The sequence below is a fragment of the Nicotiana attenuata genome, unplaced genomic scaffold (assembly GCF_001879085.1).
Source record: "Nicotiana attenuata strain UT unplaced genomic scaffold, NIATTr2, whole genome shotgun sequence".
NCBI classification, from domain to species: Eukaryota; Viridiplantae; Streptophyta; class Magnoliopsida; order Solanales; family Solanaceae; genus Nicotiana; species Nicotiana attenuata.
Window position 1 is genome coordinate 103,423 of NW_017671789.1, and position 72,089 is coordinate 175,511.

At 36.6% G+C, this 72,089-nt stretch overlaps 5 protein-coding genes across 5 annotated transcripts; 2 read left to right on the forward strand and 3 right to left on the reverse strand.

Moving 5' to 3' along the window:
- Positions 1 to 2,963: 2,963 nt before the first annotated feature.
- Positions 2,964 to 9,564, reverse strand: LOC109210225 (light-inducible protein CPRF2). The gene is made up of 6 exons (XM_019373607.1): positions 9,015 to 9,564; positions 8,782 to 8,881; positions 5,994 to 6,204; positions 4,584 to 4,659; positions 4,382 to 4,507; positions 2,964 to 3,531 (listed from the first exon to the last, which is right to left on the reverse strand). Exons 1-6 carry the CDS (start codon positions 9,456 to 9,458, stop codon positions 3,133 to 3,135), a joined length of 1,356 nt encoding a protein of 451 aa, XP_019229152.1. The 5' UTR covers positions 9,459 to 9,564; the 3' UTR covers positions 2,964 to 3,132.
- Positions 9,565 to 24,865: 15,301 nt separating this feature from the next.
- LOC109210221 (uncharacterized mitochondrial protein AtMg00810-like) lies at positions 24,866 to 25,831 on the forward strand. The gene has a single exon (XM_019373603.1). The coding sequence runs from the start codon at positions 24,866 to 24,868 to the stop codon at positions 25,829 to 25,831; it is 966 nt and encodes a 321-aa protein (XP_019229148.1).
- A 6,683-nt stretch (positions 25,832 to 32,514) lies between these two features.
- Positions 32,515 to 47,465, forward strand: LOC109210226 (mediator of RNA polymerase II transcription subunit 14). Its single transcript, XM_019373608.1, has 8 exons — positions 32,515 to 32,975; positions 34,808 to 35,887; positions 37,477 to 37,574; positions 40,068 to 40,242; positions 41,158 to 42,097; positions 42,259 to 43,280; positions 43,594 to 44,666; positions 45,847 to 47,465. Exons 1-8 carry the CDS (start codon positions 32,766 to 32,768, stop codon positions 46,643 to 46,645), a joined length of 5,397 nt encoding a protein of 1,798 aa, XP_019229153.1. The 5' UTR covers positions 32,515 to 32,765; the 3' UTR covers positions 46,646 to 47,465.
- Positions 47,466 to 48,036: 571 nt separating this feature from the next.
- On the reverse strand, positions 48,037 to 51,386 carry LOC109210227 (sec-independent protein translocase protein TATA, chloroplastic). The gene is made up of 2 exons (XM_019373609.1): positions 50,854 to 51,386; positions 48,037 to 48,390 (listed from the first exon to the last, which is right to left on the reverse strand). Exons 1-2 carry the CDS (start codon positions 51,190 to 51,192, stop codon positions 48,256 to 48,258), a joined length of 474 nt encoding a protein of 157 aa, XP_019229154.1. The 5' UTR covers positions 51,193 to 51,386; the 3' UTR covers positions 48,037 to 48,255.
- A 1,145-nt stretch (positions 51,387 to 52,531) lies between these two features.
- LOC109210229 (probable prefoldin subunit 4) lies at positions 52,532 to 55,691 on the reverse strand. The gene is made up of 3 exons (XM_019373610.1): positions 55,605 to 55,691; positions 55,400 to 55,516; positions 52,532 to 53,015 (listed from the first exon to the last, which is right to left on the reverse strand). Exons 1-3 carry the CDS (start codon positions 55,611 to 55,613, stop codon positions 52,755 to 52,757), a joined length of 387 nt encoding a protein of 128 aa, XP_019229155.1. The 5' UTR covers positions 55,614 to 55,691; the 3' UTR covers positions 52,532 to 52,754.
- Positions 55,692 to 72,089: the final 16,398 nt, after the last annotated feature.

Consider the following 72,089-nt stretch of genomic DNA (forward strand, 5'->3'; position numbering starts at 1 on the left):
CACCTTCTCCCGGGTTAATAGAATTTCTTATCTAGAATTTCTGGTTCGCAGACTTTAAAAATAAAAGTCAAATTTCCTCGATTTGGGATTTTAAAATAAACCGGTGACTTGGGACACCAAATAAACTATTCCAAGTGGCGACTCTGATAAATTAAATAAACCATTTCGAATAATGTTACTTTAATTGGAAAAACTCCCTTATATACCCCCTCGGGGTGTGTAAAAAAGGAGGTGTGGCAGTACCTGAAAATAATAAGAATGAAGAGATCTCGATAAGTTATGTCTCTAAGGGAAAAAGATGGAACCGAAAAAATATTATTGTCAACAATATTTTTGCTTATAATGTTGTTGTTGAGATAATGCAACAAGATGAGGATCTTGAACCAAGATCTGTCGATGAATGTAGACAGAGAAATGATTGGCCAAAATGGAAAGACGCTATCTAGGCAAAATTAGTGTCACTTGAAAAACGTGAAGTATTCGGACGTATAGTCCGAACACCTGAAAGAATAAAGCCAGTAGGATACAAATGGGTTTTTTTACGAAAATGAAATGATAAAAATGAAGTCGTTAGATATAAAGCACGACTTGTGCACAAGGATTTTCGCAAAGACCTGGCATTGATTATATGGAGACATATTCTCCTGTGGTGGATGCAATCACTTTCAGGTATCTTATAAATTTGGCAGTCCATGAAAAACTTGATATGCGTCTGATGGATGTTGTCACAGCCTACTTGTATGGCACATTGGACAATGAAATTTATATGAAAATCCTTGAAGGGCTTAAAGTTCCTGAAACTAATAAAGGTTTTCGGGAAACTTGTTCAATAAGCTTCAAAAATCCTTATATGGACTGAAACAATAGGAGCGAATGTGGTATAATCGCCTGAGTGAGTATTTGCTGAAAGAATGGTATAAGAATAATCCAATTTATCCTTGTGTATTTATAAGAAGGTCTAGATCTGAATTTGTTAGAATCGTTGTGTATGTTGATGATCTAAATATCACTGGAACTCCTGGGGAACTTCCAAAAGCAGTAGACTATTTGAAGAAAGAGTTTGAAATGAAAGATCTTGGAAAGACAAAATTTTGTCTTGGTCTACAAATTGAGCATATGAAAGATGGAATTTTTGTCCATCAATCAACTTATACCGAAAAGATCCTAAAACGTTTTTATATGGATAAAGCACATCCATTGAGTACTCCGATGGTTGTGAGATCACTTAATATAAATAAAGATCCATTTAGACCTCATAAAAATGATGGAGAGCTTCTTGGTGATGAAACTCCATATCATAGTGCAATTGGGGCACTAATATATCTTGCAAATAATAATCGACCAGATATAACTTTTGCAGTAAGTTTATTAGCAAGATTTAGTTCATTTCCAACAACAAGACACTGGAATGGTGTTAAGCGTTTTTTTAGAAACCTCCGACGGACTATTGATATGGGATTGTTTTATTCTTATGAATCTGATTCACAAATGACTGATTATGCAGATGCAGATTATTTGTCTGATCCACATAAAGCTCGATCTCAAACAGGCTATCTATTTACTTGTGGAGGTACAACTATTTCATGGTGTTCAACAAAATAAACTTTAGCTGCTACATCTTCCAATCATGCAGAGATAATAGCTATTCATGAGGCTAGTCGAGAGTGTGTATGGTTGAGATCAGTGACTCAACACATTCAACAACCGTGTGGTCTTTCTTTAAAACCAAAGATTCCAACGATATTGTATGAAGATAATGTTGCTTGCATACCTCAACTTAAAGGAGGATATATCAAAGGAGACATAACAAAGCACATTGCACCAAAGTTCTTTTTCACACACGATCTTCAGCAAAATGGTGAGATAGATGTTCAACAAATCCGTTCAAGTGACAATCTAGCAGATTTATTCACTAAGGCATTGCCAACATCAACATTTGAGAAGCTGAGACATAAGATTGGAACGCATCGTCTCTGAGATATCAAATAATATTTTCATCAGGGGGAGTATAATACACGTTGTACTCTTTTTCCTTTAACCAAGGTTCCCAATTGGGTTTTTCTGGTAAGGTTTTTAATGAGGCAGCACTCAATGCGTATTACAAGATATGCGTACTCTATTTCCTTCACTAGGCTTTTTCCCACCGGGTGTTTCCTAGTAAGGTTCTAACGAGGCATATTATCTATGGACATTCAACGGGGAGTGTTATGAATACATTGAATTTGTGGATGTCTAACAACTCATCCATGAACCATTTTGGATTATACATGAATATGTTTATTACACTCATCTAATATCTTGTAACTCTCATATAAATTGTACACTATATATACGGTATTTCTAATTCTACCAAAGACATCAATAAGATAGACTTGAGTACAACTTTGATTGAAGAAACGTTTTATCTATATTTCTTGGCTTATATTGCTATAATTTTATGATATACACAAGAATTTGGAATGTCCACTTATATTTATGTATTTTTGAACCCGGCTTCAAGCATTGAGCTAAAACAAGTACCTTTTTTGGCGGAGTCCGGAGGGGGATTAGTTTCTACCGTTGGATTTACTTGTAGATGAGATAGACAGAGTGCAATTCAGCTTGCCAAAAACCGTAACTTGAGTAACTCATTGCTTCATCCAGGAGATAAAGAAAGCATAATTCTACGACCATTTCTTTTACTTATAGTGACCGTTTTTTATATATAGGGAAAAAAAAAAAGAGGAGGGTATTTGCATTTGCCTGTATTTATTTATGATCGAGTATATATGTTCATTTTTTATTGATTTCAATTTCTCTAAATATAACTTGTTAGCGTCTCATATCCAGATCTCTTAATGATATCTAGCGAATGTTGACTTTTTAAGTTATATCAGCTTCAGCGTGGGTTTCTGTTTCTTTTTTAATTTGTTTAATGAAGTTAATTTAGGTTTCCATTAAAGCGACAGAGATTGAGTCGGAACTAGCATAGAAAAGAGATGTCAATGCATTAGTCTCATCCAAGAAGGCATTGTCATACAAAGAATGGGCAATTTTTCTGCCACGGTTGGAATTGGATGCGCTAATAAAACAGTATGATTTTATCAACAAGCTGTGCAAAATCTTCGGTGCAGCTGGTGGCTTTAACCGTGTTTATTGCTCTCCACGGCCTTGAGTTCCAGAGGAACTGATTTCACCACGGATGCGCTTCTGCAGATGTTCCAAGCTAGCAACCCGCTGCATTGAAGCTGTTCTACCCATCTTGTTCCCCCCAACTGCTGTCGTTGCAGGATTCTGCTGTACATTTTCTATTGGAGGAACATCTACCATACCATTTTGGATTCTAGGATCATGGGGTGGCATATGATTATTTGGTGGCTGTTGGTAGTAGTGATGCTTCGGATCATCTTGCACAGGTACAGCAGCGTCTGCTGATGTGTCGGAAGGACTACCAGAGTAGGATGGCATTACCATTGAGGAAATCTCTGACATAGCTTGGAATAACGGATTTAACCCAGTAACTCTTTTAACAGTTTCTTCAGCCATCTTCACCTGCACAACAAACAGCACAAGATGGAACTTTTATACTTGCTTCTAGCAGCAAACGATTTTCAACAATATGAGGCAAGGGTGGAAAAAAGGAAACAGCAATATTATTCAACACCTCCCCTGTTAAGATCTACAAAATTATCAATCTACTATATAATGGTCTTTATTGAGAAGGAAAAGAGGATAAAAGAATTTTTTGACATCATGATAATCCTGTTCTTTTGGATCCGAAACCTTGTCTAAATCAGCAGCAAAGGTATCCTAGAGTAGGTGGATAGAAGCACAAGATAAGCTTGTGGCAGGGTAGTCCCACCAAAAAATATGTATGTTTGTCTTTGTTGACGAAGCCTGACAGACATTAGAAGCATGAAATGAAAAATAAAAAAGAGATAGCAAAAGCAACATGAAGTTGCCAGCTTGTTGATTCCAAACTGGATGAGCAATGGAAGTTGGACCAAGGAAAAACTCTCCCTTTTTTTTATAACCTTGGTGTCCACGCCAGCTTGCGTGCAAATTCGACTAATTCCAGAGGGGGTACCTGCTACCTCCCATCAGCACAAGCACCGGATAACTTTTTTTGCCAAGGCTTGAACAGATGGGAAGAAACCACCTAGTGTTTTAGCCTCCATTGGGATTTAAACCTAAGACTCCATGAGTCTCAACCCACTTCATTGACCAATAAGCCACACCCTTCGGTGCAAACTCTTTTTCCTTCCTTTTGGTTACAGGAATAAGTCATTTCACTAGGCTCAATGAAGACAACCGATGCACAAAGCAGGTGTCTTCTCGCACTTTCTTCCAAACAAATTACTGAATCTACTGTCTTAACCACAACTCTTAAGAGTAGCCTTACCTTCGCTCTTAATGTCTCAACATCTGCTTTCAAGACTCGATTATCAACCGCTGCTTCATTGTATTTGTGGGTTATGTCAGTCAGACGTTTCAGTAGAGAGGAGTTTTCTACTCTGAGTTGAGAAACCTACCAAAAATAAGGTTTCATAAGACAGCAGTCTTGTACCAATATTAACTTACACAGGATTTAAAGAAAAACATACCTGTGTCTCTAGTTCTGTCAGATGGGCCTGCTTTCTTCTCCTTGAACGTCTGGCTGATTCTCTATTTGAAAGCATTCTGATAAACATAGGGGCGAGATTATTAGGATTTTGACCAGGCAAACTTCACTATCAGAGAGAACAATAATAAGCTTTACATTCTGAATGCCGACCGATTACATTACCACCGGGATATGATAAGTAGGAAAGAGTTGATAAACAGAAAAAATTGGAGCATCTTATGCCGGTGACTCATTGCACCTCCAACCAAGGATTGAATATTCATACTGCATGTAATGGACAAGCAGCCTTTACATATTGACACCTTCCATTTGAAGTGCAATCCTTTCCTTCTGAGGCAAAGAGAGATCTGGTTCAATAAAGGCAACCGCAATTGGTAGCATGACATTACCCAATGTGAGTCAGGAAATAGCAGTCCTCTTTGCCAGCCCAAGAATTCCCAAATTGTCTTCAGAAGCTTTTAGACTTTTCGGCTAGGACTTAAAGCATCTTGTATGGCCCTTTTACTAAAAGAGTCGTACTTGAATTCCACACTTATACTTACATGAGGGTGCATGGCAATCTTTACCGGAGAGGAGGGATTTGATATGCAACCCTAAACCCAGAGTTTTGTGCAAGCGAATTCAGCCAAAGACTAAGATGAACATCTTCAGCAGTCAACAAAAAAGGACTTTATTGAACATGACAACTGAGTTATTCCCATTGTTCTATTTGGTTCATATGCAACATATAAAAAAGTCATTTTGGTCTCATGTTTTTTATATTTTAAAGAGTTAGGCAAAATGTATGTTTTTTTTTTCAATTTGAGCATTGGTCATACCTGCTTGCCTTTAAGAGGGAGTGAGAGGGGAGAATGAACGAAAACATAGGGATTCTTTTAATTGGCCGAGTTGCTTGGTTCTTCAAAAAATGAAAAAGTGTGTATCTACGTACATAATATGCTCAACAAAAAACATACATAATACATACACAAGTAGTAGTATATCCTTTTGGAAAAGAAGATTCACTTGAATCCATTTAGTCACACACAGCCATGCCTCAGTAGCACTAGAACAAAACTTCTAACCTTCACAAAGTATCAATAGCCATGCAAATGTTTTGAACAACATGTATGAATCAAAATTGGGAATGTATATCAAGGGCATTTGCTTTTCACACAAAACACTGGCTGCCATCATTTATATCAGATGTAAGAACGAAGTTGAAACCAACAGCATCAAGTTCATCAGAAAGACAGAAACTCATAAAACAACCAGTATGATATGTTTATCCCCAACTAGTATGAGGTGTTTATCACCAAGATATTAATAGTTCTTTTGACCAATCTATATTTCTCAGATTTGACAGCAATTCAAGTAGAGCTACTTGTACAAAAACTGTAAACTATATTACCTCCTTACACGTTTTGCATCAGTTGGATCCATGCCTTGATTTGTTTCTGCTTCTCCTTCAGCTTCATCATCATCAGATTGCTCTCTAGATGAACCACTGGTTGTTGACCTCACCTGCACCACAGGTTTCTTTTGCACAGGGGGCAAGGAGGGAATCCCAACTGGCCCACCAGCATCCTTATCTTGAATTTTTGCCACTTCCTGACCAGATCCTGCAGAAAAAAAGGAACTAACAACTCAATACATGAAACTAATTTCCATGATACATAGCACAGTAACCTGCACCAAGTCTTTGCCTGTCATTAAGCCCGTTTAGACATAAGAAATTTTTTACTTTTTTTCGAAATCAGCGTTTGGTCATAAAATTTCCAATTTTCACTTGAAGATACATTTTGGAATTTTTCGAAAATTTGAAAAACTCCAAAAAGTTACTTTTCAAAATTTTCAGATCACTCACAAAACTTCAAAAATAACCCAAAATTATATTCATGTCCAAACACAACTCTAATTTTCAAATACCATTTTCACTTGAAAATTTTTTTCACTTTTTTTTGGAATTTTACGATTCTTATGTCCAAACGCCCACTAAATGGATGTCTACGTACATTTATCCTTCTGTTGCATATTACACGCTTCTTTGCTGATGCAGATGTTACATTGTCAAGTAAATAACTGAACCATACAATTATATCAGATTAAGCAAATGGAGAAACATTACATGGAAAATTACTAGAATGATGATTGCAGATGAAGACGAACTAATCAAAAGCCAACAACTTGCAGTTGATTTGTCTCATTGGCACGGGTGGACTAAGTTCCTACTGCACAAGGAGATCCTATGTGAGGCATGATTGGAGCTTGGAAGACAAATTAATTCACCAAATGCGCCCTAAGTGCACAAGGCTCTCGTTAGAGGTAAGAGTGGACCCATTCAGTTACTTTTTGTGACTTCATTAATGAGAAAGGTTAAAGGTTGAGTTCAAAAGAGTAAAATTGGCTCCTTTCTATGTTACATAGTGGATTAAATAACCAGGACAATAAGTTGACTCATTGATTACTCATGAATGGGATTGGTGTAATAAGTAAACAACAATAAGCTACTTCAATTTTGTGCAATGTTGCGCGTCGCTCCGTATTGGGTTAAACGCCTCGCCTCGCTCCCCCATCTTTTAAAAATGCATGTACATTGTACCATGGCATCTACTTGAAATAGAAAATTAATATTTCAAAACCCTGAAAAGCTTCTTTATATAGAGTGGTGTAAAAGCCTAAAAGATGGAGGTCAAGGTAATGTTTTAACTATCATGAGGCAAGGTATCAGCTCCAAAGCCAGGATTGTAAGCCTCGTGAATTTTGTATTATTTGTACTTTTAAAAATTAAAGTTAGCTAAGTAAAAGAAAAATGAAAATTAGAGTAAATACATTAAAATAGTATAAATTTGAAAGAGCGGATTGATCAAGATATATAGACATCATAACATGGTAATATACAATAAGTTCTAGATTACAGGACAAAACATATAACGCAAGTAATATCCCTATTAAATACTTAAAAGAAAATGTTCTGGGGAGTATGGGTGGACAATCTAAGGTGTAAGTGTGCATGGTCCAAATATCTCACCTATTAGGGTGTTAGTTCCGTAAACTTTTGCTCCCCTGATCAACCTGAGGCCTCTTGATCCCGCTTCACACTTAATTGAGTCCCAAATTAACCTTTTAAAACATTATTTTCTTAAGGTATTAATTAAGTTGTTCATGAGCATAATCTGCGTTCAATTTCTTATTTTTAAATATGCTCAAGTCGACGAAACAAATATGCTAAATTCTAAATTGTAACATATGCAACGAATTCAAGCTTGATACTAGCTTTGCATCCAAGAGCTAGATTTCATTGTATAGAGCTCGTGAACCAACTTTGATTACTAACATCCACTTTCGGATTAGATTCATATTAATACCAAGCCCGAACTTTATCTCTAAGGGTTGTTAATTGAGCTCAAATAGCAAGATGTTCAACTTGGCTCGATTTATTTGCACTTGGCAGTACCTACGACTACGGGTACAATGTTTTGAATATCAATCAAAGAACATTTAATTGCGGATTGGAAGATGTTCGTCATGGCAGATGAGGAATGATGGATGAACTACGTTAAATTCATATAAAATCTCAGAGAACATGCATCGGGCAGAGGTACAAATTTCTTTACTTAAATTAACTTCTAATGATTTTTTCTTATTTGTTGAAACTTTTATGAGTTTGTTAAGTATAAACTAGACAATTATTTTAGAGATGTAGGGAGTCGCAAGATAAGGTACAAGTACAAACATAACCTAGTGTGACCAAGGGTCCGCCTGCTTTGGTTTAAATGTTCAAATTCCTTTAATGTTTGTTCCTTTTCATGTAAAAAGAATGTTAACTTTACAGAAAGTAATGGCAAAGTGACACAGGCATTGGAATCAACGGAAATACAGACAAATTTTGCCTCATCCAAGAATCAATCAGGTTTATTGAGATGTTCACATAACCATACAACTGCCATCAATCATCAGCATCCCAAACCAATATCTAAAAAGAGAAGGAAGCACAGATCTTCATAAATTTCCGAGTAAAAACCACGACAAAACCTCATAGAGTAGATCTTGTATAACTTTTCGATAGCAACATAAATCTACAGCCAGCACAGAGTAACACAAAAACCAAAATCAAAGTACATCATACATAATCAGTGGGAAGAAAGATGACATCAGCATGTTACATGCAGATCACATTATACGTAAATAACACTTGCCTAAAGTGGAGACGTGCGATCCTGATTGAGCTGCACTAGCAGTCTCTGATCCTTTGTCATGAGCTGTAGAACCTGAATCCTGAGGGTTTAAACTCTTGCCCTATGAATATAAATTGCAGTTATAATTTCATTACTGAATCAATTACTCTACGATTTAGCTATAACAAAAATCAGATAATTTGAAAGGCGAAATTTTTCGAAGCTAATTCGTAAAAAAGAAAAAAGAAAATTACGCGAGTCAAAGCAACGGCGGCGCAAGCCAAATGGAGTTGGCTTTTCAGGAATGCTTGATACTCTTCGGAATCAACGGCAATATTCGGCGGAGGTGCGAGGCCAAACGATGACGCCGGCTTCGAATTCAACGCCGTACTGGGATTTAAATTAGGAGTAGAAAGATTCTCATCCTTGATCTCCACGACGTCGTTTTGGTGCGAAGAGGACGAGGAAGACGCTGTCATTGTAGGTGGCTGAGGGTGAGATGAAGTGGAGGTACCGGCGGCAGTGGCTTCTTGGAGGAAGCGCTGGAAAGCCCATTCGGAAGAGCTGCGATTCATCATCTTTGAGTAGGAGGCGGCGGCAGCAGCAGCGCTTGGGGAATCAACGCCTAAGTCCGCCGTCGGCGGCGTCGACCAGAAGTGGTCGCCAATGTCATCGTCCACTGAAAACACCCTATCCATATTTCTCTCTCTCTTTCTTTGTCTCTCTTTCTCTCTCCGGAAAAAACAGCTGAGACTTTTTTTATTATGGGAAGAAAATTAAGGAGAGAGAAGAGACAAGGTTAAGTTTTGATTATATACATCTGTCTGTATGGATTATTATGGTGGGAAAATATGATTCTCATGAGATTCCTTATTTACCCTTTCTTTTCCTTTTTACATCTTCTTCTACCTTTCCTAGGATTAAAACGACTTGATCACGGTCGAATCAATCTATATAACAGTCTCGTTTGTTCTAAATATTTTTGGGTGTTAGAATAAAGTGGTATTATAAAAAACATATTTTATAACATAATATGAAAATTAATTCCGAAAAAGCTTGGCTTATATAGTGATGTGTTGTTTATAGGGATGTTATTATAGAGAGGTCTAATTGTATTTTCTTATTACAAGGAGTTACTTATCATTTTATTAGGTTATTAATATTAAATAAATATAGTTATAATCAATTTAAAATAAATTGATTATATAAATATTTTCTATATCATTAGTCTATTTTTTTTTTAGGAGAGAATCACGAATGATGTGATGTGGCGATTGGAATCCACTTTTCCTTAACCAAATATTTGGATTTGGAGCCTTGCGAATAAAAAAATTCTTGTTATGAAATGTTTTACCCCTAAAGTGTCTATCCAACATAAATCCGGATCAAATGATCAAAATCGGACCATTAAACTTGTGAAAACAATGTACTACCATTGAGCGAATAATATCAAAAGAAAATCCAAAATTGTTGGTGACTGATTTTTTCTTGTCCTGCGAGTTGCTTACTAACAATAATCTCTATTTTTTCCTTTTCGATACTAAAATATCTCTGATATTTTTCCTTTTGGCACTTGATATTCATTTTAGATTATTATATCATTTGGCTTAATAGAAAGCTGCTTGAAGGAAATTTATCATTTTCGCTGGCGGTCACTCATTTGCGTGAAAATATCACCGGCTAGCCAGTTTTCGGAATGGTAATCAAAAAATAATCAACATTTGCTAAGTCATTGAAAAATAGCCATTATGTTACCGAAACACAAAAAGTTTCAGCATAATCTGCGGGATTATGGAGCTCCTGCGTATAAACTTCCAACATATTGTGTTGGAACTTCAACACACAGAAAGTTCCAGCTTAATATACAAGATTATGGAGCTCTGCATATAAACTTCTTGCATATTATATTGGAACTCCAAAACATTATGAAATTCTAACACATTATGGTGGAAGCTCATATGTAAAAAATTCGAACTCCAACATATTGTGCTGGAATATTTTCGAATTTTTAAAGGTGTTTTTTTCAGATTTTTTTTTATATGAAAAAATAGTTACATTTCGATCACTTTTGAAATTGTGACTATTTTTTAATTACTAATTGTAAATCTGGATATTTTTTATTTTTCCCCTCATTTGCATTATTAATTTTTATGTACTTCTACAAGCCCATTCATTTTTTAATTTATGGTGATTAGATTTGTTTGTTTTACTACTGGTTTTACTATTCGATGCATTTATATAACTATAATATTCGTTTCAATGGTAATAGTGAATTTAGCCTATTTGTTTTAATTTTGTTGATAAAAGGAAGATTTGAAATTCTTCTCATTTAAACAACTTTAATTGAATTACTGCATTTATAATATGCCAATAATTTGAAGGAATGCTTAAGAGTAAGGTACAAATGATTTTGGTTTCTACATTCTTCGAAGTTTTTCTTTTTTTTTTTTTGGGTCCGTTGGTGTGTATTAAGAGGCATTTCTGAGCCCTGTGGGGAGAAAGTAAGTGGTCCATTATCCAAGTATAATGAAATAACAATTGAAACTTTAAGCAAAAAGAAAAAGAAAAAAAAAGAACCCTCATTTTACTTAATATTATTTCTTTAATATGAAAGGTAGCCTTTAGTAGGACACTTTATTTAGTTTGTTTTTTTGATAAAACCCAAGATAATATCATCCTAGCAGCACTAGAGTTAATGCATTGACTAAGTAACAAAATCTTAAGCAAAAGCTAATTAAGTCTACACACTACATAACGGTGGCGAAATGGTTAAAAGAAAATAGTTATCCATCCATAATATCCATTAAAAATGAGTTGGATAATGAACTTTTTAAAAAACGAGTCAAATACGGAGAAGAACCATATTATTTATTTATAAAATGGATAACTAATAGGTTTAACTTTTACATTTGTATAATTGAGGGTTCTTCAAGTTTGGGAGACTAGAAATTCTCCCAAAAGTGATCATATTCAAGAAGTCATGGATAATATGGATATCTATATTATCTGCTGGTTAATCCGTTTTTTATCTGTATTATATATGGATCGGGTTGGATAATTTATCCGTTTTTGCATTGTCCGTTTTTCGACCCGCTCATATCCGACCCTACCCGTCCGTTTGCCACCCTAACTTTACATATAGGGTATGCATTTGACACTATGAAAAATGTTTGAGATATAGACATCATATTATTATTTTATTTTATTTTTTACCCCTCCCTCAAGAGCTCTCCACTTTACTCCTTTGGTAAAACAAACTGATAGAGCTAAAGATAGATGATTTTTACCACTTGAGCCATCCTTGTTTGTGTCCCCTTTTTTTTTTTGTTGTATCTCTTTCTATTTTTTAACCACAAATAAAAAGGAAAGAACAAAATAAAAATAAAAAACATATAGTCATATAGATACAAAAACTTTATACCAATGAAAATTGAGAATTATTAATATCAAAAGGCAACGCTTGTGGCATAGATTTCGAAGATGTACACGTGAGAAGCACCCAATATTGACCACACAGTGTCTTGTCTTTGTTGGCCGATAGGAAGAGACGACTTTTTATTTTTTATTTTTTTCCTGATAGTCGAATTGCTTTTCTATTGGATAAACCTCCGTGGGGTATGGCCCACTAGTAGATTGCGGATAAATATGAAATGCAGCCCACATATTATTGTGGCCCGCACAATATGTGGGCCTCATTTTGTTCGTGGGCCCAATGACCAAGTTGCTTTTCTTCACTTTAAAGGCATAAAGTTATGTCCTTGCCAATTGTTTTTTTTTTAAATTGAAAATATTATATTCTATACAATTTGATTGGGCAAGTTGAGGGAACAAAGTGAAACATACTTTACGAGCATACAAATGGTTATCCGACACATTTCTTTGACACATTAGAAGGGGCAATTCAATGCAAAATTACTTATTTTAGTGGTCATAGATATAGAGCCCGTTTAGACTGGCTTAAAAAAAAGTAATTTTCCAGCAAAAGTAATTTTTAAGCCAAAAATTAATAAATTGAGGCATCTTATTGCTTTTGACTAATTTTAAGTAGTTTTTAACTTATTTTAAATACTTTTTTATTTTGTCAAACAATGGAAAAAATTAAAAAAAAAAAAAAAAACTTAAAGACTGCCTAAAAGCCAATCCAAACACCCTCATAGTTTTTTGACACATGGCTTAGTTAGACACATTATAGGGATATTTTCGAAGATTAGAAGCGGTTAATGAAGTAAATTTACTTAATTCCCACAAAAATATTTCTTTGGATAATAGGACAACAGTTTTTAAAATGCATCGTTAAAAAGGAAAGAGAAGGGTTAAGTGAAAATCTCACTTTGCATATGTAGAGTAACCAATCTACGATTGAGCAACTAAATTATCAATTATAGGAAACTTAACTGATAAGTGATGCAAGCTTTTGTATTTTTCTTTTTTAATTTATCATCTCATATTCATTTTTAAAGGTTGGACAAATGAAAAGTGTACTAAGTTATCAGATAGTACTTTTTCTTCTACAATATTCTGGTCATTGCACATTGACACACATAGTCACTACTAGTAAAAGTTGGCCCGTGCTATGCCCGAGCCCAAGCAATGGGTTGTATATTGTCAAATTTTAGCATGAATTTCGACTATGTGTTAATCTTGTGATATTATTTAGCTTGTGTTTGTTTCTAGTTGTCTTTGTTTTAAATTGCTAATCTAATTTGGACATTACAAATACATTTACGATTTCAATTTGTTATTCGTTTGATACTAAAATTTTGTAAAAAACTTGAAAATATGAACAATACAGTCTTATATTCTCATTTTTAGGATATTTTGACTAACTTGTTTTTCCCCAATGGCTTCATTTCTCTCATTCGTTATTGTATTATTTTTGGTAATGTAAGATCTTCTTTTAGATTGTCTTTGCCACAATAATTTTTAGTGTTGATCGTGCCAGCTTTCGTTCTTCTTGTTTTGTTTTGAATTAGACAAATATTTAATGGCAGCTAGGGGTGTTCATGGTTCGGTTTGGATCGGTTTTCCCAGAAAAAGAAACCAAACCAAGTAAGTCGGTTTTTCAAATATTAGAACCAAACCAAACCAATTAAGTCGGTTTTTTCTCGATTCGGTTTATGTCGGATTTTGTCGGATTTTCGGTTTTTTCGGTTATTTGTCGGTTTTTTTCTTAAATATACGACATACACTACCAAACACATATTTCGGCGACCACATTTTCAACGTAACACTATCAAATCAATTGCCCTTTTAGAAATATATTTTTATCAAGATATATCGATGATAATTGAATTAAATAGTGATGAATAATTTAAGGACTCAATTAAAAATATATTATTTTTAACACGAAATGGATTCTTACACTTAACAAAAGAAAACTACCAATCAAATTAGAATGTAAAGTTAAAGAACTATACTAAAAGTGCAAACTATTAACATTTACCATAAATTTTTTGAAACTTTGTATAAAAATATACATATATATAGGTGTAATAATGAATTTGAAATAGCTACTCCTATAGTCGGTTTGGTTCGGTTTTTTTCGGTTTTTTTCTGATTAAAACCATAACCAAACCAAATTTGATCGGTTTTTAAAATTTAAAACCAAAACCAAACCAAACCAAAAAGTATCGGTTTTTTTAGTCGGTTTGGTTTGGTTTTCGGTTTGGTTCGGTTTTTCGGGTTTTTATGAACACCCCTAAGTGGCACCTTACAACGGGCAAGAACAGTAGTGAGAATGAAACCATAAGGAGTGGCATGGGCCTTGGAGCCATTGATAACCCTATCAAGTAGCTTGATCATAAATCCAGGCCAGTTGATCTGCCGCCCACTTTCAAGACACTCCATCAAAACCAAGTCCATGTAGTTGGAAATGTGCCTTCTTTCCTGCCTAGGCAGCACACACTTGTTGACGAATTCAAACAACACTTTATGGGATGGCTTAATTTCACCCTTATACACAACCTTGGCCTTATTCACTTCTGTGGTATCACAGAACTTCCTAGTAATGTCTAGGGAAGTAGGAAGAGAGTCCAGACTTGGCCATTTTTGCCTAGTATAGTCATCATAACCTTTAGAAGGAATGCCAAGGATTTCACCCAGCTCTTTTGTATCAAACGACACTTGAACCCCTTTCACATGGCTGGTAACTCAGCCATCCTTGACCTCTGCATTGGCTATGAAATCAATAATCTCATTTCTAGCCAGCCTGCCATCCAACTGAAAGACCATGTCCTTCCAACCCCTGAACATCTAGCGCATCAACCAGTAGAACCATCCCTGGTTCCTCCAAGTTCTTCAAAAGTCTACCCTTCAAGATGGTTCGTTTGCCAAACTTGGCCAGCTTATCTTGTTCATTATCCGATTCACCCTCTTCTTCACCACTCCAATCTTCCTCCTCAGTGATCTCAACTTGCTTGGCTTTCACAAAAGACCTTGTCCTTTTAACCAAAGAAGAAGGTTCAACAGTCTTGGATACAGATGAAGACTTCTTTGAGGAAGTCTTGGTCTTCTTGGGCTTAGGGGTCTGAACCNCGCTCTTCCGATCTAGTGCTTCTCAAAAAAGTGCTTTTGGAGAGAAGCTACTTTTTTCTGTTTCTCCAAAACTGCTTCTGCTTCTCCTCAAAAGCACTTTTTTTCCTTCCAAAAGCTTGGTTTTGGCCAAAAAAAAAACTTGGCCAAACAGGCTATAAGACTACCTAATAATGATATAATTTTTTTCACAATGAGTTGTTTGATCTATGTGTCTACTTTGATTTTTTTATTCTCTAAATTTCAAACAAAAATGAGATATTAGAAAAGGGGACATAAGTACCTCTCTCTCTCACCCTTTTTATTGTTATTTTTAAGTTTTAATCACTTTAAGCTCAAATAAATAAACTATAAATTAATAAGAAAAATATTGTCCAAAAAAGGAGCTTTCATTTTACTTTTTTTAGTTTTGGTCCTCGTAAATTCTAACCGTAAACCCTAAAGCTTAAATTTGAAAAAATGAGATAGTTAGAGAAGAAAAACATGTTTTTAAATAGTTTTGTTTTACTTTTCTTTTTTCTTCTTAAAATGATCACTACATTATATGTCATTTGTACCTTATCTAAGTATTTTTAAATTATTGGACTTGACGTGTTTATTCTATATTATACGGATTTTGTTTTACTTTTTGTTCTATATTACATCCATTAACTCATTTTAATATTTTTTATTTGCATACTTTTTTATATATATTAAATCCCCTCCCAATTTAGGAGGATCATTAGGTAGAGTTGGTTTAACGATTGTATCTTACCTTTTGTTTTACATCAGATTTATAAACTCTCTTTAACATTTTTTTTAGCTGTAGTATATTACCCTTTTTTGTTTTACATTAGATTCATTAACTCACTATTACATTTTTGTTGGTTAAATTATTATGTAAAGCTGGTTCTTTAGGATATTATCCTTTTTAGCTTTTTATGTTTTATTATACCGTCTACTTACGTGTTAGCTATAGCATACTACTACTTATTTTATTTAATTTTTTTTATTTTATAGAATTCTTACAACTAATTTGCATGTTCTATGATCCAACCCAGGAGAGAACCAAGGAAGAAAAATATTTTAAAAAAAGTGTAATTCATGTAATAGGCTACCGTTGCAATAGAAGAGATATGTGTTACTAAAAGTTTTGGTGGGACGCAGGCTTTATTATATACTTGAGAACTGCACAATACTTGTTGAATGGGAAGTTTGATGGGCCCATATTTTGTACTACAAAATTGCAGCCGAAACACTGAAAAGGCAATGATAGCCTTGTGAATGTCAGGCAAGCATGTTAACCTGAAAGAGGATTTTAGGGAATAGACTGAAATGAGTTGGGTTTTTTGTCAAATCACTTTGACCGGAAGCTCCTCACATTCCCTCTTATTAATAGTAGTAATAATTTGAACTATTTTAAAATTGTCCCAAATTTCAGTTATCGTTGTAGTTTTGCCCTTGGCATTCAAGCACGCGAAACAAGTATATCTACTGGCTTCTAAACTTTGTTAATATTCTGTGTTCGAAAATATATTTAAAAATAAAACGATATAAAATTAGAAATGTAAAAGAACAGAATTATTTCGAACCCACTGAATTTATAGTGTTTTCTTAAGGAACTTAATCCCCTCCTAGTATCCGAGGTTTACAATTATTTTCTCCCAAGATAGAACGGATTACCCTCACCGGTGTAGATGTACTTCAAACTCCAGTGATAACGAACGCAAAGAACAGCAGTAAACCACACTACTGCTTTCTTTTTTCTGTTAAAACAATGCAGAAAGAAAAAGGAGATATCAGAATTTTTCTAAGAAAAATCTGAGGGAGGTGCGACGACGACGGCACGAGACTTGCCATCTTCTCAACTAGGGCTGTGCATTTGGATCGGATATCCGAAATCCAAAACTGATTCGCTCAATTTCGAATTTTGGATTTCGGATATTTGGATCGAATTTCGGATTATGTTTATTAAAATTTCGGATATCCGGATCGGATTCGAATTGGTATAAATTTAGCTCGATCCGATTCGAAATTATAAAGGCATGTATAAATACCAAACTTTAATTTTAGGGTTAGGTCTTATTTCATTTTCACTTTCAGTCTGCCTAGCAGAGTTCATCTCTATCTCTAAGCAGTAAGCTCTCTTCAGAGTTCAGAGAGACTATTGCTCTTAGGGCTGCTTATCGGGCGGATCGGGCGGTTATTTACTCTTAATGGTTCGGCTTAGTGGTTATCGGCTTTTAAATGTATTAATCCGCTGCCACCCGATAAGATATCAGGCGGATTGGTATCGATTTAGCTATTATCGAGCGGTTTATTGGCATATTTGATTCTGCATTACAGAGGCCTATTTTGGTCCTTCGTGTTACTAGTAAATACCCGCAAAAAGCTAGTTTACTTGCGCATTTCCTCATTTTTTAGTTGTCCAAAGACACCTGGTTCTAGTGATTGGATTTTCTACATTACTTTATTTTGGCTTGTGCATTTTGTAGGTTGCCTTCAAAACCAAAGTATTTCACCCAAATATCAACAGTAATGGTAGTATTTGACTGGACATCCTAAAAGAACAATGGAATAGAGATTAGAAATTAGGAATTTTGATTTTAGGGTTTCTAAATTCTAATAGTGGAATAGTGGATAAGTGGAAAGGATATTTTATATACATATGGATAAAAATATATAAATATAAAAATTCTTAACGGGTTAACGGTTTATCGATAAGTAAATTAAGTAATCTACCCCCAAACCGATAAGCCGTTAGTAATAAAATTCAATCCGTTCACCACCTGTTAATCCGATAACCCGATACCAATAAGCCATTAAGCCACTTTTGCGGTTCGATTTTTGGTTTGGTTTTGAACACCCCTAATTGCTCTGTATGTTCCCTCCGCCTCTCTTCTATATGTTCCGATTATCGCGGCGACCGGACGACGGTAAGACTGACTCCTTCTCTCTCTCTCTCTCTCTCTCTCTCTCTCTCTCTCTCTCNAACTGTCTTTCTGGATGTGTATTATGAATAAAATAGAATTTAGGAGTTTGAATTCTTATAATTGAGCTCTACCACACGATTTAGAGTAAGAAAAAAGAGTGACAGTCCTAAATTCCCTTTAGCTTCCCACTTATAAGTGTGGTGCATAACACACCCATAAACAAGACTCTACTAGACACGGCTTGTTGACTCCCTAGGACAGAACTGCTCTGATATCACTTTTGTGACGACTCAAGCTGAAGGGCCGTGACGGGCACCCGGTACCTAACTCAACTAAGTACAAACATAACGTATCCTTCTTATCATAATATCATGGGTGAATGAGCCGGAAAGGTATCATCAGATAACCAGAATTAAACATAAGAGAATACTCAACAAAGGACGACCCAACATGCTATACAAACTTATACATGTGACGTACGTGCCTATAAGATCGAAATGATCGTCTGTAAACTCAAAACATAGGTCGATAAGGCCATACAATCATCCATATACATGAAATTTGTCTACAAGCCGCTAAGAGTACATAAATGTCGTAAAGGACATGACACCCACCATACCAATCAATACAAGTCCAAATTATACTGACCAAATAGGCAACTCCGGAGCAAGTGGACACCAACACCTTCCGCTAAGCTAATATCCTACTAGGAGGATTGTCAACCTGTCTATCGGGACCTGCGGGCATGAAACGCAGCATCCCCAGGCAAAAGGGACGTCAGTACAGATAAAGTACCGAGTATGTAAGGCATGAAAAATAGTATATAAAAGTCATGAAACATGGAGTAAAGGACTCAACCTGTAAGTCTGAATAGCTCTGTGAATCATGAAACATTTATAATATCATGCATATGCATATAAATGTCATATCATGCATAGGTATATGCGTACATAACATCATCAAGCCTCTGAGGACATCCCATCATATCATCTCGGCCCTGTGGGCGAAATCATCAATGTATACCAACTGATCAGGTGGTGGTGCGTGTATAACGCCGCAACCTTTCCACATACCCCATATATATAATATACACGTATATAATACCATCTGGTCATGGGTCAAAACACATGTATAAATGAATGCAATGCATAAGAAGTAAGTCAATAACATCTCTCAGGATGTCATAAGATCTATTTTCCTTTGGTTAATATCACAAAATAAACTTTATCAACATACTTATTTTTTGAGACCCGTGAACAGACGATATAATATTTGGACACACGGGTAATCAAGAACATATGCACCCCTAGTACTTCTAAGAATAGAGTCATTTGTGAAAGTTGCTCGTTTGCTCGTTTTGTTTGTATCATATGGATCATGCCAAAAGAAAAGAAGGGATAGACTTAACATACCTTATAGAAATCTGTCAAATAACAATGCTAAACTCAACTCACTGCACCTTAATTTGGAACAACGAAAGTGAAGCTATTGTCAAGCTACGAAGGACTCTCTCATTTATATAACAAAAGTGACTTAATATGTAACAAAAAGGGCAGCCTTTCCCCTAATTTTTACTTCTTCCTCAAGCCTACTATAGGCGAGACATCAACACAATACATTCAGCAGCTCAAAAATAACCTAACTACAATTTGTGATCTTTAATACAACAAAAAGCCCAAATATACCATAACACATCCGATCAACAAGTTATCAATTAGCCTGAAATTGCAACGACGAGCGACCAGCCTACTATCCTGCTACATGTGGCCATCTGATCGGTCCTAAAAGGACGACCCCTGATGTGATATGACTGACCTCCAGATGAGGTACCACTAAAACCACCTGAACTGTGGAACCTCTTGCCCTCCCGCTCCTCGCGCGCAAGCCTGCGAACTTGCTCCAAGCGTCTAGAATTCTCGACCACTTAGTCTGCCTCTCAAACTAAACTGTAATGTAAACCATAGTTTAGGTTATCAATGAACCTCCTGATCCTCTCTCTCTCTCTCTCTCTATCTCTCTCTCTCTCTCTCTCTCTCTCTATCTATCTCTCTCTCTATCTCCCCCCCCCCACCACCACCACCACCACCACCACAATGGAAATATGCAAGAACGATGTTTCTTTAGATTATTTTAAAACTAATTTCTTCTATTACTATCTTATTCTACACACTTTATTAATACCGGAAGAGAGCCTTGCATCGTCGACATATAGCATGAAGATCACATTTTACTATTGCTGGTTTATTCCTTTTTTATCCTGTGATGTCTTTTTCTTGTGTTTTTATCAATGTTCTGATGTAGTGTATTTGAACAAAGTTTAATGTCTCTGTGTGTGTTCTGTATTCTTATAACATAGGAATAGTGATTGATCTATATTTGGGTGCTAATCAAGTATCCAATTCTGCTGTTAAGGCTTTCCCCGTAGATTTTCTTGAACCAATACAAGAAATTGTCATTTCCCACTTGAAGAAACTTTGTATCATTGCTCCACATATATCCAAGTCATATATCCTATATATAGCAAAATATAAGACTAAGAGGAATATTTATATATTCCACATTATATTAGGGTCCAGTAGGACATATCTATTATTGGGCTTATATTCGGGTCGTCACTTTGGGCCTTGTAATTATTTTAGATAGGTCAGCTGCACATATGTATTTGGACTTTCTTTTTCTTCTTCTGATTTTGGCCCACTTTGAGTTGGGCTTGTATATAAACATTGTTGGTTCCGGGTATGAGGACCAACGAGTTATTTTGCAGATTATCTGAACAATGTCGTCTCTCTCGAACCTTCCTTCCCCAAGTTAGGTTTCTGATTTCTTCCTCATTTTTGCTCGATTTCATACAATCTAACATGGTATCAGAGTATTATCATCAAAGATCCGGCGTAATCTCCGATTTTTAGTACCTCGATTTCTCTGTTTTTTCTTATTTCCAGAAAATTGGAAAACCTGGTTTTTTTTTTTCAATTTTTGAAGTTCTAGCCCAAATCTGAGTTTTTTTAATGATGGATTGAGTACTTTTCGAAGTTTATTCTGGATGAAAGTTGTGATTTACCGACCGTTTTTTCTCAATTTGTGAATTAAAAGGTGTGGTTGCTCGGTGGTACGTGACGGCGATGAGTCTTTTTTTGCTGGTTTATCAGGTTTTTGACTTCGTATTTCCGGTGAATTCTCCCGATATTTTGGTAAACTTTCTCGATGCAGCTCATTCATTTTATTGGTTATTATTGTGCCTTTATCTTCTGTGCCCTAGCTTTTACATGTTGTATCTTTTTACTCATGGAGAATGAAAATAATACAATGGCGCCTAAAACCGATCCTAACTCCCCTACTTTTACTCAAACTGAGCTTGTTTTACCTCTCTCTCACCCATTTTATCTTCATCCTTCTGATAATCCTAGTACTATTCTCGTGACCAAACAATTATAGGGGATTGTTTTGGAGCATGGCGAATAGGCATTATCATTACTTTAGGGGCAAAGAAGAAGTTAGGATTCATTAATGAGAGTTATGTTCAGCCTTCTCCCAATTCTCCTTTGTTTGAACACTTGGAACAGTGCAATAACATGATCATTAGCTGGATCCTTAATTCCTTAGACCCCGACATTTCACAGAGTGTCATATACTCCAAGTCTGCTAAGAGTCTGTGAGATGAATTGAACCAGAGGTATGGGCAAGCAAATGGTGCTAGGATGTATGAAGTCCAAAAGGTCCTAAATTCTATATCTCAAGGTTCTTCTGATGTGAGAGGTTATTTTAATAGGGTAAAGAGACTCTGGGATGAAATGGACTCTCTTGATGCTGACTCTTTTTGTGTTTTGTGAATGTAAATGTGGAGGTAAACACAAAATGATCAAAAAGAAGAAAAATCAGAAATTGATGCAATTTTTGATGGGTTTGAATGAGGTATTCAACAACGCTAGAGGAAATATTCTAATGATGCAGCCACTTCCTGAAGTTATCAAGGTTTATTCTCTAGTTGTTCAAGATGAGAATTAGAGAGGGATTCACAATGTACTTGATTTTCAGTCTGACTCTGCAGCTTTTTCTGCTAGCTTTAATGGTCCCACTTATCATCCAAAATCACCACAAACCACAAATTTTACACAGAGATATACTTTTAACAATCCAAATCCTAATAATCAAGGTTTCAACACTCAAAAGGGAGGCTATGATCCAAAAAACCTCTATTACAGATATTGTAAAACGCCTGGACATGTAATTGAGAAGTGCTACAAGTTGCATAGGTTTCCACAACCTTCTAAATCAGGGAACAAGAAAATCCGAGTTGCTGCACATGTTCATTCTTCTCCTTATGCCAAGTATGACCATTCCCTTGAGAATATCAATATTGCCAATACATCAGACCTAATCAGTACAGGCAACTCATGAATATCCTTCAACATGTTTAAGTTGGTCCTGATGATTCTCAAAGTCACTCTACCACAGTTAAATTTGCAGGTATATTTGTTTTCTCTTCTCATCTGATGAGTTGTGGTAATTGTACTTGTCTAAGTGGTATTCTAGCTCATGAAACCTGGATTCTGGAGCATCAGATCATATGACCTTTAACAAATCTCCGCTTACAAATATAACAACCTATCTGTTCCCTACCTTATCACATTGCCCAATGGGTATAAAGTAAAAGTGACCTCAATTGGTTCTGTCCAAGTAAATCCTTCAGTCACTCTGTCCAAGTGTTGTATGTGCCTATGTTTAAATACAATCTTATTTCAATCCGCAAGTTATTAGTTAATACTTCATCACTGCTATTTTTTTTCACAACATGCTTGTTTCTACAGGGCCCTTCTCTAAAGGTGTCATTGGTACTTGGTAAGATGGCTGAAGGGCTCTATCTGTACAACTCCAGATCACAATCCAGTCACACATTCTAGACCTCGAACAACTTGTCATTCTCCTGCTTTAATTCCTTTTTTTTTCTGTTCATGCAAACACATTAAATGTAAATAAGTCCCAAATTCTATGACATAATAGGTTGGGACACCTTCTATTTTCAAAATTATAGAAAATAAACTCTTTGAATGTACTATTTTATGATAAACAACCTTTCATTTGTGATATATGTCCACTTGCCAGACAATAAAGAAATTATTTCCCTGATAGTAATTCCCATTCTTCCCATTTATTTGATCTTATTCATGTGGATGTTTGGGGACCGTATCACACTGCCATGTATAGATCTTATATATATTTTCTCACAATTGCGGATGATTGTAGTAGAAACACTTGGACACATCTCCTAAGTCACAAGGGCAATGCTCTGTCCATTTTAAAGTCTTTCTTCTCCATGGTTGAAACTCAGTTCAACACTAAAATTAAAACTATTCGAACAGACAATGCTTTGGATCTTGGTACCAGTTATGAAGCTAGTCAAATTTTTCAGTCCAAAGGCATCTTACACCAAACCTCTTGTCCTTACACGCCCCGACAAAATGGGATTGTTGAAAGAAAACACAAACATTTGTTAGAAACAGCAAGAGCTTTGCTTTTCCAATCCAAACTCCCAATTATATTTTAGGGAGACTGCATTTTGACATCCACCTACTTGATTAATAGATTTCCTAGTAACCATCTTATCTGGCAAGACTCCTTATGAGGTTTTAACTGGGGAGCAACCTTCTTACAGTCATCTAAGAAGCTTTGGGTGTATGTGTTCCCTAAACCACATAGGAATATATTCTCTCCTAGGTCTAGCGCCTGTGTTATGTTAGGATATCCTCTTGGGAAAAAGGCATATAAACTCATACAACCTTCTGATAAGAAAATAAATTTTTCAAGGGATGTTATTTTTCATGAAGACATCTTTCCCTACTCAAACACTCCTTCTTACAATGTTTTATTCCCCCCGCACATATCTTCCATGATTCTACCCAGTCACCTCCTTCAGCTTCTGTACCTACAGAGCATTGTACTGCTTCTTCTTGTCCATCCATTTCCCCTCTTGTTCCTTCTCTACCACACTCTAGTTCTTCTTTTCCACCTTCTTAACTTGTACCTTCACCTGGACCAACATTTTCTGAAAATGTTCCTTCACCTTCCTCACCTAATACACCTTCCTCCTTACTTCCTCTCACTTCAAGATATCCTTCCAGAACAAACAATCCTCCTCCTTACTTATCAGACTATTTTTGTGGTATTCTTCCTCCTGCCACTCTAACTTCTATTCCTGTTTCACCTAATTCTGTATGCTTCAGTAGTCTAAGTTCAGTCAATCAGAGTTTAGTTCACAGTTTGGACACTGTACATGAACCCTCCAGCTTTCATCAGGCAGCGTTGCATCCTGCCTAGCAGGCTGTAATGTTGAAGGAGTTTGAGGCTCTTGAACTTAATAAAACTAGGGATATAGTTCCTCTCCCTGTGAAAAATAAGCCAATTGGTAATAAATGGGTTTATAAGATAAAACATATGGCTGGTGGTAGTATAGAGAGATACAAAGCTAGGTTGGTGGCAAGGGGTGATACTCAACTAGAGGAGATTGATTATAATGAAAGTTTTTCTCCCGTAGTCAAAATGACCATCGTTAGAACAATCATAGTTGTGGCAGTCCAAAAAGGTTGGACTATGTGCCAATTGGATGTTAATAATACTTTCTTATGCGGAGATCTTGATGAAGATGTGTATATGAAGATACCCCAATGCGTGACGATCTTGATGAAGATGTGTATATGAAGATACCCCAATGCGTGACTGTTTCTGGACCTAACATGGTTTGTAAGTTGAACAAATCATTGCATGGCCTAAAGCAAGCTTCTAGGCAATGGTATTCAAAATTAAGTGATTCTCTTCTTTCTAAGGATTACTCAGTTTCTAAGAATGACTACTCTCTGTTTATCAAGTCCACTGGTTCTTATATTACAATTATTGATGTTTATGTTGATGATATTCTCTTGAGTGGAAATGATGAGGAGGAGATGACTTCTCTCAAGCTGTTTCTGGATGATCAATTCAAGATAAAAGATTTATGGCATTTACATTATTTTCCGGGTTTGGAAATTTTGAATGAATATGGTGGTGTTATCATCTGCCAAAGAAAATTTGCCTTGGACCTCTTATCTGAATTCAATTATCTAGACTACAATGTTGTTTCCAGCCCCTTAGATGTGCATTTGAAACTCTCCATTGAAGATGGGGGGCCCTTGTCTGATCCTTTCTTGTATAGGAAACTCATTGGCAAGCTGAATTTTCTCACAAATACCAGGCCTAATTTGGCTTTCTCTGTACAATTGTTGAGTCATTTCATGCATGCCCCTACTTCATGTCATATTTTTGCTGCATATCATGTTCTCAAGTATGTTAAAGGTACTTTGGGTCAGGGTTTGTTTATATCTGCTCTTTCTGATTCCTCTTTACATGCCTATTATGATTCGGATTGGGCTTCATGTTCTAGTTCCCAGAGGTCTGTTAGTGGTTATTTGGTGTTACTTGGTGGTTCTTTGCTCACATGGAAGTCTAAAAAGCAGAACATCGTGGCCTTGTCCTCCGTCGGGGCTGAGTATCGATCCATACGTCGAGTTGTTGTTGAACTTGCTTGGCTCACCAGGTTGTTAGATAAACTCTCTGTTACTTCTATTGTTCCTGTTCCTTTACATTGTGATAGTTAGTCCGCCATCTACATTGCTCGGAATCCGGTGTTTCATGAGCCTACGAAATATATAGAGTTGGATTGCCACTTTGTCCGCAAGAAACTCCAAGATGGTCTTATTTCCTTATCATTTGTTCCCAGCAAACTGCAGCTAGCCGATATGCTGACTAAGCCACTCCCAGGGGTCACTCACAGGTCTAGTTTGAGCAAGTTGGGTGTGTCCAACCACCCTCCAACTTGAGGTGGGTGTTGGATTTATATTTGGGCTGTCACTTTGGGTCTTGTAAGTATTTTGGATAGGTCAGTTGCACATGTGTATTTGGACTTTATTTTTCTTCTTCCGTTTTTGACCCACTTTGAGTTGGGCTTGTATATAAATATTGTTGGTTCCGGGTTTGAGGACCAACGAGTTATTTTGCAGATTATCTGAACAATGTCATCTCTCTCGAACTTTCCTTCCCCAAGATAGGTTTTTGATTTCTTCCTCGTTTCTGCTCGATTTCATACAATCTAACATCTTTTACTATTGAAATGTATCTTTTTACAAAAGAAGTATCCCTTTCGGCCTTTTTCTTCCTTATTGCAAGTGTGAGATTAATCATTTAGTTGTTGTCTTAAGAGCTAAGAGTACTAATCCTCTCGTTTTTGTCAAATATAGTGTTGCTGAACTTGAAAAAGAGACACGATTGAGTAGGATGGCCACAGAAGTTAGAACTTGGAACTCTTTTATGTAATATATTAATGAATTCTTGTCGAGGATTTCAGTTTTGTAATATATTAATGAAGATTGTATTTTGTTTATGCAATGGATTCCACCACAAGAATTGGCATAAAACACAGAAGAAGCAGATAAAATAGATGCGTTAGCCGATTAAATTAGCAATAGCCTTAATAATACGTACAATTCGATCCGAAAATCCAAAATATTTATTCGATTCGAACTTTGAAATCCGATCTGATTCGATATTAATTCGGATCAGATTCGGATTGTATTTTGTAGAATTCGAAATCAGAAATTTCAATCCGAAATGTGCTAAATCCGATCTAATTCGATCCATACACAACTTTATTCTTAACTCTTTAAGATCTAGAAGAAGTGCAATTGTATATATACCCATCAAAACTCTTTTCCTCCTCCAATATGTGACAATGTCCTTTTGTCAAAGAGAAAAATTAAAAAAATTCATTTTTCCCCCATTTCCCATTCACTATATTCGAAGCTCTAAGAAGCTTAAACCCAACAAACTTTAGAACTTTACATAGTTAAAAGCAAGGGAGAGAGTATGTATGCAGTATGTGTAAAGACCTTAAACCTTGCTGATTATCTCGCTCGAGCACGAAAAGAGATCATCCCGGCATTAGAGATAACCTTCAAACAGGGTCTTCACCATAAGCCTCCATTTTTTATTCTCATTTTGCAAGTTACACTAGCTACGAATTATGAAATACAACATACGGATTATGCTAGTATGTCTTATATTTTTTGTTCATTCGGTTAACTGTTTCTAAAAATCATATTGTCTCGAGCGTTAGTTGTTCTTGGCTTGTTCGACGAGTCTTGATGTGGACTAACTTGTCACTATCTTTGGTGATCTCAAGCAGGTTTGTGTTGGCTTGGGACCTTGAGAACTTGAAGGCCGAAGAGCAATAAAGCTTGTTTGAGACCAATTGATTTTTCGGCAACAAAATTACCTAGTAGATTGCGAGACTACTCGAGGGAGAGCAAACGATCGAATTGTATGTTCCAATCAACTATTGGCAATGATTCACTTGAAGCTCGAGTGGAAGCATATATTATACTTTCTAAAATGACTAAACTACCTTATGATAACGATTCAAGCTACTGAATTAACCCTTCAGCTTAATCAACTCAAATCGCACAGTATGTCTAACAACATAATATTATGTCACAACGAGAATTGAAGAAGTTGGGATGCCTTCAAGCTTGTTTAGTGTGTGAGTCTCATCCAGTCTAAGCATCTTTTGTTGGCGATTCAAAATTTTGAGCACCAATAGAATAAACAAAATGTTATTTGCAGAGAATGATTACAAGTGCAATTTTAGTACTTGAAAGTGTTAGATCCAAGTTTCAAAGAGTCTGAGGAAAAACATGGGTAGATTAAGGGTACTCCTACAGGCTTCTTTCCTTCCCAAAGAGTCCTTCGACTAGATGATCCCTAATCACCTTTTTACTACCATCTATTCGATAATGAAAAATAATACGTCTCTATTTGCAGGACCATTCCAGGAGCAAAGAAATACGAGCAAGACTATCAAAGGTATGTGTAGAAAGACGTTAAAGGAAAGAGTAAAAGAAAAAAAGAAAAAGATCTCAGAAGACGTGACAACTCAGGCGAAGGAAGAAAGGAAAGGAAGGTCCAAAATTAACGAAGTCCAAGACGGCTAAGAATCCGCCTATCATAGCTATTGAATATACACATTTTAAAGGAAATTTGTTAGACTACGAAATCAAAGGACTAATCAAAGGTTGTTCGTTAAAGTGGGATTCATTCGCATATGGAAAATTCAATCAAGCCCGCCAGTCAAGATTCAAATCAAGGTGGCTCCGCACTTATTCTTAAAAGGAATCAATTCTGATTCACTCCAAGGATCAATTCCCTTGGTAATGCAATCTCTCAAGATCTACCACAATTAAATCAAAATAGATCTCTCAAGGTGTATATATTACACAACGATAAAGAGGAACAATATACTTTGATCGAACCAACTCCGTGCTCTTTGTCCTAATCTAAGCAAGCATTTGTGATTTACTGTGTATCTAATAGAGAGAAGAAAGAGAGAAAAATATTGATGAGGCATTATATCAAAATTACAACGAGTGTACTTAATTAGAACCAAAATGGCAGTTGGTGTTCGCAATAACATAAACATACTTGTACAAAGTTTTGAAGGAGCTTTGAAGATATAACCTTTTTGCAACCCAAGGGGACTAGAGTAGGATTCATATTGAATCCAAACCAGTATAAAAATACTTGGTGTCATTTAAATTCTGCACTTTACATTCTTTCTTTAGCTTTTACCTCGCTTCTACTTTAAATCGACTAATTTGCAAACTAGTCAGTTACTTGGCTATAAAAAGAAAAATCGACAATTCACTCCTCCCCTCTTGCACTTTCCGAAATACATTTGATATAGTGAAATTATACGATGGCGTAGTTGCCATTATTGGCCTTGATTCTTGAGTTAATTTGGTATTATTTGATGGAGCTTAGGAATATATCGCGTTTCCAATAGTATTTGAGTTTAATAGATTAAAAGTAAACCAAAATCCAACCTTTTTTATCATGATAAAATTAAAGTAAAAAAGAGTCAAATTGCACTTATGGCAAAGTAGAAAAAAATTGCAGATCACACTCGAGCGATGCATCCATGCAACACATCACTAAACACATAGAATTTTAGAGCACAATCTAGAGTCTGGGCTATTATAGCCTATTTGGTCAAGTTGCAAAAATAAGCTTATTTTGAAATGTGTTTTTCTCAAAAATATTTTTTTCAAAAGTACTTTTAGTGAGAAGCAGTTTGTGTTTGGCTAATTAATTTGAAAAGCACTCTTGAACAACAATTTGTGTTTAGCCAAACTTTTAAAAATTACTTCTAAGTGTATTTTTCTCAAAAGTGATTTTTCAAAAAAGTACTTTTGGAGAGAAGGTATTTTTCTGCTTCTCCAAAACCGCTCATGCTTCTCCTCAAAAGCACTTTTTTTCTTCTAAAAGCTTGGCCAAACACTACAATTTTGAAAAAATAGCACTTTTTTCAAAAAAAAAAAAAGAAAGTGTTTTTGGCTTTGGAATCCAAGCTTCTCCATTGCTTTTTTTTTTTCCCTTCAAAGTTGAAGTATTTGGCCAAGCTTTTAAAAGAAAAAAAATGCTTTTGAGTAGAAACAAAAACAGTTTTAGAGAAGCAGAAAAAAAAACTTCTCTCCAAAAATAATTTTTTGAAAAGTACATTAAAGAAAAATATGCTTAAAACCACTTTTAGAAGTTTGGCCAAGCTCCCATTTATCCATAGATTTTAACAATTTCTTTTAATAATATTTTCCAGCAAAACCTATTTGTTTATAGATTTTATTCATATTTTGTTAGATTTTGAAAACAAAATTTTCAAATCCCAAAACTAGCTCTAGACCTGTTTTTGGCTCAAAATATTACCGTTGGGTTTTTTAACAATTTTAAAAATTACCCCAAACTTTTGTATTTTATATAAAAAAATACCATCTATTATGACTCAACTAATCCACTATCTAGTTAATATTATTTTTTGGGACTGATGGATCCTGTAATATTATTGAAGTTTGACAAATTGTAGTAGCTAGTAATTGTGTTATTAGCAGTCAATATTAAAATATCAAGTTATGGTTTCAGGATAATGTATATTATGTAGTTCATTATAAAAATGATAATTTAATATCAGATTTCAATGAATATTAAAAAAAATAATTAAATGACTATTTTCTTTTGGCAATTAAATAAATTTTATTAATTACCGGATAGCTGTACAAAACGAGAGCAAAACAAACTAGTTCATGCCCCTCTCAAAAACTTCATCCTGCAACTACAAGACTTAAAACATCCATACACCTACAGTGGACGTCAAAACACCTATAATGAACAATAAACTCAAATAATTTTCTGTTGCCTCTAACTCTTATACACAGATAAGTCTTCAGGTCATGTAGTATTGCCTCCCTGCTTTTGGCCTTGTGTTGATACACCCGATTATTCCTCTCAATCCATATTTCATATATAACAGCAGCAAAGCATGCCTTTAGCAGAACACCTGGTGCAGTTCTTCTTTTAGCTATCTTAGAAACCCATCGCCACTCCAATTCCCAATTCAAGATGGTTCTTTGCCACTTCATCCAACTTAGCACGTCCTGTCAGATTGATCTTGAGTAAGGACATTCAAAAAAGATATGTGAAGAGGTTTCTGGACTGGAGTTACATAACATACATACACTATCCACACTAATCCCCCAACTCAGTAGGACATCTTTGGTTCTTAGTTTACCAAGCAATGCAGGCCATGGAATGAATACTTGTTTAGGAGCAGCAGCATTGTAACAAGTCAAGTTCTTCCAAGAAACATTTAATAGTGTACCTCTCAAAGTTTTATAAGCAGTTGTAATCTGAAACTTTTCCCTCTTGGTTAGCTCAGAACAAGTACTTAGTTTATGCCAATTCTTTCTAATATTCATTATTTTCCTAACTATTTGTTGGGCACATGCCCATGTTGTCCAGCCAAAGGCCAATGGCCTAATCCTATTCTCTTTTGGTTTCCATTCCTATTCGGAATTGGATTCGGTATTTATTCCTATTTTGAGTGGGTTTTGGCTTTAAGGAAAAGCACCACTCATGATCTATAAATAGGACAACCTTGGAGAATTATTCTATGCTCGTTGATACAAGTCTTTGAAAGACTTAAGCACATAAGGGTGGTTTTTGAGAGAGCTTTCATCAAGAGAGAAGAGAGAAGAAAACTATTTGTTTTGCTGCAAATTTTTATTCCGACCAGCCAAATTCAAATCACGTTCTCCGATTCGTTAACCGCTGGATCGGGCTGAAATTTTGACCGAGTGTTCGTAACATCTTGGTCCTAGATTTGAACGGTGGAGATCGGATTTGGAGGCCCGTAGAATCTGATTTCGAGCCTCGAACAGCAGCTTCGTTTTTGTGAATTATACTCTTTCTTCAATTGATTAGTTGTTGCTCTTGTTGCTATTGTTGCTCCGTGTTTGGCCCTTGTTGTGTAGCCAATTTGGAGAACTTTTGTAACCCTCTTATTGTTATAGTGGAGCTTTTTGGATCTTTGTGATCCCGTGGTTTTTACCTTCGATTTGAAGGGTTTTTCACGTTAAAATTTGGTGTTCTTTATCTTCTTTATTTTTCGGATTTGCTTCTTCCTCAACATAACACCATCCATGAAGCCTGATTTGGCACCACCATAGTGAATAGGTTCAGTTTCTTTATATAGTATGTATGTATCCATGTGATCCATAATTTCTCCATGTGTTGGCTTAGAGCCCACAACAACTTTCATATAGCAGCCTGGTTCCATATCCTTAAGAACATTTAGTCATCCTGCTCCTTTAGGTAAATGACTATTTTGCCTAGTGTAAAATCTATTTTTAAAGGGTTAAAAAGGCGAACGACATTTCACTAAGGTGCTTTGTGCTTATATGTATATTAGTCAAACATAAACTGTTTATCACCACAAGTACTTTTGAAAAAAGTACTTAAAAAAAAATACTTCTCAAAATAATTTAATTTAGAAGTTTAGCCAAACATACTATACGGGTGCTAGACGCCCTATCCCAAGTTAAGTATTTCATAATAAATATCTCATAGTATCATTTATATAATACAATTTGTTACGTGATTTTAGGTATTTTTTTTCATAATTTGATAAGATAATTAAATCACTATTGGGTAAAATTAGCCAAACATACATTCTTTTTTTTATACATACAAAATTACTTTTTAATTTAACCGAATCTAAACTGTTATTCTTTTCATGTACTTGTCCTCAAACTTTATTTGAAACAACAAATTTCTTTCAAAATAAACCAAGTTTGGAAACTTTGGTCAAACGGAGCTCATAGAGGATTTCTCATTCTTGACTTTTCTACGACTCTAACTTGCACAGACATCCGATCTTCTATAAAAAGAAAACTAAAAGTAAAAAAGAATAGTCTCCCTTGCCCAGAACAGAAGTGGTATTTAGGACATCATAAAACACTCGCGTCATCACTCCTCGGGCGCCTTCAAAATCGACCAAGAACAATAAACAGATATCCATATACATATCCTAAATTCCTTAATTTTTCAAAACCCTAAAATAATCACAGTCAATTCTCATAAAATGGTATTCTTTAAGTAGGATTTGGGTTTCGGGATCGCCGGAATTTAAATTGAAGAAGGGTTTTTAGGGAGATGGCGGAATTAGGGCAGCAGACGGTGGATTTCTCGGCGCTGGTAAGCCGAACGGCTGAGGAGTCGTACGCGACGTTAAATGAGCTGGTGGAGAAGTGCAAGTCCTCTGACCTCTCTGACTCCGAGAAGAAAATTGGGATTCTGAAATACATAGTCAAGACTCAGCAGCGTATGCTCCGTCTCAATGTCCTCTCCAAATGGTGCCAGCAGGTTGCTTTCTTTTCTGTTCTTCACTCTCTCATTCTGTCTTTTGATGCATTTAACAGTTGCACTTATTATCTCTTTGTTTAATATAATGGTGGTGTTTGCCCAATTTGTGCCTTTTGTTTATGTATTGGAAGAGTAGTGGTCGAGAAATAGAACGGGGAAAAAGAGGAATTACACTCTCTCTGTTGATGCATTGAAAGAGTTTTGACAGAATGAATATGGTTATGTGTTTGTTTTTTTGGGTGAAATTTGAGAGTTGGAATGGAGACAAATGGATCTTGATGAAGTTTAGAAAGGTAGCCGTGGAATGAATTGGTGAATTGGCATGGGAACAGATGAATCTTGAAATAGATTTTGGAACTTGCAATTATGGAAGCTGTTGGTGCATTCAAAGAATAGCGGTGCAATTGATTTTTTTTTGTTTATATGTTTTTTCCTTATGGAATTTGTTGATTGGAATGAGAAAAGATGGATCTTGAGGAGTGATTTAAAATTTGAAATCGAGTCAGTTAGGGTGAAAATTATAGTTATAGTGAATGTCGAGGACACTACCAAAAAAAATAAAAAAATGTCGAGGACAGCTTCAAAGTTTTAAGATTGATTAATGCTCTGTCCAATTAGTGCCAACAGGTTGTTTGTTAGTTTCCTAGTACACTCTACTAATGCAGGGAACAGATGGTAGTAGAAAGGTGATTAGGGATCATCTAGTCGAAGGACTCTTTGGGAAGGAAAGAAGCCTGTAGGAGCACCCTTAGTCTACCCATGTTTTTCCTCGGGGTTCAAGCATTTGTACACTAAATGCTGACAGATTGCCTATTTTCACGTAAAGAGTTACAGAAGGGGGGGGGGGGGGCATCTGGTTGTGTTCCTAAGGTAGCAAATTTATGTGCCAGTGGTCATGTTTAGGGATGGACAACTGAACTTTTCTGTTGTGGTGGACTGATAAAAGGATTAAGGGTCAAATGGGACAATACGTAATTTCGGTTTTTTGATTAACTAAAGTACCAACTGTTAAAAGCCGACAAATCCCAAACTGATTAACCAAAAATTTGAACATTAAAGCTAAAAATGGACAAAAAACCGCAATGGAAAAAGTCTGGTTTGGTCAGTTTCTTCTGTAGTTCTGTTATGCCCACCCTAGTCATGGGTTTGAACTGGATCTTTTACCTGTAGGTAATTGTAGAAGAGATGCCAACCCTCTAAAAAGAGCTCCACAAGCAAAATATGAACGGGTCTGCTTTATACGACCTTAAAAGCTTATTGTCTATTCACAGAGCAAAAGGACCTAGAAAAGGGTTTTAAGCTCTCATCTTTATTTGGAGAAAACCATTCGCGTATAAAATCAACATTGTCAATCATCAAACACCAAAGGAACTTTTTGTCCTTCAAAAGGTGCATATCACTTTTGTGTCTCTCAAGACCTTTTGCTTCTACATTATGTAGCCTCACAGCCTGGTGCTTCTTTGAAAACTTTTATCATACCAAAAGGGCAGTGAGTTGCCAGTAACCTGTAGGTCATGCTTCAAACAGCTTTCTATGAATCATTTGATCCTCTAATCTTAGATTTATAAACTCTTTCGAGGTATATGTTGGTAAGTATAATGTTTGTCTTCATGTCCTTTTTCCCCTTTCATGTCTTCATCCGTCTTCTCTGAAAGGAATGATTCACTTGTGTTATATTCAGTATATAGGTGACAGTAGAAATATGTGTGCCAAATCTTCCTGGACCTTTGGGATTAATGGTTGGCCCTATATACTTTATCATCAATCCCTAGAGACTGCAGTTCATACTCCGTAACTAATCTCTTTTACCATTCCAATTTTTTGGTTTGCAGGTCCCCTTGATACAATATTGTCAGCAACTTGCATCAACTTTATCTAGTCATGAGACATGTTTCACCCAAGCTGCAGACTCATTATTTTTTATGCATGAAGGACTACAACAAGCTCGTGCTCCCATTTATGATGTTCCTTCGGCTGTTGAAGTTCTTCTTACCGGAAGTTACGAGCGTTTGCCAAAATGTATAGAAGATGTGGGCTTGCAGAGCGTATTAAATGACAACCAACAAAAACCAGCATTAAAGAAGTTAGACGCACTTGTTAGGTCTAAACTCCTTGAGGTTTCACTTCCTAAGGACATTACTGAAGTCAAAGTTTCTGATGGTACTGTTCTGCTTCGCGTGGATGGAGAATTTAAGGTTCTAGTTACCCTTGGTTACCGAGGACACCTGTCAATGTGGAGGATATTACATATGGAGCTGCTTGTCGGTGAGAGAAGTGGCCCTATGAAGCTGGATGACTTTCGGCGGCATGCTCTTGGTGATGATCTGGAACGCAGAATGGCTGCTGCAGACAATCCATTTATGACCTTATACTCCATCCTGCATGAACTTTGTGTGGCACTTGTTATGGACACTGTCATAAGGCAAGTGCAGACACTTCGTCATGGAAGGTGGAAAGATGCTATTCGTTTTGAACTCATATCTGATGGTAGTACTGGACAGGGTGGCAGTTCTGGCTCCGCACAAATATCACAAAATGGGGAGTCTGATTCTGCTAGTTTGCGTACTCCTGGGCTGAAGATTTTGTATTGGTTGGATTTGGATAAAAACTCCAGCACATCCGAAATTGGAACATGCCCATTTATAAAAATTGAACCTGGACTGGATCTGCGAATTAAGTGTCTTCATAGCACATTTGTCATTGATCCTCTGACAGGAAAAGAAGCAGAATTTTCCCTTGACCAGAGTTGTATTGATGTTGAGAAGTTGCTGCTTAGGGTTATATGCTGTAATCGCTATACTCGGTTGCTAGAGATTTATAAAGAACTCGAGAAAAATGGTCAGATCTGTAGAGTTCCTGGCGATGTTCAGCTTCAGTGCCATGTAGAAGAAATGCTTGCTGATTCTCGGAAGGTTAGTTATTTTAAATATATCAATTGGAAATTTTGAGAACTCATGCAAGTCATAAGTTCCATGTTGGTTATTATACATGGTTAGAGAAACTATCTATGTCACGTTGTTTAAAGATCTATTCTCTCTTGACCACTAAGCTAAAAAGAATTGCCGTACGGGTTAGCGAAGGTGAAACAGTTCAAGTCAATCTCTAGTTGTTTTTATCATTATGTTGTCTGTTTTCTGCAGTAGAAGTCTGATGAGAGAGTTGTGATAACCGACGGACTCTTGATTATAAAGAATTTAAGGATGTTAGAGAATTACCGATACAAGGGCATTCAGGGAAGAAAAAGTTAAGAATCTCAGTTAGAATTTTCTGGCAGTTACATAAGAAAGAACTTCCCAGTTGTCCAGATATGCTTAGAAAATTTAGATAGAGTTCTGTTTCATTTAGGCTACAGTCGTCTTTCATTTAGGCTGCTTTATGTGTTATTGCACATGGGATCTAAAAGTTAGAAAAAGAATGTGGTCATAAAAATCGTCAAGTAGGGGCACTAGCTTGTGTGGTTGTGTTGGGTGGATCAAGTACTTAAATTGCCGTGCTATGTACTATTCACTTTTGAAAAACTAGGGGCAAACTGAGAATAGCTACACAAAATAGTTGAGATGTGCACTTAGAGGCATGTAATTACCAACTTCCGGTTTACCAAATACTTTGTAAGTCGGTACAACAGCTTACTGTGTGCTAACTTACCAATCACGGAAAAAAGAAAAAGAAAAGAAAAACGTTGTACTAACTCAATATTAGACATGGCTCCAACTATTGAGGTCTCTTTATACCAGCTAATGTGTGGTGAGGCCTAACGATAAGGTTTTGGAGATATGAGGGGAGGCATCTTTTCGTCCACCCAGATAAGGCGTGTTAAGGTCTACTTGTTGACATTTCTTTTTGATAAGTGACATCTACTGAATGACAATCTTCATAAAAAAGGTCTAATTATTGACACTGTAGACAATTCGTATGCAAAGGTCAGTTTCGTTGTTTTCCACTAATAGAATTATTCCTTTGTTGATATGACATACTATTAGACTAGCAAACAGTGAATTCTGCATGTTGTACATGAGATAATAGATCAGCAGATATTGTACCAGTTTTAAAAAAAAGAAGATAATAGATAGCAGTCTCCTTTGTCGTTAATTAGTTTATTTTCAAAGAGCATATATAGTTACCGAAAATGCAATAGTGAAGCGGCCCAATTACGATTATGGAAAGAGTCATATTATTGTTCAAAATCATCTCTACCAAAAACCAAAATATGGAGATTTCAGAGTTTTTCTTCTTTTTCATGTTAAAGTGCTGCCATTGCTTCTTAATTCTGGACATGGGACCGACTTCGATGTATTATTGGTGGATCCATTTTTCCTATGTTAATAAAGTTGTATGATGTCTTAAGACAACCAAGCTGAGGTCTGATGCTATTTATAAGTCAGGAAGTACACTTATAATCTTTCCTGAAAGGTCCCCTATTCCAGTCTTGACTTCCTGGTACTATACTGCGCGATTAACTTTTTTCATTCCTTTCTTCTGGCCAACTGCTTTATCTTTGCAGAAGGATAACAAGTTTGACAGCAGGGAGTATCAGGGCCAGGAAGTCCTGCGTGTACGTGCCTTTGGTTCATCATTTTTCACCCTTGCAATAAACATAAGGTAATTTCCTTTTTTTCTTTTATTGTTGGAAGCTGATTTCACCTGTTTTTTGAACTTTTTTCTATGATTAACATGGAAATTGCTGGTATCCGTATCTGTGCTCTAATTATGTGTCACCAAGTATTGGCTTGAAATCAAAATGAGCATTGGTGAGAAAAGGGTTGGAATCCTTATCTTCTATTAAGATTGGGAAATCAATTGCAACACTGGACTTTTCCGAACAGCCCTGGCACTATTTCAAATTTCTGCTGAGTTTGGTCTGCCAAGTCTCTGATAATCTTTTTCTTGGGTCAGCCATACATTTTGTCACCTGAAAAAACATAACTGCACCTCAAGTCTGCTCTTCCTCTTGCGAAGCCACCCCTTGTCTGCAGGAAAAGGAACCAAAACTGATCCCAGCTTGTTATTCATCTTCCCTCTATCTTTACCCGTCCAAACAGCTGATTGGTTAAAAGGGCAATGCCTATGAAGCTGCGGTGGAAATGGAAGGCCTGCCAAGCCATATGCCCATGGGTGCAGAATGCCGAGGACCAACTTTTAGTTGAGGATGAAGGGCAGAAAGGTTATTGTTTGAAAGGACCAAGGATGTTTTTCTGTGGGTTTGCACATGGAAAACGCCGAAAGAAGATTGTTGATGTTTCCTTATCTAAATCGGTTTGTGAAATGACAGGTTGACCTTTTCTTTTTGAGATGGAGGTTGACATATTCTTTTAAATAGCCATACTAGCACGCTAACAATATAATAATATAACTTCATAAAAAAACCAATGTAATAATATATTAATAGTAGGGCAATATCCAAGGTTGTGGCCTAGTGGTTAATGAAGTGGGTGCAAACCTTGGAGACCAGGATTCAAATCCCAGCAGAAACAAAAATCAGTAGGTGATTTCTTACCACTTGCCTAAGCCTTGGTGAGTAGAGTTACTCGATACCTGTGTTGGTAAAATGTAGCAAGTACTTGATACCTAAGTTTAATCGAAGTGCACCGCAAGCTTGCCCGAACGATGCTGTTAATAAAAAACAATACGTTAATCATAGGAGGGGCTATTTTGACTTTTCCCAAAAACTATACTCAATTGTCCTTCTGTTTCTGTTCTTTTCCTCTCTGCCTCGTCAACGGTGATACTAGAGCAAAACACAGAACTGATAAATCCATTAAAAAGTCAAACCATAATAGCTTGTCAAAAGGACACTCTGGGTCATCTGGGATCAACTTTGACATGGGATTTTGTGGGACAGGAAACTATATTTATTTCATGGAAAGCATGGACAAATGACATCAGCCCATGAAACCCATCTTGAAAGCTTCTCTTCGTCCATGCTTAATTTTCAATTTGAATGATACAGTAGGGTTTTTGAATATCAGCTTGTGAAGAAACTCTAAACCCAAACTTATAAAAAAGTGATGCTTTCCTTCCTTTTGTGAAGAAAGGCGCAAATGAAGCTAAAAAAAAGAACCTACATATTTCAAGAATAATGACTACAAACACAAATCACAATTGTATGGACATAAAATTAAAAGAATTTCTTATTGTTTAGTGCCGCCTCTTCAAAACAACGTCTTGGTGATGAGGTATGTGCCGTAACGCCTGGGTGATTGCACTTAAGCGTTGAGAGAGGTGGTGGCGGTGGTGGGGGTGGGGGTGGGGTGGGGGGTGGGGGCTAAGAAGCTCAGTCTTTTAAAAGGTGACAAGCACAAAAAAGCGACAAGGTCCATGGGGCTTGAAACTAAAAGAGTGAAGCGATGTACACAATATACAAAAAACTATAAATACCAAATATTCATGAACTTTGTACTATAATAATTTTGTAATTAACTACTAACTAAATTCAACATCCAATATACAATAATGCCGATATTAAACCAATTCCTTAAAGTTGAGACTCAAAGAACCGACGACACATCATTATTTGAAGCCCACACTTCTTAGAGTGCATTGCTTCACCCATGAAGCGATAACCAGTCGCTTTGCAAATGACTCTTAATAACACTGGTTTAGCTTGTGGATAAGAAGACCGAAAAGCTCACACTATAACGAGATAGTAAGGGCATTTAAGGGAAAGAAAAAATAGGAAACTGATTTGCTTAGAGACTAAGTTGCGTGGACTCTCCAAAATGCCCCACCCGAGCAACATAGCTTAGAGAAGCCTTTACTTTGCGAAGTGTATTGAAAATATGCATGTATATATTTTTAGGATGCTCTTCTACACAACATTGCATGTTGATTGTTCATTGCAATATTTGCAGAAATCCCAGACATTGTTAAAATATTCTACCTAATTGCCTATAATTTGACCAAGGAGCAAATCAATCAAAAATATGACAAGAAATACCTCCTTTTGGAGATTCTATACGGCTATAAGTGCTTCTGATGTTTGCGTCATTCTTTGAGAACACCGTTGTCTGGATCTCTCTTTGAGAAACCTGGCCAGGAAACAAGAATTAAAATGCTAATTTTTCCTGCGAAGTCTTAATTTTTCTCATATTCCAGGAATGGCCACTTCATTCTTCACTCTTCCAAGAATGTTATATCATCATTAGTGGTTGTTGAGTGTGAAGAGGCCCTAAACCAGAGAAGTATGTCAGCAGCTGACGCTTTTATTAGCTTGAGAAGCAAAAGCATTTTACATTTGTTTGCGTGCATTGGGAGGTTCTTAGGTCTTGAGGTATGGATGGATCTTTTCTCTTTTTTCCTGGTCTTTTGGCTATTAGATTATTCTGTTTATCCATTTGGAGAGCGAAGGCTTCTTATTTTAGATGCTTTACTGTTATATTTAGTATTCCTTTGTCTTGTATTTTTATGCAGGTGGTTTCCTTTAACATTCAGGAACAGTATTAACTTCATTTAGGGTGTGCTTAAGCATTAGGTTGCGTGGACATGTAGTTATTGTTACACTTTATTAGTAAGATTATCCATATAAAAAGACTTTATTAATAAGATTACATCAACTGCTAGGTTCACCCTTGGGCCTTGGGTACATTGTTCACATCTTATCTCTGGATATCAGTGTCGAGAAGATCACCATGCTCTCTCTTTTTTCCAGAACAAATATGTGCACCAAAGGTGTAATGGTGGGCCTCCATATATTTATGAACACCATATTCTTTTTTCCTCCCGGTCTGTTAGATCCTTTTTTTAGACTCGTACTGCCTTGACTTTGATGGAATTGTCTCCGGCCAAGGAGACCTTCACACCAACTGTGATATTCTAAACCTTCTCCGTGCTTCTCACTATTGTCTCTCATTACCCGACCAGATGGTCAAACCTCCCTACTAAAAATATATTTAAAAATTTCTCTCCTCTTTCCGCTTCCTCGTGTTAATCTGAGAGAGAAAGCCAGTTTGCCTTGACATGGCTTTACTTCTCCCAAAGCTTAATTATGAATTGCCATTATATCAGGAATATTGTACTTTCTAGAGCATTTTGTTTGATCTTCTTATCTTGTTGCATATGTACTTAAGTTGCATTGGCTGGATCAAAATTTTGGTGTCTGCGTTTAGGAGTTCAATTAGAAATCATTTAGCTTCTTTACTGGTTATTTGATGAGCTTTTTTAATGATTATCTGATATATATTCACAGGTCTTTGAACATGGGTCTGCAGCAGTTAAGGTGCCAAAGAGCATTTCTTGTGGTACAAATTTGTTGCTTATGGGTTTTCCTGAATGTGGAAGCTCATACTTTTTGCTGATGGAACTTGACAAAGATTTCAAACCTGTGTTCAAATTGCTAGAAAGTCAGTCAGATACACCAGAAAAAGCTCAATCTCTTGCTGATCTGAGTAACGTGGTTCGTGTAAAAACTGTTGACATCGGTAGGATGCAGATATGTGAGGACGAGCTCAATTTGAGTCTTCTCAACAGCAAGAAACTGCTATCAATTTTACCTAATGACGGTGGCAGTCACCAAACATCTGAAAATAGTCTTCTTGCTGATTTCAGCTTGGAAGGATCTATAGTTTCTTCCAGTGCGCCATCAACATTTTGTTCTATTGTTGATGAAATATTCGAACTTGAGAAAGGGTCCTCTGTTCCTTCTTTCTCCGGTCAAATTCCCCCGTCAACATTTGGTGCTTCTCCTGCAGCTCATTTGGGCTCTGGTGTTGCAAATTATCAGAGTCTTAAAGTTGGAACACTGTCCCCTAAGTGGGATCGGGGAACAGGAAACTACAGTAGCTCCATGTACAAGGGCGTGATGCAGTCAGGTTCGGCTGGTTCACTAGCCACGGCTCCAGGAAGGACTCAAGCTGTGAAAAAGTTGACAGCTTCAAAGTCTGAGCAAGATTTAACTTCTCTCAGATCACCTCATTCTGCAGGAGCTGGATCTTATACGTCATTGGATGAAGACCAGCTGACTGTATCTACAAACCGATCAGCTCGACTCCTATCTCCACCACAACGAGCTTGCCCTCCAGCTTCTGCATTAAGTGGAAAAGCTAGTGCTCCAAGAAACTCTGCTGTGGGAGCTGTACCGGTTGGTTTCAGGACTTTTGAGTCTAACTCATTGGTTTTAAGTCCTGGATGTAAGTCAAATAACCTCTAAGATTGTTGTTTATATATATTTACACCATTGTGTATGTTACATCTATCTGTTATAGCTCTTACCATCCATTTTTAAATGCTCAGTGGGCATGTTTATTTTTCATGCACGTGTCTCAAAATTGCATTTCCTTTTTGTTGCCAGCCCAAGCAATAGATTCAGCAACATGTCTACAGTCAGAGCAAGATGCAGCTTCCAGATATAACATTTTACCAAGGAAGCGTACATTGTCAGATTTGTTGGATTCACTTCCATCACTTCAAGCAATGGAGTCCAATGAAGGATCATATAAGCGAAGGAAACTTGTGGAGTCTGCTGGCACTCATCTACCTAAGTCACTGATGCTTATTTCTTCAGATATTTCTGGTAAAGCTGAAGAGTATAGCTATGGCAGTCTTATCGCTGAAGCTAATAAAGGGAATGCACCTTCTAGTATATATGTTTCTTCCCTTCTTCATGTAGTCAGGCATTGCTCACTTTGTATCAAACATGCCCGGCTTACAAGTCAGATGGAGGCACTTGAAATCCCATATGTCGAAGAAGTGGGTCTTAGAAGTGCATCCTCAAACTTATGGTTCCGAGTTCCATTTGCCAGAGATGATGCATGGCAGCATATATGCTTGCGGCTAGGTAGACCTGGAAGTATGTATTGGGATGTGAAAATTAATGACCAGCACTTCCAGGACTTGTGGGAGCTTCAGAAAGGAAGCAATAGTACTCCATGGGGTTCTGGTGTTCGGATTGCCAATACATCTGATGCAGACTCTCATATTCGTTATGATTCTGAAGGTGTTGTGTTGAGCTATTATTCAGTTAATGCTGATAGTATAAAGAAGTTAGTGGCTGATATCCAAAGGCTATCTAATGCTCGAACATTTGCTCTTGGAATGCGAAAATTGCTTGGTGCTAGGGCTGATGAAAAGTTTGAAGATAGTAATGCAAATTCTGAAAATAAAGCGCTGGCTGCAATTAAAGGCGCTTCTGATGCAACTGATAGAATTTCCGAACAGATGAGAAAGCAATTCAGAATTGAGGCAGTAGGTCTGATGAGTCTGTGGTTCAGCTTCGGTTCTGGGGTACTTGCTCGCTTCGTGGTTGAATGGGAACCGGGTAAAGAGGGCTGCACAATGCATGTTTCACCTGATCAGCTTTGGCCACATACAAAGGTCCGCTTTCCATTTTATTACGTGTAACGTGTTCTGTTTTTCTCTTGTCTTTTTTTTCTTGTCTGCAATACAATGAGCCTTAAAATGCATATGATCCTATAATTGGAGTTTTCTTGAGAGCTTTAATCTATACTTCGGTTGGTTATGTTATTGTGGTTTAAGCTATGGAATTCCTGTGAAAGATTCTGCATGTGGTGGCATTGCATTCTATCTTATTTTATCCTTTTGCCAGACCTCCATATTTTAAGCTCAAAACTTCTATTGTGGTTCCAATTCATAATGACTTCTATTTTACTGTGGTTGACGAACTCAGTTTCTTGAAGATTTCATCAACGGTGCTGAAGTTGCATCCCTTTTGGACTGCATCCGTCTCACTGCAGGACCCTTGCATGCTCTTGCTGCTGCAACGCGGCCGGCACGAGCAGCTCCAGTTTCTGGTGTTCCTGGTGTTACAACGCCTATGTCTTCTGTTGCAAAGCAGACTAGTTATGTTCCATCTTTACCAAGCAATGTAAGCACTAGCATAAATCAGCCTGTATCCGGACCTGGAGTTAATCCAGTTTCAGCTACTGTGGGTGCACTTGGCACGCACCATCCTAGTGCTGCAATGTTGGCAGCTGCTGCGGCAGCTGCAGGAAGAGGTGGTCCTGGCATTGTTCCTAGCTCACTGTTGCCCATAGATGTCTCTGTGGTACTTCGTGGTCCATACTGGATTCGCATCATTTATCGGAAAAAATTTGCTGTTGATATGAGGTGTTTTGCTGGAGATCAGGTTTGGTTGCAACCAGCAACACCGCCTAAAGGGGGGCCAGAAGTTGGAGGATCACTGCCATGTCCACAATTTCGACCTTTCATCATGGAACATGTTGCCCAGGAGCTGAATGGAATTGATTCTAACTTTACTGGTTCTCAACAAGCAGTTGGATTGACTAACTCAAATAGTTTAAATGCTGGTTCACAACTTCCAGCTGCAAATACGAACAGGACTAATCTCTCTAATTCTACTGGATTAGTTCGTCCAGCAAATGCTGTAACTGGTTTCAACCGTACTGCAAATGGCCTACCCGCAGCATCGAACTTAGCCATGGTGAATGCAGGGATGCCTTTGCGCAGACCACCTGGTACTGGTGTACCTGCTCATGTCAGAGGAGAACTAAATACTGCAATTATTGGCCTTGGCGATGATGGAGGGTATGGTGGTGGATGGGTTCCTCTTGTTGCTCTCAAGAAGGTTCTCAGAGGCATTCTAAAATACCTTGGGGTGCTGTGGCTCTTTGCTCAGTTACCGGACCTTCTGAAGGAGATTTTGGGATCAATTCTGAAGGATAATGAAGGTGCATTGTTGAATTTGGATCAGGAGCAGCCAGCCTTACGCTTTTTTGTGGGGTAAGGTTCCAATCATTCTGTATTGTATTTAATCCCTGTCCAATTCTCCTGCTGACTGCTTAGTAGTGTAGAGAACTTGGGAATAGAAGAGAACCTTAAAACTTGGGAATGGAAAAGGACCTCCAGAATCTCAATCCTCACATGTCCTCTAAATTGGATGTGTAAATGTAGCAATGGAAGAGAACCTCCAAACTATAAGTTCTCACACTTATCCTCTAAGTTGGACGCGTGTTGAATTTTCACTATATGAAACTCCAAACCTTTCTGAAGTTGTGCTTGTCATTTTTTCGTTCTCCTTGTTTTCCCCTGCCTTAGCTGGGGTTTTGATTTCTCATTAGTCATTTCTGCTAGAATTGTTTTGCATGTATTCATTGTCATTCAAATAATGATACTTAGCTTTCATTGTTTTACTAATTTTATGTTGTCTATAATAGATGTCACTTATGTTGCATAGGAGAAACATTCTTGGGTTGTGCAGTGTCTTATACGCTGGAAACAATCTAGGGGTATTAATATTTCTTCAAGGTTGTGAGAAATATGGGGGGTTATTGGACATAGAACTCCACATTCTTGTAATTTTTCACTTGCAAGTTTAGTTGGAGAGTGTTAGTAGAGGTCAAGAAATGATTCGATAACCCCCGGATAAATATCCGAATCTTTTGCAGGTTTATTTTTATTGTGGCTTCATGCTCTTTCTAATGTTATATTTTAGGAGTCAGGCGAGTTTACTGTATATGGTACCGTGTTTCTATTTGGTTTTTGTGCTCTTGGCTTTTCCATTTAGAACCATATGCCCTGGCCGAACTCCGTCTAGCCCCAGTTTATAATTTCTCACCTGAGAGTTTTGTCCATTTTAGTTTCACATAATTTCTTTTAGTATACTATGTTTGATGTACAACCTGATCTGCTTAGCATCTAAACAATCTAACCTGTTAACACTTTTTATCTGTTGGTTAGAAAGCTTGGTGCTTTTTAAATGTATAATCCGAATCATTATATCCCGTCTTTGAAATATCTTTGTGATTGTTTTGCTGGTGAACTTTATGTGTAGAATACTCACTGCTGCTTCAATATATTCTACTGACAGTCGCTTGGGTGTTAGCTAGTTTATATGGTTATTTTGTGCATGTATTATTTTTGTGATCTTGAGTTCCTATTCTGAAAGGAGTTGTTGCCACAGGGGCTATGTATTTGCTGTTAGTGTTCACAGGGTTCAGCTTCTCCTGCAAGTTATTAGTGTCAAGAGGTTTCATCAGTCGCAACAGCAGTCGCAGCAAAATCCTGGAAGTGCCCAAGAGGAATTAACACAAGCGGAAATAGGAGAAATATGTGATTACTTCAGCCGTCGTGTCGCATCAGAGCCATATGACGCTTCTCGTGTTGCATCATTCATTACACTTTTGACGTTACCTATTTCAGTTTTGAGAGAATTCCTGAAACTCATTGCATGGAAGAAAGGGTTGTCTCAAGTGCAAGGGGGTGATATGGTCCCTACACAAAAATCCCGTATTGAATTGTGTCTTGAGAATCATGCTGGATGTAGTATTGATGGTAGCTCAGAAAATACATCTGCTTCCAAAAGCAACATTCACTATGATCGGGCTCATAATTCTGTCGATTTTGCGCTGACGGTTGTTCTTGATCATGCACACATACCTCATATTAACGCTGCTGGTGGTGCTGCGTGGTTGCCTTACTGTGTGTCTGTCAGGTTGAGATATGCGTTTGGTGAGAACCCGAATGTATTGTTTCTGGGAATGGAGGGAAGCCATGGTGGACGGGCGTGCTGGCTGAGGGTTGATGACTGGGAAAGGTGCAGACAAAGGGTGGCTCGAACAGTAGAAGTGAATGGGAATTCTGCTGGTGATGCCAATCAGGGAAGGTTAAGGGTTGTTGCGGACAGTGTTCAGAGAACACTGCATGCGTACCTTCAGGGGCTGAGGGATGGTGGTGGGGTTGCTGCAGGCATTGGATTGTGAAACAGATATTACAAGGAAGTAGCTCTAAACAGTACGTATATGTAGTGCTGACTATCCTGAAAAATTCCCCAACAGATGTAACCGGAAGAACCAGCAACTGCTGATTAACACGTGAGCTCACCAGTTGGGATTTAGCTGGGATGTAAAGTAGGTTTCTTTTTCTGGGTATATGCGCGCTTGCAGTGGCTAACGCAATGAGGTTATCCCCTTGTACAGGTAACATAGATTGATACAAATCTTGCTGGAATGGTACGGATCTTTGATGGTGTACAAAGATCTGTTCTGGATGGTCAAACAAGATAAGCTTGACCACTATTAGAAGGAATCCGCATATCCCTTACTGTTGTAAATTGTGGCATGTGAAGGACCATTTATTTTCTTTCTGAAATCTTGTAAGTAGCAATTTGTTTCTCGTTGACCTATGCATTGCCAAGTTCTTTTGTATTTTTCTTTTGGGGTTTGGGGGTGGGTTGGGGGGTGGAACAACATGCATAAAATTTTGTAACATTTTTCCTATTGTGGTATTGCTCTGGAGCGCATAATGAGGCAATACAACAGTGGAAGCCAACATAGTGTTTATCTACTGTAATAGCACAATTACACATTTATAGACTTTTCTTTTTCCCTTATGGTACGGAATTCATACAGAGTTGTAATTAGTTTGGAGTTGAGGGGTAGTGGTTTTAGTTTAATTGTAGAAACGATAATTTATTTGGTAGGCTTTATTCATAGAGTTGGGTGAATGAAAAAAATGAGTTTGCTGGTTCATGTGTGGTGTAAAAGCAGTTAGAGAAGGATTGGCTATGTACAGTCTGCATGATGTAAAAGTGTTACTGTCTCTGCTAAATTGACCAAGCAATAAGGGACATAAACCTATAAAGTCAGAAAAACAACGGTGGTGTATTTTTAACACAGTACTCGAGTTTTTTGTCTCTATTCTCTTTCAAATTATTTCATCACACAGGGTAAGATCTAAAGATGAAATGACGCAATGTTTTTGATTACCAAATTTAAATACTGAACGTATTCAAAAGTTAAAGTAGTGTGCACTAACAATTAACATAAAGAAGAAGTTCTAGAAAATTAATATGAAACGTCAGATATAAATTCCTAACATGCTTTAACAACTAAAGGAAGAAGTAATCTAAATATTAAGCTGGTTCTCTAGAAGAAAAAAAGGTCATTAAAATGTTGAATAGGACCGTGGAAGAGTTTGGACTTCAATACTGGGCACAGAGGTATAGACAACTTAGAAGTGTATTTGGTTTATAAAGCATCATAAGGATTATTGCTAATCGGTTTTTTGCCTTGTATCAAGAGAAGTCATAGTTACAGATTCTACCTAGTTGAATTAATTAGTTCAACAATGAAAAAGGAAATGTGGGAAAATGTAAGAAAATTAAAAAGTTGTTCCTGTTGTTGATGAAGAACTGGAGCTAAGGCATGGTTAAGTTACCTAGTTATATAATCTTAAGCTGTCAATGAGGGAACCCTGGTATGTAAATCAAACACAACACCTCAAACATTACTGAGTCAAATACAATAAATGACCGTGTTGTAGGAACAAAAAATCTAGCAACTATAGCTGGAGGCAAACTTCATTTGTGGTTTTATGACCTCTCCTTCGTGCTTGAGACCGTAGCATCTTGCTTCTCTTCTTGACTAGCATCTATGGACTTCTCCATTGGGGGCTCCGCAGAGGCTTCTGGCTCCTTTTTTAACTCGGTTTCAAATTCTTTTGCCGCCTGTATTATGAGATATGTTAGAGATTATGTAAAACATCTCCCCTCTTCCCACTAAAGGGAGAAAAAAAAATATTACCACAGAACAAGAATCAAGAAGAAAAGAAGTTCCAGGGTTGCCCTGACAAAATTGGAGCTACGATCTTTTCATCATCTATAGACTTACAAAAGATTGAACCAAAAGTAAGATGATGAAAATAGTATTTAATTATTCTGTATAACACATAAGTGCTAACCTACTTATGTAAAGTCAATAAAGATATCTTCCTACTCCAATGGGACGACACAGAAATGTAGGATGGAAGCATCTCTATTTCATACAAGTCTTTACCGATTATCTCAGCACTTAGCAGGTGAGTCTTCTGGAACTACACATTGGCAGCATTTACCATTTTACCATCATGTGAAGAAATTGAATGTGGTTTTTATTTGTTGGCGTTGATGAACCTTCATTGAACGGGAGTGATATGTCTGTGTACTTTGAGAAGATTCTTCGAAAATGGATTAAGGATCAGCAATAAGTTGCAATATCCACCTTATTTAGATACATGTCGCTTCTATTAGTCATAGAGACGTTTCTCCCAAGCCTTGTAATGTTTTGTTAAAACCTGCTTTTTCTTGAGTTGGGCCCTTCTCCGGGCAGGAGGTTATGTAAGATATCTGTCCGTATTAAAGAATGTGGTTTTCCATGCACATGATGTGCAAAGATTTCACCAGACAATAAGCTCTTTCGCCAAAACCCCGCGAGAAATACAGGACATCTGAAGCCAAGCGAAAATAGGCACACCAGACCTATTCCTTCGATAATTTTAACTACTCCTACACTCTACCCACCACCACAATAGCTCACGGAACTTTCCCATGATATTCCTCGATTTTCATCGTCAGCATCTTAAAGCTAAAAATCTTAAGCCTGATGGAAGCCAGCACATTATATAGAAACACCATTTCATTACCAATACATTTGCACCATCAATTAGGATCATTATCTTCTGATTATGATCAAAGATTTTCAACTCCGAATTTTGCCCAACTAAAACTTTGTTAAAAGCTTATTAGTAATAATACTATGCACTTGAAAAAACCAAATGAAGTGCCAACCTTGTCTCACAGTCAAAAGGCATGATGAAAATTAGAAAAAATACGTGCATCTTAGCCTGATGATTAAAGTAACTTCTGGAGGTTTTCCTTGAAAATGCTAGGTGCACTAGCATAATTTTGTTTATTTATATGCTCTTTTTCTGGTTTTACAACCCTCAACCTAAAGGTGGAGGTTTGCTTTGTAAGCTTCTAGCCATCCGATAGTTCGTTTTCCTTTCTCTTGCACATGCATAACATTTGAATTTGTATTGATTCCAACATACAATGCCTCGTTTTCTAGCTTGGTCAGTAGAACCAAATGCAGAATTAACGACTACGCCATAAAGCAATTCTAGAGTCATAAGAGTTTATCTTATGACGTATAGTCTTCTCTCACAAGCAAAATGACAGTGGAAAAGGAAACATGCCATTTTCTCCCTCTGTTGGAAGAACAAAAGAAACCAAAAAGTCCATACATCTACTCCCTCCGTCCCAATTTATGTGGCACTCTTATCTTTTTAGTCAGTTCCAAAACGAAAGTCGTCTTTCCTTATTTAGAAATAATTTAGCTTTAGAAATCCGTTCACCCATAATGAATTACAATTTACAGCCACAATCTATGGTTTGTTTTAGACCACAACTTTCAAAAGTCTCATTTTTTTCCTGAACTCCGTACCTAGTCAAACACCACCAAATTCGGAAGGAGGGAGTATTACAACCAGCACGAGTGGCTGTATTTCAATTTCTTCTTCCTGGCAATGGCATACTTAGAAAGAACTAGTTCAGCTACTTACAAATCTCAAATCTATACCCACAATGAGAGCTATTTATGTGTCTAGGTCGATCAGAGGTTCCAATTCCTTTTCTCCACCTTTTAGCCTTCGCTAATTTCAGCCACAAGCAACTAAACTCGTTTCCAAAGTCGAAACTTGGAACATACCAATCAGACCCAAAAACTATCAAACATATGTAAATCACCCAAAAGATCCTCCGTCCCATAATTATGCCATATTATCCAAAACCAAAAGAAAAAACTTGATCCTTGACCAAAACGTTTAATGAAATACCACCATCCTAAAACCTAAAAAGTTCAAGTTTTCCTTAAGTTATTAAATCTCAAAATTTTATTTCCGGTAGGTGAATTATCTATTTGGGATTGAGTAATTGATAGCTAATTCAAGTAATAAAGTTATATACATTGACAGTGTAAATTTTACCTATTATAGCAAGTTAGGTACCATTTTTATCAGATTGCTAATTACTAATTTCTGCTAATCACAGAATATTACATGTCATTAACTAACAAATGACCTGATTTTGCAAAATATCTCGTGATTTAAATATCTATCCAACAAAAGGACTAAAATTTGGGACATAAAATGTAACCTGTTGGAAACTCTTGACAGTCTTGCCAATAGTGCGGCCAACTTCAGGCAACTGTTTGGGACCAAAAACAAGGGCAGCAACACCAGCAATCACCGCCAGCTCAGGCACTCCGAGCCCAAATAAGCAGTTACAAGAAAGACCCTTTTTGCCACTGCTCCTTACTTTTCTAGCTGGACCCACAAAAAGTGACCTGTTGCTGTTGAAGAAGAGTGACCTAGAGGAACATAAAGTTGGAATCTTAGCCGTTGAAACACACAAAGAAGAAGAAGATGAAATGGGTTTTGCTGTAAGGGATAGAGAAAGAGTTGTAGCAGCAGCAGAAGCTGAAATGATTGCCATTTTCTGAATCTTGACAGATTTTTTTTTTTTTGGGAAGATGAAATGGGTTTTGCTGCAGGTTTTGTTCAAGAAATGTGATGGATTGTTGCAGCAAGCTGGGGAGATAATTTTGGGAATTTTGTATGTGGGGTATGGCTTCTGCTGACCTTGTGGGTGTTATTATTATTGATTTTCTATACAAGATTTTAATATCTCCAGTAAAGGAAAACGTGGTATAGGAACAATATATTTGGTAGGTGGGGTTCAGAAATTCTTGATTTTCTAATTTGGATACACTTCTAGGTTGAAAAAATTAATGTACATTTAATCTAGTCGATTTAGAAAAGACCTCCTCTACAATTTGTTTACGTTAAGCAACGGTGCTAAAGAGTCAAGTATCATATTACTTGGACTATTTTATATGGCTCTCTTATCCCCAATATTACTACTTCCCTTCATCTATTTTCCTCTATATGTTTATCCTCTGTTTTTATCATAGTGGAAGTTGCTTTGTAGAGATCCTTGTACTGATAAAAAGAATATTTTTTTAATAGTATTAATAGGCGAAAGGAATGAAAAATAAAGAAGAAATTGTATTTTTATGGAGTGAAATGATTATTAATCTTCTTCTTTTCCCTATCTTCCCATTTTTGTCTTCGACGGGATGGGTTGCCTGTAAATTAAATAAATAGAAAAAAAGAAATTGCTAAATAGATGAAGCGCAAGAGAGTGCGCATTTGTCATTTAAGAAATTTTCTCTCATAATCTTACCAAATTTGAATAAAAAGCAAAATATATATTTGGATATCCAATTGTCAACTCTGCTTGGCGATCATTTTTCGCTTTGTTTCTCTATAGCTAATAGCCCGTTTGGCCAACTCTGCTTTTTTTTCAAAAGTACTTTCGGTGAGAAACAGTTTGTGTTTAACTAATTAATTTGAAAAGCACTTCTGAGCAGCAATTAGTGTTTGGGCAAGCTTTAAAAAACTGCTTCTAAATGTATTTTTCTCAAAAAAGTGCTTTTGGAAAGAAGCTACTTTTTTCTGCTTCTCCAAAACTGCTTCCGCTTCTCCTCAAAAGCACTTTTTTTCCTTCCAAAAGCTTGGCCAAACACCTCAATTTTTGGCCAAAAAGAAGCTTGGCCAAACAGGCTATTATAAGTCGCACTAATCCAGAAAGAAGTGCTTAATCGCAATGCAATTCTTTGAATTAGTGCATTAGGCATCTTTTGTTTTGTTTCTACTTATACTTTGGTTTCGGGATTCAAAGTAGATTTCTGGTCCAACAGTACCAATTGACAAGGCTTGCTTTAGTTAACTTGTTACTATTAGTTAATCTGGTAGTAACAAATAAGCAAAGCTTGAAATAAAAGTAGAGCTGATAGAATCACCTCCAAGAAAGAGGGAAAAGAAAAGGAGCAGAAAACATAGACCTGCATGTTTAAAATGTTGTTGAGGAATTAAACTCTCAACTATTGAAGACACGAGACATGGAAAAATCCAATCAAGAGAACACCCTTCAACAAAAAGCAAATTCAAACGAAGTTGCACACTTCAGCAGTAAGCACAACTTATGAAATTTTACTAGTCCTCCTCGAGATTGATTGAATCCTTGAATTTCCCATATAATATCTTCTTCAGTTCAGCCATCTGAGAAACTACTGATTCCTTCTCTTCCTCTAGTTTCTCCAAGTTCTTGGCAGTAACCTCTTGCATATTCTCTATCCTGCTCTCCACTTCTTCCTTTGGTACGTGAGCAAAAACTTCCCCTATCTGGAACCGCACTATCTCTTCATCGGTCAGAATTAGCTCGTTGCTCGCATCCTCAAGATTTTCGCATGTTTCCTGACAAAGATTAAATTGGAGTCAGTAGAGAAACAACGGAAGGTACGTTAGGAGAGATTTAGCCATAGAAGTAAATCTGTAAGCACCTTCTTTTGAAGTGTCAAGGTAAAAGTAAAGTAGTAGAATAAGGTGTCAAAGAAGGAAAATTAGAAAGCTAAATGCACAGCAGGAAGCATCATTTCCCCAGCACGTGCAGGCAAATGGATAAATACAACAAATCTATGAGAATAAATTTCGAAAAAAAGAACTAATCTATGAGAATATAATTATCCAGAAATTTTTTGAACTATTATCTTTAAGTGACAATGTGGACACAACGTCTTAAAACACAATGTTCTATAGCCAGTATACAGATACACGCTGTATATCACAAAGAATCTCAGTCTTTTCAAAATCATACTAAGCTCTACAAAATGCTGTTAATTTGTCAAGTAAATGCAACATACACAATCGTAGCTAAGGGTATACTATGTCCAGAATATTATCAGCTGAATTTTTTATTGTGGATAGTATTCAAGAGTCTTAGGCCGGTAGGCCCTAGTGTTTTGCAGCTAGTATGCAGATACACACTTTATATCAGAAAGAATCTCAGTCTTTTCAAAATCAAACTAATTTTTAAATACTCTTGTTAATTTGTCAAGTAAATACAATGCACATAATTCCAGCAAACAGTATACTATATCCAGAATTTGTTTCCTGATAATTTCATTACATCAAGAATATTATCAACTGATTTTGTTCTATCAAAGCAATAGAATCCTTATTCTTCAAAAGCAAACAATGATTGACCTTGGAGAAATACAAAATGCATGTAAGTTTATTTACACAGGTAATCAATTCTGGCCCAAATACCTGGAAGGGACTTGACTGGGTTTTCTGATACCATTCAATTTCATGCCCAAAACATGTGTTTAAGTAGTTAATATGCAAGCCAATTAGAGGTAGATACATATATTTATTTCAATATGAGTCTAATGAAGATATGCTCATATGCTCCTTCTCAAAAAGATATGCTCATATGCTTGATTTTTTTATACATTTAGTCATGGCCAAAATACATGTTGACTATTTAAATATGCAAGCTAAATAGAGGTACATACATATATTTATCGCAATATAAGTCTAATATAGATATGCTCATATGCTTGGGGAAATCCATAGCATTGGAATATACATAATTTCCATCTCAAACAATCAGTTGTAAATATTCAAAACCCTAGCTATTTCAATTCTTAGGCTTATTTTCCTTGATTCATGACATATATGGTAATTTCTATTAAAAATGTACTGGAACCTGTGGATCTAATATATATATATATATATATATATATATATATATATATTAGATTTTGTGTGTGTGTGTGTTGTGTATAGGGTACAAATTGCTCTGATTTGGTCTTGAGGTCGAAAATTCAATTCACCTTTTTATGAGGGGCAGCATGACTTGTCCAAGTTCACTAAATAAGTACAAGAAAATCTGCCAGGTATCCAAGTTCTTATGGAATTTGATGTATTAACAATCCAACTATGTCAATTGGTGCTGCCAAAGCTCCAGACGACTAAGTTTGGTTTCAACTACCAAGCAGACTACCTTCATAAGATTGTCATGATTAGCAATTTTCTTCACATAGCTTGCTCATGAAGTATGGCATTTACTTTTGACAAACAGTGTAAAATTCTTGCTAGCCTGAAGGTCTTGTTTCTCTATAGTGCAGCAAGTCTAAAACATTTACACCAAAAACTGTTTTCTCCATGTCATACGTAAACCTGTATAGGCACTGGCTCATAGGTGCGACACTAAAATGATTGAAGGTGATAAAAATGGACAAAGTAGACCTAAACCATCTAGACGGGGTTATATTTTTTTTTTTTAATAAGTAGACGAGGTTATCTTAAAAGACCTACAATCTATACGAAACGAATGTGCACTTAACTAAAGACATAACACAATGAAAGCAACAGATCAATATATACCGATACCAACTAGCTGGGATTAAGGCTTACTCTTTTGTGGTTAATGCCTACATTAGCTCTAGTGTTAGACACTTTGTATGTCAAAGTGTGATATTTAAAAAAAAAAATAGTTTCAAATAACCCTTAAAAGTAACATTTTTTTCCTATTTTATTATTGGAATGAATAGGTCTGAATAGAGCAGAATGGATGTGAATGATTCCTAGAGCTGAACCCCAACTAGTTTCAGATTAAGTAGTGATTAATTCCAAAACTACATCGGATTTCCTTTTTCCCATCGAATTTCATAATCAAAGCACTTAAATTTCCCCTCTTTTCAGTATTTAAAACCTATTCAACCGCAAATATATGCACAAACCTACTGAAAGTGGAAATACCTATGAATGAAGTGTTAAAAAAGGAGAGGGATTACCTTAGCAATCTTGATCTCGTCGTGGAGTTCATGAAGACGATTATTCAATCTGCCAAATTTGTTAATATTCTGCTGATCCTCCCATGTTACCTCCACTTCGGAGCCCGAGGTTCCAGCCTTTTTCCACAAAATCAATAATATTTCTTTGAATTTAGAGAAATACCAAATGCTAAAATCGTGAAAGATTAGGGTTTAGTTCACTCACCTGCTGCATTTTCGATTCCACAGGAAGAAGATGGTTTGGCTAGAATGTTCAAACTTCACTCCTATGTTTCAGTATCCAAACTTTAACCCCCACAACGGGTGATTTTTAAAAATAGCCAGATTTACAACTGGTCGTTCAAAAATAGCCTAATTTTAAAAGTAATCGAAATTTAGCCATTTTTTTATGTAAAGATAAATCTGAGCAAAAACACTGTTCAAAACCCGGAAAATACTCCAGTATATTATGCTGGAGTTCCAGCATAAGTATACTTGAACTCCAGCATATTATACCGGAGTTCCAGGATAGTATGCTGGAACTCCAGCATAATATGATGGAGTTCCAGCATAAATACACTAGAACTCTAGCATAATATACTGGAGTTCCAGCAAGTATAATGGTCCAGTATAATATACTGGAGTTTGGAGCACCAGTGCTCCAGTCTCCAGTATATTATACTGGAGCCAGCAAAGTATACCGGTCCAGCATAATATGTTGGAGTTCACACAAGTGCACCAAAACTCCAGTATATTATGCTGGACCGGTCTCTATTGCAGCAAAACGGTGGCTTTTTGTCATTGACTTGGTAAACGCTGGCTATTTTTGATTGACCAGTCCGAAAACTGGCTATACCGTGAAATTTTGGCCCCCACAACTCCAAGGAGGCCCGTGGGTCGGGTAGTATGGAGCGTCGGGTCAAACCCGATTTTACATTCTAGTTTTTGAAAAGGAAAAGAATAATGTTACAAAATAAAAGACAATTCGGTACAAAAAGCAAGAAAATAAACAAATTGTTATAAAATAAAAGCAATATAGCAAGAACTATGTAATTAACTAGGACTAATAATAGAAGAGAATGATAACATTAGAAGAGATGATTTATTTCTTCGTTTGAGAGTGTGAAATAGGTTCATCAGTGAACCTATTTATAGAAATATTTCGTTGTTACGAAACCAATCCAAAACCTGTTATGAATACATAACCAATTTAAAACCTGTTTTGGATACATAACCAATCTAAACCTGTTATGGATACATAACCAATTGTAAAACCTGTTATGGAAGACATCCATCATTGCAAGTGGATGAAACCATTTGCAGGATTTATAACACTCCACCTTGGATGTCCACTAACAGATAATGTGCCTCATTAAAACCTTACTAAGAAAAACCCAGTGGGAAAAGTTTTAGTGAGTACACATATCTTGTAATACGCATTAAGAGTTGCCTCATTAAAAACCTAACCAGGAAAACCCAAATGGGACAAAACCTTGGTTAAGGGAAAAAGAGTACAACGCGTATTTCTCTCCCTGATAAAAAAAACCTTATTTGATATCTCGGAGACGACTCATTCCAATCTTGTATCTTAACTTCTCAAATGTTGATGTCGGCAATGCCTTAGTGAACAAATCTGCCAAATTATCACTTGAACGAATTTGTTGAACATCCAATTCACCATTCTTTTGAAGATCATGCGTGAAAAAGAATTTTGGTGAAATATGCTTTGTTCTGTCTCCTTTAATATATCCCCCTTTTAGTTGAGCTATACATGCAGCATTGTCATCATATAATGTTATTGGGATATCCTTTCCCCATGAAAGACCACATAGCTCCTGGATATGTTGAGTTATTGATCTCAACCAAACGCATTCTTGACTCGCTTCATGAATGGCTATTATCTCTGCATGATTTGAAGAAGTAGCAACCATAGTTTGTTTTGTTAAACACCATGATATGGCAGTACCTCCACATGCAGAGGCGGATCCAGAATTTGAGGCTTATGGGTTCCTACCGTAATTTCAGATTAATATGCAATAATTACTGGGTTCACAGTCAGATATTTACCAATATTTAGTGAATTTCTTAATATAAATACAGGGTCTACGCAAGTTGGGTTCCCGGAAACCCGTAGTCTGTGCACTAGGTCCGCCCCTGTCTACATGTAAATAAATAGCCTGTTTGAGATCGACCTTTATGTGGGTCAGACAAATATCTTGCATCTGCATAACCTATCAGTTGTGACCTAGATTCATTTGAATAAAATAATCCCATATCAATGGTCCCTCGCAGATATCTGAATAGATGCTTAATACAATTTCAGTGTCTTTGTGTTGGGGAAGAACTAAATCTTGCTAACAAGCTTACAGAAAAAGCTATATCTGGTCTAGAATTATTAGCGAGGTACATTAATGCCCCAATTGCACTATGATATGGTATTTCAGTACCTAGAAGCTCTTCATTATTTTCATGAGGACGAAATATATCTTTATTTATATCAAGCGATCTCACAACCATAAGGGTACTCAATGGATGTGCTTTATCCATATAAAAACGCTTCAAAATATTTTCGGTGTACGTTGATTGATGGACAAATATTCCATTTTTCAAATGCTCAATTTGTAAGCCAAGACAAAATTTTGTCTTTCCAAGATCATTCATTTCAAATTCTTTCTTCAAGCATTCTACTGCCTTTGGAAGCTCTTCAGCAGTCCCAATGATATTCAAGTCATCAACATACACAGCTATTATGATAAATTCAGATCCAGATCCTTTTATAAAGACACAAGGACAAATTGTGTCACTCTTATACCCTTCTTTTAATTGGTATTCGTTGAGGCGATTATACCACATGCGCCCTGATTGCTTCAATCCATACAAGGATATTCGAAGCTTTATCGAACAAGTTTCCCTGGAATCTTTGTATGTTTTAGGTACTTTTAATCCTTCAGGGATTTTCATAAAACTTTCGTTGTCCAGTGAGCCATATAAATAGGCGGTGACAACATCCATAAGATGCATATCAAGTTTTTCATGAATTGCTAGACTGATAAGATACCTGAATGTGATTGCATCCACCACAGGAGAATATGTCTCCATGTAATCAATGCCAGGATATTTACGAAAAATCTTGTGCCACAAGTTATCTTTATATCTATAGACTTGATTTTGCATTTTACTTTTGCACAAGAACATATGTTTACCTCCACTGGGCTTTATACTTTCAGGTGTTGGGACTATACGTTCAATTTCACATTTTTCAGGTGAAGTCAATCTTGATTGCGTATTTTTCATTTTGGCCAATCATTTATCTGTCCACATTCTATGACAGATTTGCTCAAGATCCTCGTCAATATTAATAATATTGAGCGCTACATTGTATCAATAGTATCGTCGATGATCATTTTATATCGGTCTATCATCATTCAATAAAGACATAACTTATCGAGATCTCATTATTTTCAGGTACCTGAGCCTCTCTTATGAGGTGTTATAAAGTGTCATGTCGCGATGCTCTTATAGAGCACTTGCCTTCTTATTATGACCATCTTGATCATTTGCTCCTATCCTTCTTCAAGGAGTTCTATTTTTGAACCCGATTAGTCAATTATACTTCATGTGTGCCGTAGACTCTGTCCTTCATGGACTTATCCTTTTTTTTTGGAGCACTAGCAGCTGAAATATGATAATTTAGCTTTGGGTCAATAAATGTGCCTAGCAATATTTTGCAAATGAATTATCACATGAACTTCAAGTTCATATTTTCTTGTGTGAGAATATAGATGTACTCATAATAATTCATTTCATGTAATATTTTTTTTAGCTGCCCATTTTCTCCCCTTAATATTGGATAACAAAGACATATCCCCATCATTCTTTAGGGACTCATCTTTATGCGTTATGGTGGAGCAATTAAATCATATAGCACATTCATATTTCTAGATGTAGTTTATTTGGTTCCTGATCCTGAACCAATTGTGATAGGGATAATTTATCAATAATTTGTTGGCTAGATGCGTACAAGTGCTGCTATATATTAAATAATACATCTCATACCAAATTTTATTTTTGGAAGTTTTGTTCTCATAACCAATTGGTTCGCTATTGTTGGAGGCATATAATTTCTGCTAAACCAACTTGGATTTAAACCAGCACTATCAAGATAAATCATCATAATTTACGTTCTGGAATTGTGCTCTAATAATTTGAGCAAGCAACCTTGCAAAAGCCAAACTGCAAGTTGATAACAAACGCACATGTGACTATATAATAGATGCATCTATTAAAATTATATAATAGTAAATAGTCCACATGGCAGGTGACTGGGCCCATATATATATCACCTTTTATTCGTTCCAGAAATCAAGGGATTCAGTCCCTACCTTAACTGGTATATCATGAGAATAAGCAGCACAAGAGAATTTTTGAAGAATCTTCTATTTTTTCAATATATGCCAATGTGAATTCTTAATCATTTGCGATCGTAATTGAACCGGGATGGCCTACCAGTCATGCCAACTAATATTTGTTTTAGTAAACCTCTAGTTTACTTGTGGCATGCGATTGCATCATCATACTTATACTTGTGTAGTACAAATAGAAGGAAAGTCGGATAACATTTTATATTTACCCGGTATGATTATAGTAATATGAATATATTCAACCTTCCCTTCATTTATAGTCTCAATATGCCAACCACTTTGGCTTATACATTTGAAACTCAAAAAGTTTCTTTTGAGACTTACTACAATATCAATGTCATGAATAATTTTATTCATCCAGGTAATAATAAATTAGTTCCTCCGGAACTCTTAATTGATTTTGTACTACAAGATCTTTTGTCACACCATTCATATGGTGAATGTCTCTTTCACAAAGAAAGTTAGATTATAATAAAGTGTCATGGTCAAAGTCATCATAAGCAGAATTATTTCTTGCTTGAATTTTGCCTTTAATAACCTTTTATAAGGCATGTCAATATATATTTTTGACGTACCACATGTACGCATCAATGACATATTCATGTAACCACACAGTGATATTCATTATCTTTCTTCCTCTTAAACCTTCCTTAAAGGTGAGTTGTGGTATGTATCCAACACGTCTTTGTTCACTACACACATATTGCTACATTCACTTTCAGGAATGAGTCTGCATTCTAAATGTTTATCACAAGTCACATTCTCTTCAGGGAATGGAGTAGAATCATTGCAACGTGATTTATTATTTTCCATACCAATTTGATGGTAAACATTGCCTTTACCTTCATAAATGCATATTATGCCTTAATCATCCGGGCTCGAACCCTCTTATTATTACGGTGCACATGAACTTAATGCATTATTCTCAGAGTGTCGTGGGACTTACCCCCGACCATTTATGAAAATATCAATTATCACTCGTGGTCATAAGCAAAAACAAAATTAGTTATAAGAATATAATCACTTCTGCAAGTCATGTATATCATGAAACTGAATATAGTTCAAGTATATCTTCTAATACAAATAATTAACTATTGGCTGATAAATTTTAGGTACTGGTAAACCATCAGCAAAGTAGTAACAATCATGTAGAAATTGGTTAAGAGATCATTAAGATTCATTGACAAATAAATCGTATAACTAAGCATTCACATCTGCCAGCTACTATTTATCCTCTCATTTTCCAAATAAAATGAATCTTAAAATTCTCTTCTTTAAATGAGAGAGCAATCTTCAGAATTATTAGTATATTTATAGGCTTTAAATTTGCAGCAAATAACTTGTAATAAATTATGATGGTATCTGATAAATATTATAGAATACATAAACAAAATTTACTGGAGAACTCTAAGTGTTTTCACAATATATTAGTAGCAAGTTAAATTTCCATGATAAGTGAGAAACATATGCATGTCCACTACTTATTGAATGAACCAAAACACTTGATCAAGTCATTTCAATTACACATAAATATATCCTTTTTTAAAAAAAGTATTATATCTGAATATAAATCTAAAAGAAATTGGTTAAATAAAATTACTAAGGTCATCTTCAGTTAAGAGGAGTTAATGAGTATTTCTACCAATTAAAAATCATGGCAAATTTTTACAATGTCTCTAACCAAATGCTTTCTGATATACATGTGAATAATGAATTACTATATAATTATTTTATGTCTACTAATTTCTTTTCTGTGACGACATAACAACTACTATAAGAACTTAAATTAATATAAAATATGCAACATGTATTAAGACATACCTGGAGGATATATGAAAATAAACCTTAAAATGGTAATGGAAAGGATTAGAGCCTCGTGCTGATAACGTGTTATAAAATAAAAGTAATATAGCAAGAACTATGTAATTACCTAGGACTAATAATAGAAGAGAATGATAACATTAGAAGAGAGGATTTATTTCTTCGTTTGAGAGTGTGGAATAGGTTCGTCACTGAACCTATTTATAGAAATATTTCGTTGTTACAAAACCAATCCAAAACCTGTTATGAATACATAACCAATCTAAAACCTGTTTTGGATACATAACCAATCTAAAACCTGTTGTGGATATATAACCAATCTAAAACCTGTTATGGAAGACATCCATCATTGCAAGTGGATGAAACCATTTGCAGGATTTATAACACAAATTACTTTTTGTAATGCATAATATGACTTTTTTTTTTGGGGCAAATACATATGCAACCCATCCAACTTGGCACCATTTTTTATTTTGGCACTCTATCTCTACCTTGTTCCATTTAACCCTCCAACTCTATTTCTTATGGTCCACCTTAACACAAAAGCTGAAATTAGTGCAAAAAATATAGCGCTTGTGGATACACAAATCAATATTGACTCCTTTGACATGGATGAAAAAAAATCAGGTGGCAACATTTAATTGGATATTTATTACACCTCAGATTTGTGTATACACACGCGCTATATTTTTTGCATTGGTTTCAGCTTTTGTGTTTAAGTGAAACATAAGAAATGGAGTTGGAGGGACAAAATGAAACATATAAAATAGAGTAAGAGGGCCAAAATGAAACAAGGTGGAGATAGAGTGCCAAAATAAAAAATGGTGCCAAATTGAATGGGTTGTATAGGTATTCTAGAACCCAAATTTCCTAGCTTGTCCTTTTCAAAAACAGTAGCGACAAAGGGGGAGGGGCAAAATACAATTTAGGATTTTCAAAAAGGGACGAAATGCTCCCATTCTTCCTCATTAGATCGGCAACTCCATTAGCTTCTCTAAACACGTGCATCAAGGGTGCGGCTCCAGCTCTATATAGCATCCACCTGCAGTCATTTATCAAGTGTTTGTGAAGACAAGAGTTGTTAGAGAACATATTGATCAATTCCTTACAATCTGTTTCTATCACCAGAGGCAGTATGTTCTCTTCTATAGCTATTTTAATACCATGGAACACAGATAAAGTTTCCATGTATATATTTAGTTGCATATGCAACTGTCATGCTGTAGCCCATAATCCGATCACTATTTCCATTTCTGAACACTCCTCCCAAGCCCCCTTTCCCCGGATTCCCTATAGAGGAGCTATCTATGTTTAGTTTGAAGGTGACTTGATCCAGAGGATTCCATTTGGTATAGATAGTAGGGTGGTTGCTTTGCTCCATCAGTAGTTTAATTAAACTCCAAAGCTTTGCTTTTGATATGGCATATTTTTAGGGTGGCATAGTTATTTTTGAAGGTTTTTTCATTTTTGTGAAGCCCATAGTATGAAGGGAATGATGTCTGACCATGCAAGGTAGCTGTCGAACCTCTTTTTGTTAAGGCATTGTTCCTTAATCCAGTTATGAATCGCGTATTTGCTCAGGGAGTAACATGGGTAGTTATGGGCGGTTCCTATTTGATTCCATATATCTTTTGAGCAGGAGCATCTGAAAAAGATATGCTCTACATCCTCATCTTCGAGGTCACAAATACCGCAGAGGCTGGAGTCGCATATATGCACTGCGGTCCATAGGAAAGTTTTGATTTTGTTTAAGGTGTGCAGCTTCCATATCCAGCTATAGTCCTTTCCATCACTATCGACCCCATCCTTTTTAGCTGTCATTGTGTACGATGCCTTCATGGTGAATTCGCCATTTTTGTTTGTTAACCAGTGTTGCAGAATATCGTGGGTTAACTAGCACACAATCACACACAAAGCGAATACAGAAGAAAAATCAACACAAGGATTTAACGAGGTTCGGCTAAGCCTAATCCTCGGGGCAAAAGCAAAGAGAGTTTTCCACTATGAATGAGAAGAAAAGCACAATAAAATCTATAGAATCCCCAACTACAACCCCTATATATAGATCCCAAAAGGTCCCAAACATATATGAGAAAGGTTTTCCAATTTGACAAGGACTATAGGTTTTCCTTCCCAAATCTATTAGGACAATGGGTTTTCCTAACCCTATAGGGACTATGGGTTTCCTAAAAATACAAGGAAATAATTCAAGCCACAAATAACAAATCTTCCCCTTGGCTTGAATTCTCTTCATCAACAGGAACAACGTCTCTCTACCTTGCCCTCAGCCCTCGCAAGGGCTCTATCCATTGCCGCACACATCAACCAAGTCTAGGCAACGCCTAAACTTGTTAAGAGACTCAATCTCTTTAGCCATAGCACTAATCCGTCGATTTGGTTCTATACTCGGAATAGCTTCTAGATAGCTATAACACTCAAACGCATCAACGGTCTCTGCAACTACCAAAGCAAATCCCACTGGAATCGCATATCCAAGAAGATTCCCATCAACTACGTTTGCAAACCTTTGCGGTCGGTTGATCACTCTCTTCTCTCTGCCTGTTGCAATGCTATATGGTTGTTGTTGCCCAGGTGCACCAACATTATCATCTTGATCAATATTTTGCACCTCCTCCACTTCCTCTACTTTAGAACTCCTGGGCTGAGCTAGTGGAGATTCAATTTCTAGCTCTATGCGGTCACTGACACCACGATCTGTTTCGCTATTGCCTTCTCCCTCTGACTGTCGAGTGAGGCAGATTCGTTGAATGTTACATCCCTACTGATAATTAGCCCTGGAGTCTTTTGATATATGCACCACAACCTATAACCTTTCACTCCAGTTGCATACCCTAGAAATATGCACTTCTTTGCCCTCGGCTCAAGTTTTCCATCCCTCACATGAGCATAAGCAGGACAACCAAATATCCTTAAATTTGAATAATCAGTAGGCGAACCGGACCATACCTCAAAAGGATTTTTGAACTCAATAGCTGTGGATGGAGATCTATTGACCAAATAACAAGCTGTATTGATTGCTTCAACCCAAAAATCTTTGCTAACACACGAGTGTGAAAGCATGCTTCGTGCCCTATCACAAAGTGTCTATTCATACATTCTGCAACACCATTTTGTTGTGGTGTTCCGACATAAGTGCGGTGTCTCACTATGCCCTCCCTGCTGCAAAAATTATCGAACTCAGAATTGCAAAATTCCAACCCATTGTCAGTTCGAAGACGCTTAACTTTTCTTTCCGTCTACCTCTCAACCATCGTCTTCCATTTAACAAATGTCGGGAATGCCTCATCTTTTGTTTTCAGAAAATACACCCACACCATCCTTGAGTAATCATCAATCAAAGTCATAAAATACCTGGCATCACTCTTCGAGGGAACTCTGTTTGTACCCCACAAGTCAGAGTGTATATAATCTAACTTGTCTCTGGTCTTGTGCTCGGTCTTCTTGATGAACTTTACCCTTGTCTGTTTACCAAACACACAATGCTCACAAAAATTTAAAACTTGATTTTTGTACCCATTCAGCAAATTCGGCTTACTCAACAAAGACAATCTATTATCACTCATATGGCCAAGTCGCAAGTGCCACAACTGAGACTGATTCACATCACTTTTCCCAGAAACTACAACAGCTTCCCCTTCAACTACACTGGCCTGAAGATGATACAATTTAGAATGTAGTTTATCCTTCATGAGTACCATGGAGCCTTTACACACTTTAAGTATTTCATTCTCGGAGTGAAATTTATACCCTTGATCATCCAAAGTCGAAAGAGAAATCAAATTTCTCTTTGTCTGAGGAACATGCCAACACTCAATGTTTCTGATAATTCCGCCGAACATTCTCAATTTGATGTTACCAACCCCCTCTACTGGTAATGGATTATCATCTCCCATATAGACAGTCCCACTCATTTGTTTGTAAGTTGCAAACCAATTCTTGTGTGGACACATGTGGAAAGTAGCACCAGAATCAAGAACCCAAGAATTTTGCCCATGACTAGAACTCACAGCACAAACTTCCCCTACATAGTCACTATCATTAGAATTATTGCCAGTGTCAACAATATTTGCCGAATTATCTAATTTCTGCTTCCCTCTTTTCTCCTTCAGCTTAGGACAATCTCTCTTGTAGTGACCATGCTCCCCGCACTCATAACAGTGTTGCTTCCTTGCTCTAGACTTTGATCTTGTGGTTGACTTTTTCCTGTTAAAGTCCTTTTGTTGTGTTCTTCCTCTAATCACAAGACCCTCGCCCTCAATTTTGTTGTCTGGAAAGCTCTTTTTTAACTCTTTAGATTTTAGTGCATTACTAACATCTTCTAGTGAAATGTTGTCTTTCCCATATAGCAGTGTATCGGCAAAAGTATCATAAGACTGTGGTAAAGAACATAACACAATCAATGCCTGATCCTCACTCTCAATTTTGATATCCACATTCTTCAGGTCCATTATAATTGAATTAAACTCATCGAGGTGAGTTTTAACAGGTGTACCTTTGTTCATACGGAGATCGTATAACTCTTTTTCAGGTAGAGGCGGTTTGTCAGCGATTTCTTAGAATACAAATCTTTTAGCTTCTTCCATGCCGTTGCTGCAGAAGTTTCTTTAGCAATTTCTCGAAGAACGCTATCTATAACGCTCATGAAGATCGCACTCAAAGCCCTCTCCTTCAGGTCTTCCTTCTTTGTCTCCTTCATCTCTTCAGGAAAATCCTCATCAATTGCCTTCCATAACCCTTGTAACACCAGGGACGATTTCATCCTAATCTTCCATAGACTGAAACTAGAACCCCCGTCAAATTTCTCTATTTCGTACTTTGTTGAAGATGATGAAGACATCTTATCCCTAGATTATATGTAGAAACCCGAACCTTGCTCTGATACCAATTGTTGCGGAATATCGTGGGTTAACTAGCACACAATCACACACAAAGTGAATATAGAAGAAAAATCAACACAAGGATTTAACGAGGTTCGGCTAAGCCTAATCCTCGGGGCAAAAGCAAAGAGAGTTTTCCACTATGAATGAGAAGAAAAGCACAATACAATCTATAGAATCCCCAACTACAACCCCTATATATAGATCCCAAAAGGTCCCAAACATATATGAGAAAGGTTTCCCAATTTGACAAGGACTATAGGTTTTCCTTCTCAAATCTATTAGGACAATGGGTTTTCCTAAACCTATAGGGACTATGGGTTTCCTAAAAATACAAGGAAATAATTGAAGCCACAAATAACTACCAGGAATAGTTATCTTTAGCCGGCTGGATCTGTTTTATATAGGTACTAAATGCTTTGTATTTTATGATATCCGGCAGGTGGAAGGATATGGCATCAATATTGATAGTATTATTGACAATAATATCATATAGGAGTTGATTCTGCTTGTTCTTCATGAGGGGGCCTTGTATTAAGGATCTAAGGGGCACGTCGTTGGTGATCCATGCATCCTGCCAGGCATTGATATTGAACGCCCGTTTCTAATTTCCCTGTGGATACCTTCTCTACATATTTTGGTTCACTCTACTATGTTTTTCCAGATATGGGAGCCATTCTTTTCTTGTACTAGCCAATCTTGTTGATTACTGTTTTTGTTATACTTGTTGCGTATAACTTTTGTCCATAGAGAATTATTATCCTTTTTATACCTCCATGCTAGGGCAGCTTTGAATGAGTAGTTCTTCCACTTTGTTTTGTACATCCCCAACCCCCCCTTCTTTTGTAGATACAACTATATCCCATTTTAACAGGTGACATTTCTTTTTCTGAGAGGTGGTTCCCCAAAGGAAGTTCCTTTGGATGGTATCAATATTTTTCAAGGTGTTTTGTTGCAAAGTATAGATTTGCATGATATGGTTAGGATTGCCGCAAGAGTAGATTTGATTAGAGTGGCTCTTCTCGCTAGAGTCAGGTGATTAATCTTCCACCACTTAAGCCTATTGTTGAGCCTGGTGATTATGAATTGGAAATCTTTTTTGGAAGGTCTATAACTCATCATGGGAAAGCCAAGGTATTTCCCAAATTCATTGGCACTCTTCATTGCAAGGCAGTGGCTTATATTATCCCTTATATTAGGTGGAGTATTATTTGAGAAGAATATCCTAGATTTTTTAAAGTTGATAGATTGCCCCGAGAAGTTGCAGAATTTAATTAATATATCTATTATTGAGTTGCAACTCTTTTGGTTGGCATTCGCCAGGAGGATGAGGTCATCCGCGAAGAAAAGGTGAGATAGCGGGGGGCCATTGTTACTTAAATTAACTGGATCCCATCTACAACAGCGGGATAACATTTCCATACAAATGATAAATAGGTAAGGGGATAAGGGATCACCTTGCCTAATTCCCCTAGTGGGATAAAAAATATCTGTATTGGAGCCATTTATTTGGAGAGAGGTTGAGATTGTATAAATGCACGACATGATTAGGTCAATAAGGTCTTTTGGGAATTTGAGGGATGTAAGGGAGAATTTTACAAAAGACCACTCAATATTGTCGAAGGCTTTTTCTAGATCGATTTTAATCATATTTTTTGCTTCTTCCCCTTTAATTTCCTATAATGATAGCTAGGACTTCATGTATAATAATAGCGTTATCCGAGGCCCTTATCCGAGGCTCTTCTCCTTTTTATGAAGCTAGTTTGTGTTGGGTGGATTAGTTTAGGAAGAAAGATCTTGATCTTGTTTACTATAATTTTTGTAACAACTTTGTAAGCCGTATTGCATAAGTTAATTGGTCTGTATTGCTTTATTGTTTCCATATTTTGGCATTTTGGAATTAAACAAATATACGTACCGTTCATTTCTTCCATCATTCTTTTTCTACTAAAGGTATTTTTGCAAAAATCAATTAGTTTTTTCTTAGTTTCATCCCAAAATTTTTGAAAGAAGATTAAGGAATGTAAACCATCAGGCCCCGGTGCCTTATACGGTTTAAAGGAGTCGATAGTCCTTTTAATTTCTTGATTAGTGATGTCCATACTTAGCATCTGTTGGTCCTTATTATCTAAGATAGTATAGCGAGACATGTAATGGATATTCTGATAGGAAATGTTTCGGCTAGTAGTGAATAAGTTATTTTAGTAATTTTTTATTATATCTATTATGTCCCTTTGCTCGTAAAACCAATTTCCAACACCGTCTCTTAAGCTTAGGATTCTATTTTTTTCTTCTTCTTTGCATGGTAGTGATGTGAAAGAATTTTGTGCTGGCGTCACCCTCGTTTAGCCATTGAATTCTAGATTTGAGCCTCCAGAATTCTTCTTCTAACTTTTGTAAGTTATTAAGCTCTTCTAGGAGGCGAGTTTCTAGGTACAGAAGGAACTGACTGGTGGAGTACTTTGGGGAATTTTGTATTCCATTTAGATATTTTAGAATAATATTTTTTTAATGGAAGATATTACCAAAGGTATTCTTATTTCAATCCTTAATGTTTTTTGTAAAGTTCTCAATAGCCGCTATAATAATATCTTGATTGACCCAGGAGTGTTTGACTAGGCTTTTAAAAGTTGGATGCGAGAGCCACATGGATTCGACTCTAAAGACCTTATTATTGCGGCTGTAATTTTTTACAAGGTCAAGTTTAAGTAAATTCTTGTTAAGTGGGTTACATGGGCTTCTGGGAATAGATTAATCCATTCTGAGTTAGCGACGTATCTATCCATACGTTCCATGATAATGGTTTTTTCCTTTTATTAGTCCATGTAAATTTGAGCCCTTATAACCTAAATCTAAGACGCCACAAAAGTCTAGACAATTAAGAAACCTAGAAATTCTACCGTAGTTAATGAAGCCCCCCAAAATTTTCACCGGCCTTAGTAATGTCGTTAAAGTCCCATGTGACTAACCATGGTCCCTTATAACAACATGCTACAATTTTTAGGTTATTCCATAATATGTTTCTTTCCTCTAGTATATTACTAGCGTAAACGACAGAGAAAAGCCAATTTTCGGGAGAATTTTTTACCTTGAACATAGCGTGGATTTCTTGGTCAGTGATGCCTATTTGATCCACCAATACTTTTCTTCGTTCCATATCATGACCATTCCTCCTGAGTTTTCCTGGGCTGCAACTTGGGCAAGGTGAAAGAAGCCAAAGTTCCTGACCAAGTCATTGTGTTATGTCATTTTGGTTTCAAGTAGGGCAACCAAGGACGGCTTATTGTAGTCGAGCATTGATCTGAAAGTTCTTCTGAACTCATCATTCCCCGCTCCTCGGCAGTTCCAAACGATCATAGTCATTGATCTATTGGTTGGTTGGACGCTCACCCCCTGAAGGAGGGGCCTGCCATATCCATGTTGGCTAGGTTGGTCCAATGGTTGGTTGTTGGGATCATCACTACCCTATACTTTTACATTACGGGTGGGCTCATTAATGCCCTTATATTTATTGAGCATTTCCTCAAATCCTGAGGGCAGCGCAAGATGTGTCTTTTTTCTTTTCTTTCCTTGAACACTAGTGTTTTTGATTTCTTTAACATACTGTACTACACCCTACTTGTTGTTGAGGATCCTTCCTCTTCTTCTCCCTCATCCATCTGTAGTTGTGCTTGCTGGGGGGATGTTCTATTATCGTGGTTGTCGGATTATTGTTGGTGGTCGTTTCTAGTAGAGGTTGGTTCTGGAAGTAGTTGTTGAGGTGTGGATTCTGTTGCATGGCTGGTTCCTGGTGTTGTGAGGGTGGTTGTGGGGGTGGTGGTGATTGTGCAGGGTGGGTAGGGTTGTGAAATAGTGGAAGGTTCATGATTAGGCTATTGGAGAGCCGGGGGGTTCCGCTGTTGGCGTATCCAAGGGGATGGGTGGGCTGCCATGGTTCGAAATGTTTGGTGCATTTGGAACTGTGGGTTCATTGGTGGTAGCCATGGGTGTTTTCTATGTTTTCCAATCTGATTCTCAAACCCTCCATCACAATTTGGGCCAACTTGTTGGGGTCTTCTTATTATCTTTCAAACATTTTATTGCACAAGTAATATTTTATTATCTATTAATTATTTTTATAAAAGTAAAAAATAATATACACATGTTCAAGTTTCACCTTGTTAATGAATGTTCGATTCTTCATTTTGTAAATCTCTTCGCCTATTTTCTGTTTCACTTACCCCTACCCTTACCCCCTATGTATAATTTTAAAAAAAAATCTTCCCGTTTTGTATCAATTTTAAGGGGAAAAAAAAAGCACCCTAGCTTTTGCTTTCAGAAAAACATTATTTTTTTTTCAGAATTCATCATCTTTTAAATAATGAAAGTTCAGTTGATGGGGTATAAAGAAAGTACAAAATATTAATATTAAAACCTTGAGGATCGGAATTAAATTGTCAATCACAGTCCCACTTATATATATGGTTGATCATGTTGCTAGCCAATTAATTAGAGGTCTAGTTCTTGCGTATTTATTTGAAAAAGACAGGCGAGAAAAAGAAATTACTACTATATATTGTATTGGGAAAAATTGAGTTTACATATAAAGATGACGTGTCATGACACGTGGATCGATCAAGGAATTATGATTAGCAAAGAGGTACGAGTTGTAACAGGTACGAGCAGAGGCATGAAAAGAGGCATGAGCAGCTATTCGAAAGATTCAGCGCCCGTACCTATTTAAGTCTAAGAATTAAAGAGAATGAACCTGACAGTACAAAGCAGTACAGATACAGTACTTAATGAGCCTTTGATATTAAAAACGTTAGACAATCTGTATTAAATAGAATGATTATGTAACGTAGCATTTAATGCCTTTAATTGCCCATAATAGCCTTATTATGACAAAGGCAAAACGCATATCTCTCAAATAGCTATAAAAGGGAGATAACTGATCAATTGTAAGGACACGAAATATCAACTGAATATACTGAATTACTCTATTTTCTGTTACCTATTCTATTGCTCTCAAAGTCAGTTATTCTTATTCATTTCTGATTATCAGTAGCCCGTGTTCTTCTTAAACTAAAGCTTTGACTGAAATTCTATTTTTTGGTTAAAAATATTGGTTCCGTTACCGGGAATCTGATAATCTATTTTTTCTTAACCTTGTCTATTTCGTTACATCAACGATCATGTCAAATGTTAACGATAACACCCAGGGAAACCAAGGAAACCATCAACTCCAAGGGGACCCACAAGATGTTCATACTCCGATCCCTTCTCCACAAAGCTCGCCTCGGGGTTCTCGAGAAGGAACTCCTGATGGATCTCATTCAAATGCAAATACTCAATTTAACAACGATGAAGCTATCAATGAAGCTTTGCAGAAGTTGATCGCTCAACAGGTCAATAAAGCTCTTGAAGCTTTTGCCAGCCAATTACCTGTTGCACCATCAACACCAGTTCTAAATACCAACACTTTGGAAAACCCTCGTTCTGGGCTTGTTAATTCAGGCAGTGGTGGAATCCTCAGTGAATCACAAGAGGGAGAACCAGGTAACGTAGTCAATTCCGATTTACAAAGTTTAG

What these genes read in the sequence shown, in the direction of transcription:
- LOC109210225 (XM_019373607.1), bottom strand. Translation starts at nt 9,458, where the DNA reads ATGGATAGGGTGTTTTCAGTGGACGATGACATTGGCGACCACTTCTGG. An exon ending in GATGCAAAACGTGTAAGGAG is followed by an intron (nt 4,660 to 5,993) that starts GTAATATAGTTT and finishes TATGTTTATCAG; the next exon opens with AATGCTTTCAAATAGAGAAT. An exon ending in TTGAGACATTAAGAGCGAAG is followed by an intron (nt 3,532 to 4,381) that starts GTAAGGCTACTC and finishes TTTGTTGTGCAG; the next exon opens with GTGAAGATGGCTGAAGAAAC.
- LOC109210221 (XM_019373603.1), top strand. Translation starts at nt 24,866, where the DNA reads ATGCGTGACGATCTTGATGAAGATGTGTATATGAAGATACCCCAATGC.
- LOC109210226 (XM_019373608.1), top strand. Translation starts at nt 32,766, where the DNA reads ATGGCGGAATTAGGGCAGCAGACGGTGGATTTCTCGGCGCTGGTAAGC. An exon ending in TGCTTGCTGATTCTCGGAAG is followed by an intron (nt 35,888 to 37,476) that starts GTTAGTTATTTT and finishes TTATCTTTGCAG; the next exon opens with AAGGATAACAAGTTTGACAG. An exon ending in ATTGGTTTTAAGTCCTGGAT is followed by an intron (nt 42,098 to 42,258) that starts GTAAGTCAAATA and finishes TTTTGTTGCCAG; the next exon opens with CCCAAGCAATAGATTCAGCA.
- LOC109210227 (XM_019373609.1), bottom strand. Translation starts at nt 51,192, where the DNA reads ATGGCAATCATTTCAGCTTCTGCTGCTGCTACAACTCTTTCTCTATCC. An exon ending in CTGTCAAGAGTTTCCAACAG is followed by an intron (nt 48,391 to 50,853) that starts GTTACATTTTAT and finishes CTCATAATACAG; the next exon opens with GCGGCAAAAGAATTTGAAAC.
- LOC109210229 (XM_019373610.1), bottom strand. An exon ending in ACGAGATCAAGATTGCTAAG is followed by an intron (nt 53,016 to 55,399) that starts GTAATCCCTCTC and finishes AATCTTTGTCAG; the next exon opens with GAAACATGCGAAAATCTTGA.